The 72,089-nt window shown below is 38.7% G+C and overlaps 2 long non-coding RNA genes across 2 annotated transcripts; one reads left to right on the forward strand and one right to left on the reverse strand.

The window, feature by feature from the left end:
• The first annotated feature begins 8,814 nt into the window (after nt 1-8,814).
• On the forward strand, nt 8,815-31,708 carry LOC139935395 (uncharacterized). The gene is made up of 7 exons (XR_011785803.1): nt 8,815-8,936; nt 15,183-15,327; nt 18,622-18,716; nt 19,643-19,715; nt 28,260-28,411; nt 29,093-29,210; nt 30,201-31,708. It is a non-coding gene; the product is annotated as an uncharacterized lncRNA (long non-coding RNA).
• A 10,590-nt stretch (nt 31,709-42,298) lies between these two features.
• Nucleotides 42,299-51,194, reverse strand: LOC139935467 (uncharacterized). Its single transcript, XR_011785817.1, has 4 exons — nt 51,104-51,194; nt 43,695-43,874; nt 42,951-43,059; nt 42,299-42,407 (listed from the first exon to the last, which is right to left on the reverse strand). It is a non-coding gene; the product is annotated as an uncharacterized lncRNA (long non-coding RNA).
• Between the last annotated feature and the right edge of the window lie 20,895 nt (nt 51,195-72,089).

Consider the following 72,089-nt stretch of genomic DNA (forward strand, 5'->3'; position numbering starts at 1 on the left):
TGGAGCTGGACTTGCAAGTCTGCGTCTGTAAATTTGTCCTTGTTCAAACCCCATCTTTTTATTTATATGCACTTGCAGGTACTATTGAGAATGTGACAACAGATGTGTTGGAAGATGTGCAGGGATGCATAGGGGCCTCATGCAATTGCTGCTTAAGAGACTCAAGCCCCTAAAGTGCCATTTGATGTCATGAAGCTTTACTGTAGTGGAATCATTGCCATCATCCTGCAAGACACACAAGACAAGTTGCAGATAGAGACATGGCTTGAAAAGCACATAGGAGAATGAGATGTTCAAAAACGTCTTCAACTGTTTGTGTTCTGCTCAGATGTTGTCCAGCATTAAGAGCACTCAGGTAATACTGCTAAGAATTATCATTACAAAACATCATTAGTAAAAGATGAAACAATAATTGAAAAAGGCACAAGTCTAGATAGTCATGAGTGCAGATGAAACAAGAGAATACATACTTGTGTATAAAGTATGTTAGAGAAAGTAATAGGATGTTAATAACAAACCTTTGATCAAAATTTGTTGCATCAGCAATGTCATATCTACTTGTAGATGCTGCTAAGTAGCATCAAAGTGCTCTGAGCAAAATGTTTGGCAGTTTTTCCTTACATTCGCTATTAACATGTTTTATCCACTTTATCCATTGTGCTGCGTGCATAGCGGCAGACTCCGGGCAGACTCCAGGCTGCGGGCACACTCCAACCAAGCTATGCTTTGTTACCCTCAAAAGAACAGGGATAGAGGGAAATCTTGCTCAAAATCTTTTTCCCGGGGGTCACAGGCAGGCAACTACTTTTGCTATGCTTCATTTCTGTCATACAAAGAGGGACAGATGGTACTGGAAATCAAACCCAATATCTAATTTTTTTCCCCTAGGGATCAGAGGCAGGCACCTACTTTGCTAAGGTTGTCCTCCTGGTGGAAGAGCCCATTATGAGTTCGTACTTATATTTATCTCTCATTGTGATTCTTATGCCTCTGTTTGTTTATCACAGAAATTTAAAATCACAACTTGCCCATTCAATTGAAGTTCTCATACTTTATTTCCAGATGTGGTTGAACTATACCAAGATGCATGACTTTACGGCTTCTTGTTTGATGGAAATCAAGCATTCTCAATGTTTGTGTCAAAGTCAAATCTACACTCAAGCTTGCAAGAAGAAGAATGGAATCAGGTCAGTACAGATTGCATCAATTTTGCAAATCTTTGCAAAGGCACTTTTTTGTGTAACCACAGTGCCAAATGTTACTTCTTATGTTATCAAAAACAGCGTTGAAATTTGTAAATGATTCTGCACAAGTAATGCAGCATCACTTTTTGCGTCCTTCCAAGAGGAATTGCCCTTTTTCAGTGATTTTTTTTAGAATGGACCATGCAATTACTACGAAAACGCAGTATCAAAGATCAAGTGTGTAAGGAAGACCAGAATGAAACCCACTAGAAATGTGTATATTAATATAGAAATGGTACTATAAAAATGTGAAGTATTAACAAAATAGGCATGGAGGAGATACCATCGCAACCCTGCAGTTTGCTCATAAGTAATAATAGGTAACAATTAAACACATTTATATAGCGCCAAATCCATTAAAAATGCTCCCAAGCGCTTTACAACAATAAAAACTATCATTTAACCACAAAAAGCAAAATCATTAGAAGGTGAAAAATAACGTCGAAGAAACCGAAAGAACAAGTACAAGAGGATGCAAGGGGCTTGGGATGACAGTAGGTAGTTGTGATGATGGCTTGCCTGGTGATCTTGCATTTTTGTGGTGGGATTAGGGTTTCTTGGTAGGCGTCTGTTAGTGTTGGTCGACAGAATGTCATTCACCTTATGGTTCTAGTTGTGGTGGATATGACCACAGTGGCCAACATGATATGGATTGATTGGTCTTGGTATAGCTTAGATGGTGACATTAGTTTGCTTTGGTTGTGTCTCGGTAGCTTAGTGTTTTTTAGGTTCGCAGGATCAGGATGTGGACGTGAGTTAGGATTAGAGTTACGTTCAGTGTTTGAGTTAGGGGTTGTGGTTGGTTGTGGACTGTCGGCCTGTCCACCTCTTCTATCCCTGTCATTGAATGCAGAAACACCAAGCAGCTCTGAACTTTCTGTCAGGCTCAAGCCATCGCACACCCATACACTGTCATTTCAAGACCTCTGCATCATCCTGCCCTTGTTTCTTTTAGTCAACCCAAGATACACAATCCTGATTTCCCTTCCGCCCATCAAGAGATATTTATAGATAAATAAATAATTGAATAACGAGAGATATTTATAGGTAAATAAATAAATAAATAGATAAACAAATAAATAAATAGATAAACAAATAAATAAATAAATAAACAACTAAATAACTAAATTAATAAACAAACTAGAAAATAAATAAATAAGTAACAAAAAGAATAAAGAATTAGAAACAGTTTTATGAGCAAACTGCTGGGTCCCTGTTGGATTTCCTCTGTACCTACTTTTACTCATATTTTAGTACAGTTGGAGAAATAAAATAGTTTGATTTCTTTGAGTTAAATTATGAGTAGTGTAAATTAATTGGAGAGGGCTTCAACTGTTAATACTGGGGTTGCGTCTGTTCCCGCGGGACAGTCAAGAGCTCTCGGAGGGCTGCGCCCCCAACGCCCCATTGCCTGGCTCACAGCTCTTCAACCGGCCCTGCAGCCTCAGTCGGCTGCGCAAGCCGGTGGACCCACCAATCAAAGATGGGATGCTTCTCGCTCCCCCTCTTCGGTCAGCGTGAGTTGGTCAACCCAATCAAAGGTCAAATGCCCCGGCTCTCCCAGCTCGCCTCTGGGTCTCTGAAGTCCAAGGGCATCCCCCTCCACACGACTCAGGGTACCAGGCCCGCACCGACCGCGTCGATTCTCCCACGACAGTTGGTGACAGTCTTTAACGAGGTTATCCAACCCGGGCGGCACTCGCCCATGCCATAAGCTGTGGGGCACTAGCCATGGGGAAGAGGATTGATGGTGCTGTCAGGTACCTGGGATTCCACCGGAATACCCCACTCACAGGGCACGCCCTCGTCTTCGGGTTTCACCCATTGCTCGGGTATCCCTGTAACTGTGGCTTCCCTTGAGAGGGCCTCGTCTTCGTCTGTGACCGGGTATCAAACAAGAGGCAGAAGCCCGGAAAGAACAGTCATTTGCAGTCATCTGACGAGTCTTCACTTGATGCCCATAGGAAACGTCAAGGGGTAAGCAAACTGCTATTTCGGGACGAATTCTTGTTGGCAATTCAGAATTAAGTGGCCTCAATATCCTGCCAGCGTGAAGTCCAGGACTTTGTCCACATTCCAGGGATGTACACCCAGCCCGACCACTCCGGTCATGGTTGGGTGCACTCGGATGTGGGCGGCCTGCCATGCACAGTCAGTCGGGCACTGGCCTCCCCTGCCAGCCACTGTCCCACAACCACAGCACAGGAGGTTGCATTGGGTGTTGTGGAACAGAGTGGTATGCGATCTCACACAGGTGCACTGGCACAATCCCAGACGGGGATCAACATACACCCTTTAGGGTCTTTGTCTCTGATCGGCATGAAGAGCAACATGACTTAGGCACCGCCCTGCCATTGGATGAACAGTCACTGAGTGTGTGACCCTCCCGTGTCGGGAAACTGGTCCCTGGAAGAGGACAAGTTGGGCTCAAGTGTTCAACGGCTCTCAATTGCCAAGATTGAACTGCGCCTTGGCCAGAGGGACATGGCTCGGGTGCTGGACCTTCCCGCTGAGCAAACGGATGACTCTTCGTTGAACGGCAATCGTTTAAGAGTAGGCGGGCCCTGCTCTGTGGAGCGGGAATATTTTCCCGGCTATGCCACTCGTCCGCGTAGGTACTGACAGCGTAGAGGGCATAATGTCAGCTTCTTCTTGGATTGCTTACCCTAAGCGGGCTGATTCATATGACTGGTCTCCAGCTGGGGAGTTTCGATAAATATTTTTTTACCCCGGTTCTACCGGACTCTGTGCAAGACAAACTGGCACTGGACAGGGGGTCAACCTCCCCCAAACTTCTTTTAGCCGACAAAGCGCGGGGGAAAATGGAGCAGGTAATCAGGAAAATAGACTTGGCGTCTCGCTTCGACATGCGCACATCGTCCTTCTTGCTTCTCTTGTTCGGATACCTCACGCTGGCGGCGATAAGGATTCGTAATCCCAGCTGATATGATGGTGGCAGCCCTCCATTGTCTGGATAGCGGGCTGCGCACCGTCCTTGATCAAATTACAAGAGTCTCCACCCTAGCGACTTTGGCCCATAGGGCGAATGCCCTAGATGCATTGTTCCTTCCATCCATAGGGGCATGCAACCGGCTTGATGTGCTCCCCCTAACGGGACGGGACCTCCGCACCAGCGACAAAGAAACACAAACATGCCTCGTTTGTTATTTCCTGCCGTGCCACAGAGACCCGCCAGTAGTGGGTTCGTGGGAACCAAGGAGCAGCAACTACACACACGCCAACCCAGGGATATCAGCAGGCCCAGTTTGGTATCCCGGGTTGTGGCGGAAGTGACTTCCCTGGCTGCAGGCGACCTTTGCCAACAAACAATAAAGGGAACGTGAACGACAGCTGGGTTTTCACCAATTTAAAGCAGCGTGTCGGCGAGTCCAGGGCGCTCAAGAGGCAGTGCTCCCTCTGCTGCACTCTGCACAGTAAGGGAATGGGAGATTGGTTTTTACCAATTTACAGACGCGTGTCGGTGAGTCCAGGGACGCTCTAGACAGCAATGCTGCCTCTACTGCACGCTTCACAGTAATGGGAACGAGAGCTTGGTTTGTACAAATCAACAGGAGTGCGTCGGCGGGTCCATCAGGGACACTGTAGACGGCACTGCTTCCTCCTCTGCATGCTGCTCTATATTGGTGGAGTTGCAGCGGTGTCTTGATGTGGTAAAGTGGTGCTACAAGCTATCTAGGTGTTGATGACACAGTGGGTTGAAGTGTTGTGGATGGCAGACTTGAAGTGTAGATAATGGAATGAAGGGTTTTAATGGAAACCATTCATTGTGTCTGCTTCCGGTGTAGTCCACTGTATGGACGAGGGTGCCATCTGCTTTTCTGGTGACTTGAACGTCAATTAAAGACATGGTGTTGTTCTTCTCTTGTTCCATGGTGAATTTGATCAGTGGCTGCTGGTTTTGTAGGTGTTGGAGGAACTGCCTTGCAGCTGGGTCAAACCTCAAAGAAATCATCAATATAGAAGAGCAGAGGCAAAGATCAACATTCTCGATGGAATCAAGTTGACAGTTGGAACAGAGTTCATACATCATAAGCAAATCCGCCAGGACCAGGGTTAGAGGTGAATTTTTTTTTAAAGTAAGTGATGTTGCATTTGATCTCTGTGATGGGTTTTTTGGGTAGGTGTCTGCCTAACCCTAACTATAAACTTAACCCTCACTCTCACCTTCACCTTAATCCTCACCCTAACCCTTTCATCCTTACCCTAAACGTTACTCTAACCCTATACTCACTTTCAACACTTACAGGCACCGATTGACACTTGTGGATACCTACTGAGAAACCCCATACCATACTTTGAATGCAAAATCACCAACCATTTTTTGGTATCTTTTATTCAGTCTCTAAGCCATCAGAAAATCAGAAACCCACATACTGTCATCTTAAGCCCTCTGCATACTCCTGCCCTCGGATCTTTGGTCAAGCCAAGATGGTTGTTTGTTTGGAGAGCTTGTCTGGAAACTAAGGGTCTGAAGATATAGGCTGGGAAGACCATGGTGATGGTTAGTTGACACAGCAGTGGACCAATGACAAGCTCTGGTGCATGGCTGTGTGGTTGTGTGTGGGAAGTGTGTAGCTGCAAAGTCAGTCCAGTGTACAATATGTAGGACATGGGTTCACAGGTGATGTAGTTGTGTGAAAGGCTGCTAGCGTCACGTTCTTGACATGTTTGAGATGGTTGACTCATTCTGCTACCTTGATGACATGATGGGTGCCATGGGAGCTATTCATCAGATGCACCATTGAAATCTGGTATGAGGAGTGGATGGAAGAATTTCAGGGAGCTGGCCCCATTTTTACGTAAAAGGCGCCGTCCATGAAGATACAAGGCCAATTATACATGTACATTACCTGTGTCCAAAGCTGCATGGTGTCAGCAGCGAGACATGGCCCACAAGGGTGTGGCATATTCAGAAGATGGAACGAGCAGACATGAGAAAGGTAAGGGGGATGTGTGGGTGTCTCTGTCTGACAGGATGTAAAGTGAGGAGCTGAGGAGGAGAGTCAGAGTGGAGGGGATCGCGTCGTATAAGGAGGCACAGGCTGAGGTGGTTCGGTCATATGGAGAGAAAGGAGGATGCTAACTGGGTCAAGAGGTTTACCAACGTATACTGTGGGTTGGGCCACACCTGATGGCAGACAACGCAAGACATGGCAGAGCTTCATGTCCAGTGACATACAACTGTTTGACCTCAATGCAGGGGACCAGACGGACAGGGCCAAGTGGAGGACGACCATATAGGGAGGAAGCAGGCCAACCATAAACAGACCGAACACCGGCCTTAAAACTGACATGATGACTAAGGCCAGGTTGTTATCGTCCGATTGTAATACTGTTCAACTGCTACCAGTGTATGTTCAATGATTAAAACCATCTAAACCACTTGTAAGAACTATGGCTACTCTTAAAGGCAGTGTACACTATTGGTAATTACTCCAAATAATCATCATCATAAAACCTTTCTTGATTACAAGTAATGGGGACAGGTTGAGGGTATAAAACATTGTGAGAAACAGCTCCCTCTGAAGTGACGTAGTTTTCGAGAAAGAAGTAATTTTCCACAAATTTGATTTTGAGACCTCAAATTTAGAATTTCAGGTCTCGAAATCAACATCAAAAAGCACACAACTTCGTATGACAAAGGTGTTTTTTCTTTCACTATGATCTCACAAACTCAAGGACCGATTGAGCTCAAATTTTCACAGGTCTGTTATCTTATGCTGTGAAGGCTAGTCTTTGACAAATACCAATAGTGCCCACTGTTTTTAAGGCATGCTTCTGGTAGGCCTATAGGGATTGAGAGGTCTTTATACATCTGCCACACTGATAAGGCCATAGGGGTAATAATGCATATACATGAATTTCTACAAAGCCATGTTCATCCCAGAGAAGGTGTAACACATTTGCCCCAGTTTTTCACTCCCTATATCAATGGTCTTTGGATATTGGTCTGAAGGTATTGATATCTTCTTTGGTCAACTCTGATATCCAAAATGCCCAAACCAGTTGCTATGAACAATTATTGACCTATGGCCCTTTGTGATTTCAATGAGTGTTTTGAGCAGATTATTAAATGAATGTTTTTGTCACAAACCAAAGATATTATCAATCCATATCATGTTGCTTATTGAGCAAAACAAGGTGTAGAAGATGCTGTCATTACTTTACTGCACAAACCATCTTGAAATTATACAGCGTCTTGTGCTACAGTTACCTTTTTGGCATTGGCAAATGGAGGCTAAATTGTTGATGGATCAAGTGCATAGCATGTATGTAAGCCCTATTAGTTGTGGATTTGTAAATAATAATAGTAATAGTAATGAAACATTCCCCAACGGGCCTTACAGCAAAATGAAAAGCAATGAGAAAACAAAACTTAAAGTCAATTTCCGAATGAAATCCCACAACAAAATGTGAAAAATAGGCAAGTCCAGCTATTTAAACCATTGTCTGAAAATTTACTGTAAAACTATTTTAATTATTAAAAATTTAAAATTTTAAAGCCAAAGAGATAAATGGTATACGGTTTTGTTTAGCTGTTCGAAAGCAGGGCGTTTGTCGCAGTAATACTTACAGTTTTGGGGGTTTAACAAAAGAAAATGTACGATCCAATGACCTGCGTAGTACACTGGTTTGTGTTATAACATCTTAAAAGTAGATTGCATGGTCTGTTTTTTTCCTGTGTCATTAGAAACCAGAAAGGAAAATGACTGGGTAGATCTTAAAATGTTGGTTGAACAAGGCTAAGTGACTGGAGCTGGACTTGCAAGTCCTGCGTCTGTAAATTTGTCCTTGTTCAAACCCCATCTTTTTATTTATATGCACTTGCAGGTACTATTGAGAATGTGACAACAGATGTGCAGGAAGATGTGCAGGGAGGCATAGGGGCCTCATGCAATTGCTGCTTAAGAGACTCAAGCCCCTAAAGTGACATTTGATGTCATGAAGCTTTACTGTAGTGGAATCATTGCCATCATCCTGCAAGACACACAAGACAAGTTGCAGATAGAGACATGGCTTGAAAAGCACATAGGAGAATGAGATGTTCAAAAACGTCTTCAACTGTTTGTGTTCTGCTCAGATGTTGTCCAGCAATAAGAGACACTCAGGTAATACTGCTAAGAATTATCATTACAAAACATCATTAGTAGAAGATGAAACAATAATTGAAAAAGGCACAAGTCTAGGTAGTCGTGAGTCTAGGTAGTTACCCTCACAAGAATAGGTATAGAGGGAAATCTTGCTCAAAATCTCCCTTTTCCTCGGGGGTCACAGGCAGGCACATACCTTGCTATGCTTCATTTCTCTCATACAAAGAGGGACAGATGGTACTGGAAATCAAACCCAATATCTCAATTTTTCCCCCTGGGGATCAGAGGCAGGCACCTACTTTGCTAAGGTTGTCCTCCTGGTGTCAGAGCCCATTATGAGTGCATGCTTATAATATTTATCTCTCATTGTGATTCTTATGCCTCTGTTTGTTCATCACAGAAATTTAAAATCACAACCTGCCCATTCAATTGAAGTTCTCATACTTTATTTCCAGATGTGGTTGAACTATACCAAGATGCATGACTTTACGGCTTCTTGTTTGATGGAAATCAAGCATTCTCAATGTTTGTGTCTAGGTCGAATCTACACTCAAGCTTGCAAGAAGAAGAATGGAATCAGGTCAGTACAGATTGCATCAATTTTGCAAATCTTTGCAAAGGCACTTTTTTTTGTAACCACAGTGCCAAATGTTACTTCTTATGTTATCAAAAACAGCGTTGAAATTTGTAAATGATTCTGCATGAAGTCATGCAGCATCACTTTTTGTGTCCTTCCAAGAGGAATTGCCCATTTTCATTGTTTGGGTATACTTCAGTGATGTTTTTAGAATGGACCATGCAATTACTACCGAAAACACACTATCAAAGATCAAGTGTGTCAGAAAGACCAGAATGAAACCCACTAGAAACGTGTATATAAATACAGAAATGGTACTTTAAAAATGTAAAATATTAACAATATAGGAATAGACAAGATACCATCGCAATCCTGCAGTTTGCTCATAAGTAATTATAGGTAACAATTAAACATATATATAAAAATGCTCCCAAGCGCTTTACAACAATAAAAACTATCATTTAACCACAAAAAGCGAAATCATTAGAAGGTGAAAAATAACATAAAAAAAACCAAAGAAACAAGGGCAGGGGGATGCAAAGGGCTCGGGATGACAGTAGATAGTTAGGTAATCTTGCATATTTGTGGTGGGAATAGGGTTTCTTGGTAGGCGTCTGTTAGTGTTGGTCGAAAGAATGTCAGTCAATGGATTGATTGGTCTTGAGGTATAGCTTAGATGGTGGCATTAGTTTGCTTTGGTTGTGTCTTGGTAGCTTGTTTTTTTCTTCTTGCAGGATCAAGATGTGGACTTGAGTTAGGGTTAGAATTAGGTTCAGAGTTAGAGTTAGGGGTTGTGGTTGATTGTGGACTGTGGTCCTGTCCACCTCTTCTATCCTTGTCATTGAATGCAGAATCACCAAGCAGCTCTGATCTCTCCGTCGGGCTCAAGCCATCGCACACCCATATACTGTCAATTCAAGACTTCTGCATCCTCCTGCCCTTGTTTCTTTTAGTCAACCCAAGATACACAATCCTGATTTCCCTTCCGCCCATCAAGAGATATTTATAGATAAATAAATAATTGAATAACAAGAGATATTTATAGGTAAATAATTGAATGAATAGATAAATAAATAAATAAATAAATAAATAAACATTTAAATAACTAGATTAATAAACAAACAACCAAATAAATGAACAAATAATAAAAAGAATAAAGAAGTAAAAACAGTTTTATGAGCAAACCGCTTGGTCCCTGTTGGATTTCCTCTGTACCTACTTTTACTCATATTTTAGTACGGTTCGAGAAATAAAATAGTTTGATTTCTTTGAGTTAAATTATGAGTAGTGTAAATTAATTGGAGAGGGCTTTGACTGTCAATACTGGGGTTGCGTCCATTCCCCTGGGACAGTCAAAGCTCTCAAAGGTTTGCACACATGACACTCCATCGCCTGGCTCGCAGCCCTTCAACCGGTCTTGCAGCCTCCGGCAGCGGCACCAGCCGGTGGACCCACCGATCAAAGATTGGATGCTTCTCGCTCCCCCTCTTCGGTCAGCGTGAGTTGGTCAACCCAATCGAAGGTCAAATGCCCTGGCTCTCCCAGCTCGCCTCTGGATCTCTGAAGTCCGAGGGCATCTCCCCTCCACACGACTTTGGGTACCAGGCCCGCACCAACCACGTCGATTCTTCCACGACGGTCGGTGACAGTCTCTAACGAGGTTATCGAACCCGGGCGGCACTCGCCCATGCCATAAGCTGTGGAGCACTAGCCATGGGGAAGAGGATTGATGGTGCAGTGATGTACCTGGGATTCCCCCGGAATACCCCACTCACAGGGCCCGCCCTCGTCTTCGGGTATCACCCGTTGATCGGGTATCCCTGTAACTGTGGCTTCCTCTGAGAGGGCCTCGGATTCGTCTGTGACCGGGTATCAAACAAGAGGCAAAACCCGGAAAGAACCGTCATTTGTGGTCATCTGACGAGTCTTCACCTAATGCCCATAGGAAAAGTCAACGGGTAAGCAAACTGCTATTTCAGGATGAATTCTTGATGGCAATTCTGAATTAAGTGGCCTTAATATTCCAGGGCTGTACACCCAACCCGACCACTCCGGTCATGGTTGGGTGCACTCGGATCTGGGCGGCCTGCCATGCACAGTCAGCCGGGTTCTGGCCTCCCCTGCCAGCCACCGTCCCACAACCACAGCACAGGAGGTTGCATTGGGTGTTGTGGAACAGAGTGGTGTGCGGGCTCGCACAGGTGCACTGGCACAATCCCAGACGGGGATCAGCATACAACCTTCAGGGTCCTTTGTCTCCGATCGGGATGTACAGCAACATGACTTAGGCACAGCTCTGCCGTTGGATGAACAGTCACTGAGTGTGCCTGACCTTCCCGTGTTGGGCAACTGGTCCCCAGAAGAGGACAAGTTGGGCTCAAGTGTTCAACGACTCTCAATTGCCAAGATTGAACTGCATCTTGTCCAGAGGGACATGGCCCGGGTGCTTGACCTTCCAGCTGAAAAAAACGGATGACTCTATGTGGAACGCGATCATTTGAAAGGAGGACAGGCCCTGCTCCGAGGAGCGGGAATATTTTCCCGGCTATGCCACTCGACCGCATATGTACTGATTGCATAGAGGGCATTATATCAGCTTCTTCTTGGATTGTTTACCCCAAGCGGGCCGATTCATATTATCGGTCCCCAGTCGGGGAATTTTGATAAATTCTTTTCGACCTAGGTCCTGCCGGACTCTGTTTCAGACAAACCTCCCCAAACTTCATTTTGTCGACAAAGCATGGGGGAAATTGGAGTAGGTAATCAAGAAAAAAGACTCGTCGTCCCACTTCGACCTGCGCACATCGTCCTTCTTGCTTCTCTTGTCCGGATACCTCACGCCAGCAATTACACACAGGCCCACCAAGGGCCAGCAGCAGGCCCAGTTGGGCCCACTTGCTGTATCCTGGGTTGTGGCGGAAGTGACTTCCCTGGCTCCAGGCCATCTTCCGTCGACGCACAGTAATGGGAACGGGAACGACAGCTGGTTTTTCACCAATCTACAGGCACGTGTCAGCGAGTCCAGGGCGCTCAAGAGGCAGTGCTGCCTCCACTACACTCTTCACAGTAAGGGAATGGGAGATTGGTTTTTACCAATCAAGAAGAGCGTGTCGGCGAGTCCAGGGCACTCTTGACGGCAATGCTGCCTCCACTGCACGCTGCACAGTTATGGGTACGAGAGCTGGGTTTTTACCAATCTACAAGAGCGGCAGTTCCATCAGGGACACTTTAGACGGCAGTGCTTCCTCCTTCGCATGCTGCTCCATATTGATGTAGTTGCAGCGTTGTCTTGATGTGGTAAAGTGGTGCTACAAGTTATCGAGGTGTTGATGGCACAGTGGGTTCAAGTGTTGTGAATGGCAGACTTGAAGTGTAGATAATGGAATGAAGGGTTGTATGGAAACCAGTCATTGTGTGTGCTTCCGCTGTAGTCTACTGTATGGCTGAGGGTGCCATCTGCTACTCTGGTGACTTGAACATCTAGGAAAGACATGGTGTTGATCTTCTCTTGTTCCGTGGTGAGTTTGATCCGTGGCTACTGGTTTTTTAAAGTGTTGGAGGAACTGCCTTGCAGCCGAGTCCAGGTGTCACAGGAGATCCAACAGGGGGTATGTTGGGAAGAGAGAGACTGTGTCAAAACTGACAAAAATGTTAGATTGACTGAGGTGAATTTTTTTTTATTTATCTGTGATGGGTTTTCTAGGTAGGTGTCTGCCTAACCCTAACTGTAAAGCTAACCCTCACTCTCACCTTCACCTTAATCCTCACCCTAACCTTTAAATCCTTACCCTAAACGTTACTCTAACCCTAACTCACTTATAACACTTATAGGCACCGACTGACACTTGTGGATACTTATCCAGAAACCCCATACCATTCTTTGAATGCAAAATCACCAACCAGTGTTTGGTATCTTTTATTCAGTCTCTAAGCCATCAGAAAATCAGAAACCCACATACTGTCATCTTAAGCCCTCTGCATCATCATGCCCTAGGATCTTTGGTCAACCCAAGATGATGATGGTTTGTTTTCTCTTCATTTTTTATCAAAGTGCCTAATGTTTGCTGTTTTGGTAACAGAACGGATGCTTGACAAATGCTATGGAAATGTGCAAGGAGTGTATTAAACTATCATCAAGCAGAGACAAAAGAGTACTTACACTAACAGGCAAAGATTGCAGCATGGAGAGCTTGTCTGGAAACTAAGGGTCTGAAGATAAAGGCTGGGGAGACCATAGTGATGGTTAGTTGAATCATCAATGGACCAATGACGACCTCTGGTACATAGCTATGTGGTGTGTGTGGGAAGGGTGTAGCTGCAAAGTCAGTCCAGTGTACAATTTGTAGGACATGGGTTCACAGGTGATGGAGTTGCGCGAAAGGTAGTCTTTAGGCTGCTAGCATCACGTTCTTGACATGTTTGAGATGGTTGAGTCGTTCTGCTACCTTGATGACATGATGGGGGCCGAGGATTCAGATGCAGCATTGACATCCGGTGTGAGGAGTGGATGGAAGAAGTTCAGGGAGCTGGCCCCATTTTTTACATAAAAGGGGCCGTCCCTGAAGGGCAAGGTAAACACCACCTGTGTGCAAAGCTGCACGGTGTCAGCTGCGAGACATGGCCCACAAGGGTGTGGCACATACAGCAGATGGAGCGAGCAGAGCTGAGAATGATTAGGTGGGTGTGTGGGGTGTCTCTGTCTGACGGGCTGTCAAGTGTGGAGCTGAGGCGGAGGGTAGAGTGGAGGGGATCGGCTTTTTGGTTGCACCGTGTGTAATACTTGTACCCCACAGGGACTGTTATATTTATTTCCAATGATTTTAAATGTATTGCGGCTGTAAAATATGTCGATGATACTTCTCTTGCTGGATTCATTTAAAGCAATTAAGTCAATGCTTTCGGAAAGCTTCTTGAGCGAAATGTTTTTAGCGGAAATGCTATTTTAACTTGTTAATAATGCGTTTGTTCACCATTTAAATGTAATGTTGATATGTGTAAACTTGAAGGTTTTGACAAACTAAAAACACTTCTGCTGTTGACGGGCGCCTCAAAATGACAAGATGCTTTGACATCGTGTGTGGGAGTTTTCTTTGATATACCTCCATGCTGCAACAAATCGGCTATACGAATTGGAGCTCCCAACTATGACATAACATGAGTAATTACGCAACAGAACTTTTCACGAATCTTTCAGAAAAGCGCTGGATGGGTATTCGAAATGATTAGGTTTTTGTTTTTACAATTTAAATCTATATAGTCATATGACTTGATTGAAAATAGTCTTTAGGGAAAGGTCTTTAAAGGGAATGAACACTATTGGTATTGGTAACAGTGTTTTCACTTGGTGTATCTCAACATATGCATAAAATAACAAACCTGTAAAAATTTGAGCTCAATTGGTCATCGGACTTGGGAGAAAATGATGAAAGAAAATACACCCTTGTTGAACGAATTTGTGTGCTTTCAGATAGGAATAAAAGGCTTCTAGCTAGAAGTCTTTTATTATTTTAGTGAGAAATTACCTCTATTTCAAAATCTATGCTACTTCATAGGGAGTTGTTTCTAACAATGGTCTATACTGTCAACAGCTCTCCAATGCTCGTTACTAAGTCAGTCTTAAGTCTATATTTGTTTTGAGTAATTACCAAACGTGTACCTTCCCTTAAAGGACAATGTGAATAATTTTGTTACATGGTGCATTGACAACTACCTTACCCTCTCAATGCGGCGAAATATAAGGAAATCATTGAACTAAATAGAAAAAAAGAGAAGCAAACACAAGACTTTACAAATAATGATTGCTAATGGTGTTGTGTCAGAATGCAATACCTGGGTGTTTATTGATGATAAACTCAACTGGAAATGTAGGTCTTAGAAATTCAGTGCTAAATACAATCAACGGCTGTATTTCTTTTAGGCGCATTAAATCTTTCAATGTAGATAGGGATCAGTTATATCAAGAAGTTATTCGATCTGTTTTATCCTTCTTAACATAATGTTAACATCATAAAATCAAATGTATTATCAAATCTGCTAGCAGGTTGCATGGTCTATTTTATTCTTGTTTCATCCTGTTTTGTACACTTTATTTTACTTATCAAGTAAGAAACCACAAAAGAAACTGATTAGGGCAGATCTTTAAAAGTTTGGTTGAACAAAGAAATATTGACTGGTGCTGGACTTGCAAGTCCTGCTCCCGTAAATTTTCCTTGTTCAAACCCAATTTCTTGTTTTCATATGTTCTTGCAGGAATCGTTGAGAACATCCATGAGATTTGTGGAATCTGCAATGGCTGCTGAAGAAGAGACTCAAGCCCATAAAGTGCCATTTGATGCCAAACATTACTGTAGTGAAATCCTTAATTGCCATCATCCTGCCCTGCAAGACTCACAAGGTAAGTCAAGTTTTTGTTATTCTGTATTCAAAAACTAGTAAATACAACAGTACCACTTACTAAAAAGGTTTTACTGAACTTTTGTATTGGAGGTTGACGTTCAGAATTTAAAACAGTTTATTATAATGACTTTGTTGTGGTTTGTGTGGCCAAGTTTGTGTGTCTGCCTTGTGCACACAGCTTTATGGCGTTTGCCAACCATTAGGCCTATGTCTGCGTTTCATTAAAAAGGCAAATTGCCTTCAATACCCAAATTGTTTCCAGTGGTGTATGATTTCACTGTGCAGTGGTTTTCGTAAAACCGCAAGTGTCAGCTGCAAGGAAAACTGCTGCATGATGCAGTTCGAAATTCTACAGAGAAACGGTATATCTTTGGTTTTTTAATATCCCTGTCAAAATATACTTCCGTAAACCCATTTGGCACTTCCTTCAACTGTTTTCATGATACGTGTACTTTTTAAGCTGCCTCTAAACTACGGTCATGACACATTGACGGGCCAGACTATGACATTAGTATTACAATGTAGTCAAGCGAAGCTTCCCACGGTCTCCTCTCACGTTGTGGTTTACATATACATGCATGTATGTACATGGACAATGTACATGTTACCGGTATTTCAGCAGTAGTCCCTAACGAACCACGATCGACTTCAGAGTAAGTGAGATCTAATAATTACGGTCCTAATTGAACATTCTAAACCATTTATTCCAAACATTCTTTTTGAGTTATTACTTATAAAAATAGGACTATTAGTTTCTCAGTTCATAGGCCTAATTGTTTGTTGATGAATTCCGACCTGGGCCCTGGGTGTATCAAATTGTACACCTATCAATTGTAAGATGCACAACTTGACCCCCGGGGAGGGTGCGTCAAGTCTGCGTCTTTACTCTCAATAAAGTGATGGTGGGTACATCAAAATCCATTAGTCGTCAGTCAAAAAATCTTTAAGATGTGCGTCGAGGTACGCCATGTTCCGTCGATGTTTTTGGTTTATTTGGTGGAGAATCAAATAATGAAGCCAACTTTCCCTCCCTGCCTTCGTATGATGTTGGTATTTGCAGACATTTCAACCTTTCGATGCCACAACCTGTATTTTGCTCGATCTAATTAGCCTCGATCGTGATTGTGATCAATTATTGCAGCAAAAACACGCATCCGCTGTCGCTCATCGGTCGAGCACAGTCAACAAATTTGGGCAACAATTTTTTGCGCAATTTATAACTTGCGCTATGCAGAACAGGCAGTTCCAATTGTGTATCGAGCAATTTGAAGATTGTGCACCATCGTGTACACACGTGCAGGATGTGCTTTGAATTGCGGTTTTTAGGGCCCCTCTCAGTCTTCTGTGCGTTTTAATATCTAGTGCGCTGGGTCCAGCTCGTCTCGAAAATCGAGCGGTACCACCTCAAACACCTCAAATGGTGCATGCACTTGCAAAACCGCGAAACTCGCTCTCGTAGCTGTATGGTTGAATTACTTTGTATTCACTGCGCCTGCGTAGTTCATAGATACTTTATGTGCATCGGTAATGTGCGTTGTTTTCCGCGGTTGGTTAGTCAAAAAATTGTTCGGAGGACCGTCCAAATCTGCAACAAGTGTGTCATTTTCTTTAATCAGTGTGGGTCTTGGACACACAAATCCGACTCGCATGTGGACAGTGACGCATCCTCCCCGGGGTCAAGTAGTGCGTCATACAATTGATAGGTGTGTTAGTATTACTCTTCATGGGGATTAAACATTGTTTACTTTCCTATAGTTTCACATTGACCGTCACTATTCAACTTTACTAAGTCGCTTCCCAATTATGCAACGCGGTTTTTTTGCAATAATGTAATGCACGATTGCTATAAATAGTAATTAGTAGCATGGGAGGGCAGAATTAAAAACCCAGTGTGTGCCAGTGCAAGTTTACGAGTACTCGAGACGGTGCTTTCTCAATGCCAAGAAACACTCACCACATTCGATCAAAATATCACCCTGGGATTTATCGGCATTTCTACAGTGATTTTCCTAAACTTAATGGAACTTGAAGATACATGCAGGTCTAGGAAGACAATGTATTCAGGTGGTGGAAAACTGTAGTTTTGATATAGAGGTTTATAATTTGGTGTTTTTCTTTTGTTAAAAACTGCTAAATTATTGGTTTTACAGCACAATGACACACACGGCACACACACACTGCATGATGGAACGAGTCATTGCTTCACAGGGATATAGGTTGTACGGAAATAATAAACATGTGGACTGATGAAGTACAACACCCCAGCTACTAAATTTGATTGATATATTTTTAATCAAAAATTTGATATTAAGAATAATGAAGTGGATTGATGCCTGCATGTCCGCCCCTCTAGAATAATATTTCAAATTAATGCCTCCACATGAAGAGTGGAGCAGGTCCATTTTGTGTACGCCTAATGCAAAGAGCAATGCAAGTTGCAGTGTCATGATACCTCAACTGTAGCCTTGCTCAAGGCAGACGCATTATTCGCTCCGAAAAGACGCCGCTGTAAACCCACCGGTATATACTGTGCGTGGTGCGTGTAATCACACTGCACACCGGTGTGAAGTTACATCGTATTTGATTGGACTAAAGTTTTGATGTTTTCACTATTTGCCCCTAGGTTACAACAATATTAAACGATCACACTTTTTTACAGGACTCGTAGGGAAAATACTGAGTAAACAGTGCTGAGTAAACGGTGTACAGCTAAAAACGAAAATTTGTAATTTGTAATATTTAAGGCGATGCAGATTTAACATCTTGAACCATCACAGATCTTGCTGCTAAACTTAGGATTAGAACTACCTTGAGCTACCAGGCAATCTTGGTAGTCGAGTTGGTAAGACACTGCTCTAGAGTTTCAAAGGTCCTTGGTCGGAATCCCACTAAAGTTTTTATGCCTGGACTCGGAAACACTTTGACTGGCAGGCTCCAACCTTTCAACCTCAATAGTCAACGAGGCATTGTTGGCTTCAATCTTTGCATAATTAGAAAGTTAAACTTACTATCTGCTTACCACGTATGACTCCATCCAAACTTTTTGCTAACAAAACAGTTACTGGCAGTGTAATCCACACCTAAACCTCATGCATTATGTGCCCATTTGAAGTTCTGGATATGGAGATGAAGTGTAGGTTACAGTGCATTTCATTACTCACAGTCTTTGATTTCACATGTAGCGCATAATGAGGTAGGTATTATATCTGAACTTCAAAAAAATATTTCCATTAATGTGGAATACTGTTTGAGTTATTTCTTACATTCTGAAATGTTCGTGTTTTCTTTGCAGGTCTACGAGAGACATGACCTGAAAAGCTCATAGTAGAATGAGCTCATAGTGTTTGAGTTCTGCTCAGATGTTGTCTGGCCACAAGGGATGTTAAGGTAAAACTGCTTTGAATTATCGTGACAACTAACCATTAGTGAAATATTAGGACAAAATTATGAAAAGGCATCAGTTTAGACGGACACGGGTACAGATACAACAGGAGAATACATACCTAAGTATTGGTTAGCTTGTTCTGCTGTATTGTCTCCATGAATTGTATCATATGCTTATAGAGTGACAGCGAATACAAAACACTGTACTCAAAATGTTTTGCCCCTCACGTTTACATGACTACACTGTTCTTTGTACTCTCACTGAGCGTTACTCTCTCGTCCAGGAAATACAATTGCACAAATTGATAAGTCTCACTGTCTTTTAGAATCCTTGCATTTCAGTAATGGTTGCCTTACGGTTGGTAATCGATGGTATCTGCAGACAACACTGGTTCACAATGACCATTGGTCCATGTACAAAAAGCGTGGTTTTAACATTACTAAAGAATGATCCACACAGATTTATCTTGGCCCTAAATTGTGTTTTTTCCTGCTCTTTTGAAAAACAACATTTTTTTTCCTCCACTAATATACGAACAACGGTTTACAAACTATAGATAGCATTTTATTGGGACCCTATGCGTTTTGTATGTGTAAATGTAAAAAGAGGTAGCTTCAAGATGATATACAGGTAGGGGGCATGAGAGCACAATGGCACAGTTTGTGTTATCACCAAACCACAGGTTAAAAACAAAAATCTTATTGAAAAACAGAGGGGTTTGATCTTAAAAGAACAAAAGCAACACTCCTGTCAGGAACAAGTTTTTGTGGAAAGTCAAATACTACCCTACTACGTGGAAAAGAACATTTATGGGGGCATCAGTTCATACTGTTGTAAATCTGTTTTGATGGCTGTTATCCTTGCTCTTCACAAAAATCTGTTAAAAATCCAGGTCAGTTAAATCTATGTTTAAAATCTTTATTTGCAGATATGTTTGATCATCATTAATTGTGTCAAGGTCGGTTCTGCACTCAAGCTTGCAAGAAGAAGATTAGACTCAGGTCAGTGCATTGTATCAATGAGAATGGGTCGTTTTATTGTTTACACGTAATTTACACGATGTGGTTAAATGGACCATGCAATCGGCACAGAAAACATTATATCAAAGATATCATGAGAGGCGTTGTTTGGAGATGATGGAGTCTTCTTTTGTGTGTATGTTGGTGAAGAGAGCAATTCTATGCACGTCAGCACCCCTAAAGAGCGTGCCTATGAAGACACAACTATTTTACTTGCCAAATCTGTAGGTAATATTAGGGAGTTCATGCTTTTGTGGAGAGCTCATTAACCCGAAAAATGTGCAAGGTTGTTTTGGTGTAATTTTAAGAACAAATTTGAAGCTAGGCTCACTCGATTAACATCGTCGATGATGTTCGCGTCAGTTATTTTTTTTTTACCGATAGGCATGACCATGAGTCCACAAAATTCATCCATCGAACAACTTTAGTATAAAATTGTGATAGGTCAGACAACTCGTCTGTCGGACAACTAGACAGACTGACAACTCGATAGGTAAGACAACCCAACCTCGAACAACTTGACACTCTGACAACTCGCCGCTTGAATTGTACGCACGGTAAACTTTTTGAGCAAAAAGTTATACAAAATTTCACCAAAACGAGTGGGCACATTTGTCGTGGTAAAGTTTTGTCATAAAAATTTGGGTTTTTATTGGGAAAATAGTTTCCACACCTTGGACTAAAAAAAAGGTTCTACTGGGGCTATTTTGGGTAATTTGAAACAGTGATAATTACAGAAGGCAAAATGTTTACTGTCGTTGTGTTAACAAAAAAATGTGATGTACATGTATGTCTATGTTTTCCCTGCTGCCTGCTCAGCTTTTTTGGCATGAAAATCCGTAATCCAAGTAACTAAGAAAAGCTGGCCTCACATATAAAAATAAAACATGTGTTCAGAAACTTTATAATTACATATAGTTACATGAAAAATAACAAATTTACATACATGTACTTGAATAACTGAAAAATCAACAGGTTGTTTCTTGAATAATAACAAACTACTGAACACAAGACAAGGTTTACAAAAGTAATATGGCTAGAAAGAGTGTTTCTTAAGCTTTAAATTGATACATAACTTGTTCTAACATGCGACGGTCAACAACAAAGTGTTTCATTTCAAAATTTTCTCTGTCCAAAGGTCAAAAATTCACATGAAAACATCAAACCCATGTGCTGTGGAAGCACTTACCTCTTCCTTTGAAAAATTTACACTGCTATAGATGTGATTTCTCAGCCAAAGCATAATAGTCAAAACTGTCATGAAACTCAGGGAAATGTGTGTGTGACTGTAGCACAGGGATGTGGGATACATTTTTAGTATGAAGACGGCCAAAGGGGTTAAACTTTGAAGAACAAAAAATGCAAAAAAAAATCCTACAGGACATCCTCTAGGTCGGCATTTGTAGTGGGTTCTCTACGCTCTTCCTCAGAGAACCTCTTGGCCAAACATTGCACTGTCTTTAAGCTGGTTCACTACTCGTTTTCTGCTGCTCAAAATGTATGGAACTCACTACCATCACATTTTCGCCATGCAACTATACTCGGACAGTTCCCAAGAAAGTACCGGAGACTCATTTTTACCAAAATGCTTGACTGGTGTCTCATATGAAAGAATTTGTGAAAACAATCACTTTCAAATGGTAAAAAAAACAATGAGACCGAACGTTGAATTTAATTGGTATTTTAACTTGCTGCCCTGAAAAGCTCATAAGAGATAATGCCATTATTATTTGGATGTTTTATGAAAATTAAGTTATTTACCATGGGGTTTTCTTGGTCGACAGAATCTCAGTCACCTTGTGATCATAGTCAAAGGAGGATATGACCGCAGTGTCGTTACTCTCCTCGGCTTACGTGATGTGGTTGGATTTGGTTCATGAGGTTGGAGCTCAGATGGTGACATTCTGTTGCCTGTGGTTGTTTTTTGGTAGGGACTTCTTGAGGATCGCAAGATATGGGTTTTGTTTGTGGTTTCTCGGTACTGTTGTCTGGCCTTCTTGACGAATTTAAGGATCTGCATACAGACTTGATAGGTTAAAGGTTAGGGTTTGCTTTAGGGCTTAGGTATAGGTAGGGGTTGACTGTGATCATGTCCACTTCTGATCACGACCTCAAGGTAATTCTGTCGACCTACACTTTCAGACGTTTACCAATAAACCCCACTGCGGCCATGGATCATTCTTCAACACCAATTCAAGCAACAACTTAGTCACTATCAAAAAGGACGCCCACGTCAGTCAATCTGGCATTCTTCTTTTTACAATAGCAAATGGGAGAAGGCAAGATTGATATGGACAGAAATTACGATGAATACCAGTTCAGTGCAATTTCGATGAGGAAACAAACAAAGCCTCAAGTTGTGTACATGCTTTGTTGCAATTTGTGTGGGTCGTATACACTTTCTTGGGAGCTCCTGGTATATGGGGTTTATTTATCAAGAATAGGTCTTCAAATTTTTCATTTTGCAAAAAGTAACAAATGTAAAAATTCATTTGTTGATTTTTATTTATTCAATTTTTTTTTCAAATTTGTATGCATTCTTCATTTAAAGCAGTCGCACAGCATCGGTGAACAACATTGTCCAAATGCCTGCACTTCAGGTATCACAACTTACATATATAAAATAACAAACCTGTGAAAATTTAGGCTCAATCACTCATTGGAGTCGGGAGACAATAACAGGTAATTCCACCCTTGTTTCCGCACGTTTCACCATTAACTTCTGTAAGCCTTGTAAGTTATCTGTAAATCTCTGAACTTTAAATTTCTGTTCTGTTTAGAAAGTGTCCAATAGCTTTAAAGACATTGAACACTATTGGTAATTGTCAAAGACCAGTTTTCTCACTGTATCTCAACATATGCATAAAAAACAAACCTGTAATAATGTTAGCTTGACACGGTTGTCAGAGTGGTACCCTAGTTACACAAAGTTATCTGCTTTCAGATGCTTGATTTCGAGACCTTATACTCTAAATCTGAGGTCTCGAAATCAAATTCATGTAAAACTACTTCTAAGCGAAAACTTCTTCACTTCATCAGAGGGAGCCGTTTCTCACAATGTTTTATACTATCAATGTCTCCCCATGACTCGTTACCAAGTGAGGTTTTATGAGAATAATTATTTTGAGTAATTATCAATAGTGTCAAAAACTTCAAATGCGTTCAGCACAGTACTCAAAGTAAACCGTGGGGGCCTGTTGGATGTTTGTACGCGCTAAAAAAAGGGAGTTTTTAACCTCTTTCCCTTTGTTTCAGTTAATCATACCACTTTGTGTTTCTCCTTGTACATTATTTGAACTAACGGTTCTATGAACATGGACTTTCAAAGTAGTAAAGCATAGCTTATGCTCTTTTCAGATGTATAAAAAAATTACTCACTTTGCTTGAACACATCCCATAATGGCATACGGAGACCACCAGCAAAGATCGCAGTACTGAAAATTTACAAACTGTGAAAATACAATGCAGGGTGATTAGGGTGGATCCACTCTCAGCCCCTTTCTGTCCCGATAAATGCGACCCTACTCGGCCAGAGTCATCGTCAATACTATTCCACATTCATTAAATCCCTACCAACCGAACCTTCCCAAATTCACCACACCTACATTCCTACATACCATGTTCTCAATGTGCCACTTCACAATACCCAAACCAAACCAAAAATCAAGTCCAAATAAGGAACTCTCTGAACCTAGACATTTTTTTACTGCTGGTGCCAAAATACAACTTAAAAAGAACTGGGCTGCTTGACCAACTCTCCGCAAACTAAATAGAGACTATAGAATTTCGCGCTACCAAAAACCAAACAAGTTACACCAAATGGTAACACTTTTACACGCAGGCTCCAACCTTTCATCTTCGGCAGTCAGCGAGGCATTTTCGGCTTCAGACTATGCATAAATAACTCACTATCTGCTTACCACTGATGAGTCCATCCATTCGGCTTTAAAGTGTCCTTTTGGTTAAAAATCTTTGTTCTGACATCTGGTTAAAGTGTTTGGTCAAGGTCTTGGTTTAAAGCCATTATACACTTTCGGTAAACAGTGTTGTCCAAGTCCCACACTTCGTGTATCACAACTTATATATAAAATAACAAACCTGTGAAAATTTAGGTTCAATCGGTCATCGGAGTCGGGAGAAAATAGCGGAAAACCCACTCTTGTGTCCGCACGTTTCGCCGTGTTATGACATGTGTTTAAAATAAATCCGTAATTCTCGCTATCGAGAATTGATATTGTTTTACTGTTTTCTCAAAAAGTAAAGCATTTTATGGACTAATATTTCAAGAGAAGTATTTCACCATTACCTTCTGTAAACCCTGTAAATTATTTGTAAATCTGTGAACTTTAAAAAAAATTTCTGTACCGAAAGTGTATAATGGCTTTAAGTGGTAAGGCTAGGTTTAGTGTTAGGGTGGGGTGAGGGTTAGGGTAGGGTATGGGAGGGTATGGGTTTGGGCTAGGGTTAGGTTGGGCTAGGGTACGTAGGTTAGATCATTGGGGTGTCAGATCATTGATGTGCTAACTGATTGATTTGGATACACTAAAAAGGTCATGAATTGCAGCATGGACTCGCACTTGTATCGACGAACCAATCCCTTTGCAGGTAATAATTGTTTTTCAATATTTAGCATGCGAATCCACACAACACAATCAACATAAGCAAATCTGAGAAGGTATGTTCATCATCAAGGACCAAATTTGGTCATTGCTTAGCAAACAGCAAGCAACTAAATTTTCCAGCAAACATTGTTATGATCCTGGACAGTCAAGTTAGAGCATGCCAACAGCACTGGAATACATTTAATCTGATAATCATTGAAAAGCGCAATACCTACATGTAGACCACTGTCCAATACATCTGGCTTTCGCGCAGACACATGCAAAACAGCAGCAAATAATCAGTTCCCTGTTCCCACTAACGGTACATAGCTACAACGCGTCATGGGCTTGGAAAATCACATGGGTAAAATAGGTTTAACTCTAACCCGAATTCAAAAACCACGAACAATTGAATATATTCTTTGTGTTGACATAACGTCTGTTTGACCTGTACTTTTAGTCATTAAAGTGCACGTCCCGGTTGACCTTTGTCATGCCCGTGTGCCACACAGACATTTTTGTCACTCCAAGCTAGTCAATGTCTTGCCCTCTAGCGGCAAATTACACAAAAACTGGCGCTACAACCAAAAAGCTATTTTCATAGTATATTCCCACGAAAATTAGTATGTTAGTGACCTATTTTATAGACCTTGCTTATATTTTAGAACTGGGCTGTTATCGTGACTTATTTTTATAAAAAATTAAAGGAACATTACAAAATTGTTTTTGCTAGCTAAAAAGTTGTTGTCAGTGTCAGCACTTTATGTATCTACCACAAACATAAACTGACAAACCTGTAGAAGTTTGAGATCGGTCAGCCATCGGAGTCACATGAAAATAGTGACAAAAAGGACTAAAAATTTTGCATTGCATCTGATGCAAAACAAAAATGAATAAAACTCTCACTGAGTGATGAACCCTAAAATCTTTATGAGCTTAATTTGGTTGAGCTGTTTTAATTCTGCTTCAAGATTGTTTGTTTTAGTAGTTGGCTTTCTGAATAAACTCCAGCAACTTAAAGGATCATTACAGAACTTGGTTTTTACTAACAAAACCATTGAGCTCAATTAAGACCAAATTCGAAGCTAGTCTCGCTCGACTAACATCGTCGATGATGTTCGCGTCGGTTTGTGATTTTTTACCGATAGGCATGACCACGAGTCCACAAAATTCATCCATCGAACAACTTTAGTATAAAATCGCGATAGGTCAGACAACTCGTCTCTCGGACAACTAGACAGACTGACAACTCGATAGGTAAGACAACCCAACCTCAAACAACTTGACACTCTGACAACTCGCCGCTTGTATTGTACGCACGGTAAATTTTTTGAGCAAAAAATTATACAAAATTTCACCAAAACGAGTGGGCACATTTATCGTGGTAAGTACTCCCCACAAAAAAGCTACTGTAAGTGACATCGGGGGAAAGTTTTGTCATGAAAATGTGGGTTTTTATTGGGAAAATAATTTCCACGCCTTGGACTACAAAAAAGGTTCTACTGGGGCTATTTTGGGTAATTTGAAACAGTGTTTACTGTCTTTGTGTTAACAAAAAAATGTGATGTATATGTCTATGTTTTCCCTGCTGCCCGCTCACCTTTTTGGCATGCAAATCCGTAATCCAAGTAACTAAGAAAAGCTGGCCTCACATATAAAAATAAAAGTTGTTTTCAGAAACTTTATAATTATATATAGTTATATGAAAAATAACTACTGAACACGAGACAAAGTTTACAAAAGTAATATGGCTAGAAAGAGTGTTTCTTAAGCTTTAAATTGATACATAACTTGTTCTAACATGTGACGGTCGACAACAAAGTGTTTCTCCGTCCAAATGTCAAAAATTCACATGAAAACATCAAACCCATGTGCTGTGGAAGCACTTACCTCTTCCTTTGGAAAGTTTAGACTGCTATAGATGTGATTTCTCAGCCGAAGCATAATAGTCAAAACTGTCATGAAACTCGGGGAAATGTGTGTGTGACTATAGCACAGGGATGTGGGATACATTTTTAGTATGAAGACGGCCAAAGGGGTTAAACTTTGAAGAAAAAAAAGGCAAAAAAAACCTCCTACAGGACATCCTCTAGGTCGGCATTTGTAGTGGGTTCTCTACGCTCTTCCTCAGAGAACCTCTTGGCCAAACATCGCACTGTCTTTAAGCTGGTTCACTACTCGTTTTCTGCTGCTCAAAATGTATGGAACTCATTACCATCACATTTTCACCATGCAACTACACTCGGACAGTTCCCAAGAAAGTACCGGAGACTCATTTTTACCAAAATGCTTGACTGGTGTCTCATATGAAAGAATTTGTGAAAACAATCACTTTCAAATGGTAAAAAAACAATGAGATCGAACGTTGAATTTAATTGGTATTTTAACTTGCTGCCCTGAAAAGCTCATAAGAGATAACACCATTAAGTTGGATGTTTTATGAAAATTTACCATGGGGTTTTCTTGGTCGACAGAATCTCAGTCACCTTGTGATCATAGTCAAGGGAGGATATGACCACAGTGTTGTTACTCTTGTCGGCTTACAATGTACGTGATGTGGTTGGATTTGGTTCATGAGGTTGGAGCTCAGATGGTGACATTCTGTTGCCTGTGGTTGTTTTTTGGTAGGGACTTCTTGAGGATCGCAAGATCTGGATTTTGTTTATGGTTTATCGGTACTATTGTCTGGCCTTCTTGACGGATTTAAGGATCTGCATACAGACTTGATAGGTTGAAGGTTAGGGTTTGCTTTAGGGCTAAGGTATAGGTAGGGGTTGACTGTGATCATGTCCACCTCTGATCACGACCTCAAGGTAATTTAAATTCTGTCGACCTACACTTTCAAACGTTTACCAATAAACCCCACTGCGGCCATGGATCATTCTTCAACACCAATTCAAGCAACAACTTAGTCACTATCAAAAAGGACATTCACGTCAGTCAATCTGACATTCTTTTTTTTACAATAGCAAATGGGAGAAGGCAAGATTGATATGGACAGAAACTACGATGAATACCAGTTCAGTGCAATTTCGATGAGGAAACAAACAAAGCCTCAAGTTGTGTACATGCTTTGTTGCAATTTGTATGGGTCGCATACACTTTCTTGGGAGCTCCTGGTATATGGGGTTTATTTATCAAGAATACGTCTTCTAATTTTTCGTTTTGCAAAAAGTAACAAATGTAAAAATTCATTTGTTGATTTTTATTTATTCAATTTTTTTTTCAAATTTGTATGCATTCTTCATTTAAAGCAATCACACAGCATCGGTGAACAGCATTGTCCAAATGCCTGCACTTCAGGTATCACAACTTACATATATAAATTACACCATTAACTTCTGTAAGCCTTGTAAGTTATCTGTAAATCTGTGAACTTTAAATTTCTGTTCTGTTTAGAAAATGTCCAATGGCTTTAAAGACATTGGACACTATTGGTAATTGTCAAAGACCAGTTTTCTCACTTGGTGTATCTCAACATATGCATAAAAACCAAACCTGTAGTAATGTTAGCTTGACACGGTTGTCTGAGTGGCGAGAAAGAAAAAGCACCCTAGTCACACAAAGTTATCTGCTTTCAGATGCTTGATTTCGAGACCTTATAAATCTGAGGTCTCGAAATCAAATTCATGTAAAACTACTTCTAAGCAAAAACTGCTTCACTTCATCAGAGGGAGCCGTTTCTCACAATGTTTTATACTATCAATGTCTCCCCATGACTCGTTACCAAGTGAGGTTTTATGAGAATAATTATTTTGAGTAATTATCAATAGTGTCAAAAACTTGCGTTCAGCACAGTACTCAAAGTAAACCATGGGGGGCCTGTTGGATGTTTGTACGCGCTAAAAAAAACCAATAAACCTAAAGGGAACAGACTGGGCAAATTTTTCTTTGCTCAATTCCCCATTCTTTGTTTTACTTGTAGGAGTTGTTGAGACTATGACACTCTGAGATGTACGAGAAAATTTGCGGACAGGCACCCCAGCAGTAAGGCCTCTTGTAAGAGACCCGAGCCCATAAAGTACGATTGAAACTTTACTGCAGTGAAATCTTTGTCATCGTCCTGCAACATACCAGGTCAGTTGTTGTCAATCTTTTGTTATTTTATCTATAAATAAATTTGCTACACTCCAGTACTGCTAACAAATAGGTTTTACAGTTACTGAACTCCTGTGTTGAAGCTTTGCGTCCAGAATTCAAACAGTTTCAATTTAATTATTTAGTCGCCAAAACAAACACCTTGAGGTGTGATTTTGAATGATCCTATTTGGATATCTAAATTAATCCTGTGAGTGACACGTTCTATGTTGAAGACTATATAAGCCCTTTGAAGCCCTTTATAACGATGCATCAAGATAGAGCTACTGGTTCCCTCTCAATGTTTTTGAAGCTTGCGGTATGCTAATTGCTTGCAGTTTGGGGTCATTATAAAAAAACAACTCAGCTATCAAGCCCTATGTTAACGGTCACCCTTTTTTGTCAACCTCTTTGTTCGGCCGGGGAGTGTCAGTCACAGCCATACAGCTGCAGTGTAGCCAGGCATCACACACTGGGTGAGATATCTTGACACATGACAGTTATTGGTTGTATGGCTTTTGACTTTCACCCCAAACAAAAATATTTTTAAAAAGAGGAGACTGCCAACATAGGGCTAGATGACGCAGTTGGTAGAGTGCCAGCTCGTTGATCTGGAGGTCTTTGGTTCGAGTCCCAATTTAGTCACTTTTGTTTTTCAACCCCAAATCATTTTCTTCACAGGTCTGTAAGAGGCATATGACCAGACAAGCAAGCACAAAAGAAAACAAGATACGCATGAAAAACCTCTTCAGTTGTTCATATTCTGCTAAGATGTTGCCTAGCAACAAGGGACGCTCAGGTAATACTGCTAAGAATTATCATGACAACAAATCATTGTGTGAAAGATACATGTAAAACCAACATTGAAAGGGAGAGCAGTGTAGACAGACTTATGAGCAGGCCTAGAATTTCATGTTTGAACATGTTGAAAGGACAAAGAAAAGAGCACTTCCATTTGATACTTACATAAATATTATGCACAATTTCAATCCTCTCATGGATGTCAACAAACTTATGAGGGACTTTTTTAATAAGTCCTGTTGCTAAGACACAACTTAGTCTGATTCTATATCATATTTAAACTAAGGTCATGAAATAATAAGTGTAATAATTAGCTGAAACTAATTAATTAACTTTCTTATTTATTTTGACATGAGAACATTAATTACTAATAGTTAGCTTACAAGGTAGTTGCATATCAAAGCACTTTTGCAAATAAATAATTATGTTATAAGTCTTGCTTGAAGTATGACACCATGTGACCTTTACTTCAAATTTCGTAATTCAAAAGTTCATTACTCATGAACCAAGATAAATTCATCTTGAAGTGTGTAGGACCCAGTATTTTAGTGGGACGTTAAATCAATGCAAGCTCATTCAGATGGTAATTGTTAAATGCGCGCTAAAAGAAATTTATTATTAATTTTATTTATTTAATACTACAAAATCTGCAGATATGTGAGGCCCAAATGGAAGCACAACAATGTTTTTGAATAGGTTCACTGCACTCCTTTTCCATCATCTTCTACTTCCCCTTCTCAATCTTTTTTTTTTACTGGTATCCATAAATGTTCATAGTCATATGCCATACTACTGGTCAGCACTCAATTCGTGTACAATCTTCTAAGAGAACAGCGTGCCGACCAAGAGAGGCCATCAGCAAATCTCTGTCGCAGAGTCTGTTGCACATTCAAATACCATCCCTATCAACTCCGGAGAACTTGCAACTTCATAAAATAGTGTCCAGTGCCTTTAAAGTTTTTGTTTGTGGTTTTGTTTATTATTACAGGTTACTATACCTCATACATATTCATGATCGAGAGTCAGGTTCTTACAGCTCAATTCATCATCATGTGCCAGGTGTTAGTTTTGCTATTAGCTGAGAGAATGTTTTTTGCCATGGGCACTAAAACACATTGAGACGGTTGCTGTGAAAAAGGCTGTATACATTTAAAGACATCAGGTGATTTGGGTTAATAAGTTGTGTTATTATGTATTGTACTCTTTCTTTGTTTCACTTATTATAGGCAGTGGACAATATTGGTAATTACTCAAAATAATTATTATCAAAAAACCTTTCATAATAGAGGCTCTAAAGGTCCTTCAAGCCTCTTTTATGCATTTGCACCCCATTCACACAGCGCATAGTGCAACATTATTGCAAATGTTGTATTGTGCCGGAGCAGCGGTGTATACTGTATGTGTGTTTGAGGGTAGGTGTAGTGACCCAAACAAGTGTCTAAAAAGCTTCACAAATGATCGTGCAATGTATTATCTTCTTGTGTACTTTCAAGTTAGTGTGTAAACCTTTCGAGGGGCACTTTTAACCATTAAACAATAACACATATCAGACCACAGAAGGTGATGACTTTTTTTCTTGCCACTCCGCAGTTATTTCGCACGCCAATTTGTCATCACCTTGCTTTTTGCTGAAGCAAACATCTAAAATGTTACGTGCCTAAGCTAGCAACCGCTCGTGAATCAGGTTTACGCTTAAGCAATTTTTGTTGCTATGTTAAGCAAACAAATTTTCTTACTGTTAAACAGCCCTATGCCATTGGGCCCTTCACACACACACAGTGCAACATTATTCCAATATGTTATTGGTGTGGCGTGCAGCATTGATTTGGGTGTGTATTTGACGTGTGTTTGTATGGTAGGTGTAGCGAAGTAAACGCGTCTGAAATGTTTAAGGAATGATGTACAAAGTATTATCTTCTTATTTTCTCTCAAGTTGTGTAAACCTTCCAAGTGGCGCTTTGAACCATTACAAATAGTACATGGAAGACAGAGAAGGCGTTAATTTTTGTTTTATTGCCACTCTGCATTTATATCGCCCGCCATTTTGTCAGTAGGGGGCCTACCTTCTTCTATTTTGCTGCAGCAAATGATTTACAATCTTGTGTGTGCCGTTTGTTTACGTGCTTAACCTCGTGAAATATGTGTACATCCTCCATGGTTTAAGCGATTATTTTTGCTACGTTAAGCAAAATAAATTGCTAACCGTTAAGCAGCTTTTTGAAATTTGGCCCTGTTCTGTTCAACAGTTGAACAGTCTGTTTTATCAGTTGTTTATCAGTTGTTTAAGTGTGTTATGTTTTTCATTTATTTCCTTGTATTTTGTAACTTAAGTGTCAAGAACAAAAACAGTTTGAAAAGGATTGTTAGACTTGGGTCTCAAAATTATCAGAGAGCCACAGAGAGACTTAACCAAGGTCAGTGAGCGACAGATACTTAAGAGATAATTATGTACTTAGGCAATTGTTTAACAATGATCTAGACCACCCCCCCCCCCCCCCCCCCCCAAATAGATGGAAATTTCTGTTTTGTTACATTCAGACCTGTTCTGAGTGGTTTTTGTTTTGCACTTGTTTTCAACCGTTTTTGTATGCTGGGTGTCAGCTATTTGGAGGTCTGGTTCACCACCGTTTATCTGTTTACACTGTATTTATAAATTGTTTTGTGGTTCTTATTAATGTATATTCAATTAATGTGTTTTATATTTATTCAGTTGTCTGTAATTGCTGTGGTTTCACACAACTCTTACTTACCTGCTTCTTGTCATTGTGCCAAGTAATCTATATATTTTTAACTAATTGTATTTTGTCTACTTCCAGTCGTAACTGTAAATGTTTTATATGAAGCAAGCCAACTGAATTAATTGACTATTGAAGATTATTAAAGTTTTTTAATTGAATTGAATAGCCTCTGTGCCTTTTGTCAACTTCTTTCTTCAAGAAACAACCTGAGGTTTGACACGCTCATTTTTCGACTGTCACCAAATCTACCACTGTTTTGGACTGTAAAACCGCTCTGGTCAGAGAGTTCAACATTCATGTTTTTGATCCCAACAACAAAGAATCCAAGGTTTTTCTGAACATGCTTGAGGCTGCTGGTTTAAACCAACTTGTGTTTTCATCTGCTCTACCCTAGCTACTCTGTACAAGTACTTGTACACAATAGGCTTGTACACAATTTCAGGCAAACTTTGATAATTTCAGGCACAATTTCATACGTTAAAAAGGCTAAAATTTGATCATTTCAGGCAAAGTTTGATTAGTATACACAAGGTAAAGTTTGATAAGAACACAAGGCTTGAACACGATAGCCTTGTACACCATTTTAGACAAAACTGGATAATTTCATGCAGAATTTGATTATTGTCAATTTAATAAGTACATGTCCACATGGCTTTATACACAATTTCCAGGCATTATTTGATAATTGCAGGTAAAATTTGATAAGTAGGCAAGGCTATTGTACACAATAGCTGCGTACACAATTTAAGGAGAAATTTCACAAGTACACAATGCTATCGCTTGTACACAATAGCCTTGTTCACATTTTCACGCAAATCTTGCTAATTGCCAGGCAGAATTTGCTAATTGTCTGACAAAATTTGATAAGAACACAAGACTTTTACCTTGTACACATGTTTAGGCATAAGTACGCAAGGCTATATTGTACACAATAGCTGCGTACACAATTTCAGGCAAAATTTAATCAGTACACAAGGCTATTTATAGTCTTGCAATTTGATAAAGTACACAACTCCTGGCAAAGTTTGATAATTTCAGGCACACAAGGCCTTATACACAATTTAGGCAGAATTTTGGGAGTGGACAAATACAATTTCAAGAAAATTGTTGATATATGCAGGCAAAATTTGATGATTACACAAGGCTTGTACACTATTTTAAGGCAAAATGTGATAAGTACACAAGGGTATTACACCGTTGTACTTGTTTTAGGAAGAGTTTAGGGATGTTTCAGACATAATTTTGACATGTTCAGGCGAAACTTGATAAGTGCACAAGTTACTTGTTTTTAGGCAGAATTTTGAGAGTACACATGGCTATAGTCTTGTACACAAGTACACAATTTCAGGAAAAGTTTTGATATATTCAGGCAAAATTTGATAATTTCAGGCAAATTTTGATGATTACACAAGACTACAGTCTTGTACACTATTTAAGGCAAAATGTTTTAAGTATACAAGGCTAGTACACCCTTGTACTTGATTTTAGGCAGAATTTAGGGAGTACACAAGTCTTGCACACAAGTAGACAATTTCATGTTGATATATTCAGGCAAAATTTGATAATTCCAGCAAAATTGATGATACACAAGGCTACAGTCTTGTACAGTATTTCAGGCAAACCTTAATAATTTTAGGCAAACTTTGGTGAAAACACAAGGCTATAGTACACAAGGACAGGTGTCCTAGTTAAGTACACAAGACTGTATACAATTTCAGGCAAAATTTGATTATTTCAAGCCAAAATTGGTGTAGCATGTAGGCCTACACTTTTTCAGGCAAAAATTGTTAATTTCAGGCAAAATTGTTATGGGGCAGAATTTAGGGAGTAACAAGGACACAAGTTCAGGAAAAATTTGATATATTTAGGCAAAATTTGTACACAAGGCTTGTGTACAGTATAGTCTTGTACACTATTTCAGGCAAAATTTGATAATTTCAGGCAAAATTGATGATTACACAAGGCTACAGTCTTGTACACTATTCCAGGCAAAATGTGATATATAGACAAGGCTACAGTCTTGTACACTATTTCAGGCAAAATTTGAACATTTCAGGCAAAATTTGATGATTACACAAGTACACATCTGGCAAAGTTTGATAATTTTAGGCACACAAGGCCTTATACACACTTTCAGGCGAAACCTGGTAAATACAAATGGCTATAGTAGTGTACACATTAGCCTTGAATAGATTTTTAGGCAAAATTTGATAATTTCAGGCCAAATGTTGATGATAAACGGGGATAATTCGTGTAATTTGACCATTTCATGCAAACTTTGGTGCATACACAAGGCCAGGTGATCTTGTTTAGTACACAATTGTATACAATTTCAGGCAAAATTTGATCGCTTCAGGCAAATTTTGAAAGCACACAAGGCCAATTTCAGGCAAAGTTTGATAACTTCAGACAAAATTTGATCAGTAGGCAGAATTTAGGGGGTACACAAGTACACAATATTAGACAAAGTTTGATATTATTAAGGCAAAGTTTGATAATTTCAGGCACACAAGGCTTTATACACACTTTCAGGCAAAACCTGGTAAGTAAAAATGGCTTTAGTAGGGTACACATTAGCCTTGAACACATTTTCAGCAACCATTTTATAATTTCAGGCCAAAAGTTGATAACACAAGTCTTACACTATTTCAGGCAAAATTTGCTACTTTTCAGTCAAAATAAACAAAAAATAGTAGAAAAGGCTGGTTAAGTAGACAATTTTAGGCAAAACTTGAAAGCTTCATGCAAATATGAAAGGCTTAAAATTTTAACACATTTTCAGGCAACAATTGATAGTCTCAGGCTAAAATTGAAAGTACACAAGGCTTTAGTCTTGTACACAATAAGTCTGTGCACAATTTGAAATATACACATTGCTTTAGTCTGTACACAATTTCAGGTCAAATGCGATAATTCCAGGGAAAGTACACAAGGCTTGTTTACTGTATAGTTCTTATTTTCAGGCAAATTTGATCATTTCAAGCAAAATTTGATGATTACACAACGCTACAGTCTTGTAGGCCTACACTATTTCAGGCAAAATTTGATAATTTCAGGCAAAATTTGATAATTTCAGACAAAATTTGATGATAACATTATTTCAGGCAAAATTTGATCATTTCAGGCAAAATTTGATCAGTACACAAGGTTATAAGTCTTGTACTTGTTTGAAGGCAGAATTTAGGGAGTACACAAGTCTTGTACACAAGTACACAATTTCAGGCAAAATTTGATATATTCAGGCAAAATTTGATAAGTGCACAAGGCTTGTGTACTGTATAGTCTTGTACTTATTTTCAGGCAAAATTTGATAATTTCAGGCAAAATTTGATGATTTCAGACAACATTTGATGATTACACAAGGCTAAGGTCTTGTACACTATTTCAGGCAAAATTTGATAATTTCAGAAAAATTGTGATAATTTCAGACAAAATTTGATGATTACACTATTTCAGGCAAAATTTGATGATTACACAAGGCTTGTACTTATTTTCAGGCCAAATTTGATCAATTGAGGCAAAGTTTGAAGATTACACAAGGCTATAGTTCTCTACACTATTTCAGGATAAGTTTGATAATTTTAGGCAGAATTTGATCATTTCAGGCAAAATTTGATGATTAAACAGGTGATGATTACACAAGGCTACTGTCTTGTAAACTCTTTCAGACAAAATTTGATGAGTACACAAGGTTATAGTATGGACTTGTTTTTAGGCAGAACCTAGGGAGTACACAAGGCTATATATAGTCTTGTACTTATTTTCAGGCAAAATTTGATGATTACACAAGGCTATATAGTCTTGTACTTATTTTCAGGCAAAATTTGATCATTTGAGGCAAAATGTGATGATTACACAAGGCTACAGTCCTGTACACTATTTCAGGATAAGTTTGATAATTTCAGGCAAAATTTGATGATTACACAAGGCTATAGGCTTGTACTTATTTTCAGGCAAAATTTGATCATTTCGGGCAAAGTTTGATGATTACACAAGGCTACAGTGTACTAGTTCAGGCAAAATTTGATAATTTCAGAAAAAAAATGATGATTACACTATTTCAGGAAAATTTTTATAATTTCAGGTACAATGTTATCATTTCAGGCAAAATTTGATCAGTACACAAGGTTATAGTCTTGCACTTGTTTTTAGGCAGAATTTAGGGAGTACACAAAGCTATAGTCTTGTACACAAGTACACAATTTCAGGCAAAAGTTGATGATTACCCAAGGCTATAGTCTTGTACTTATTTTCAGGCAAAATTTGATCATTTGAGGCAAAATGTGATGATTACACAAGGCTACTGTCTTGTAAACTCTTTCAGACAAAGTTTGATGCATACACAAGGTTGTATGGACTTGTTTTAAATCAGAACCTAGGGAGTACACAAGGCTATAGTCTTGTTCTTATTTTCAGCCAAAATTTGATTATTTGAGGCAAAATGCGATGATTACACAAGGCTACAGTCTGTACACTGTTTCAGGATAAATTTGATAATTTCAGGCAAAATTTGACGATTACACAAGGCTACAGTCTTGTACACTATTTCAGACAAAATTTGATGATTATCCAAGGCTATAGTCTTGTACTTATTTTCAGGCAAAATTTGATCATTTCAGGCAAAGTTTGATGATTAAACAAGGCTACAGTCTTGTACACTTTTTCAGACAAAATTTGATAATTACACTATTTCAGGCAAAATTTTATCATTTCAGGTAAAATGTTATCATTTCAGGCAAAATTTGATCAGTACACAAGGTTATAGTCTTGTACTTGTTTTAAGGCAGAATTTATGGATTACACATGGCTATAGTCTTGTGCACAAGTACAAAATTTCAGGCAAAATTTGATGATTACACAAGGCTATAGTCTTGTACTTATTTTCAGGCAAAATTTGTTCATTTGAGGCAAAATGTGATGATTACACAAGGCTACTGTCTTGTAACCTCTTTCAGACAAAATGTGACGAGTACACAAGCTTATAGTATGGACTTGTTTTTAGGCAGAACCTAGGGAGTACACAAGGCTATAGTCTTGTACTTATTTTCAGGCAAAATTTGATCATTTGAGGCAAAATGTGATGATTACACAAGGCTACAGTCTTGTACACTATTTCAGGATAAGTTTGATAATTTCAGGCAAGATTTGATGATTACCCAAGGCTATAGTCCTGTACTTATTTTCAGGCAAAATTTGATCATTTCAGGCAAAGTTTTATGACTACACAAGGCTACAGTGTTGTTTACTTTTTCAGGCAGAATTTGATAATTTCAGACAAAATTTGATGATTACACTATTTCAGGCAAACTTTTATCATTTCAGGTAAAATGTTATCATTTCAGGCAAAATTTGATCAGTACACAAGGTTACAGTCTTGTACTTGTTTTAAGGCAGAATTTATGGATTACACATGGCTATAGTCTTGTGCACAATTACACAATTTCAGGAAAAAATTTATATAATTATTCAGGCACAATTTGTTAAGTACACAAGGCTTGTGTACAATAGAGTATTGTTTCTTATTTTCAGGCAAAATTTGATCATTTCAGGCCAAATTTGATGATTACACAAGGCTACAGTCTTGTACACTATTTCAGACAAAATTTGATAGTTTCAGACAAAATTTTATAATTTCAGACAAAAATTTATGATTACACTATTTCAGGCAAAATTATGACATTTCAGGCAAAATTATCACATTTCAGGCAAAATTTTATGAGTACACAAGGCTATAGTCTTGTACACAAGAACACAATTTCAGGCAAAATTTGATACTAATTTTAATAATAATTTATTAATTTATATTGCGCCCATTCCAAAAAATGTACACAAGCGCATAACAAAGTAATTATAATAACATAACTTTTAACAACAGGAAAATATACAGCAATACAAACAAACTGAAAATACAAGAACCTTACAGGACAATCCGAAGAGTTCAAATTGCAAAACATAAGATAGACCAAAAACAAACTAGTAAAGGAACAATATATTTATATGCACAATCAGTAAAAAGCTTCTTTAAAAAGATAAGTCTTAAAAAATATTGAGGCTGCCAGCGATCCTAGTATGAGGGGGAGTTTGTTCCAGAGGTGGGGAGCACTTACATTCAAAGGCCTTGTCCCCAAGAGCGGCCTTACTACAACCAACAGGGTGACTAAGAAAAATACCATTATCAGAACTGCGAAGGCCTTAGCGAGATAGGGGTTTGATCAAAACAAGCCTAATTAAATACTGAGGAGCTAAAATATGAAGTATTTTGTAAGTGATCATTCAAATTTTAAATTCAATTCTAAACCGAACAGGGAGCCAATGTAAATCCATAAGTAGTGGAGAAATATGGCAATATTTGAAAGCATTACAGACCAGCCTGGCACAAGCATTTTGCACTCTCTGGAGTTGTTTAATCTTAGTGTTGGGTAAGCCATAAAAAAAGACTATTACAGTAATATAGTCTATTAGAGACAAACGCATGAATGAGTGTTTCAGTACATTCCTTAGACAAAAAAATTATTATGCGCCTAATGTTATGCAAATAATAAAATGCACTACCACAAACTTTAGAAATGCGAGTTTTCATTGACATATTGGCATCAAACCATGCACCTAGACTTCGGGCAAGGGAAACAGGTGACACAATTGACTGCCCAACCTGAATACCATCCAGTGTAACCTTAGATAGTTGCTGACGGGTACCTATGATCAAGAATTCAGTTTTATTGTCATTTAGATACAAACCATTACATGCAAATAATTATAATTATGAGACAGTTTACCATTAATCGAAACCCTTTGTGATCTGCCATCAAGGTATGAGCAAAACCAGTTAAGGGCTGTACCATCAATTCCAAAGCGAGACTTAAGTGTACACAGTAAAATACCATGATCCAGTGTATCAAATGCAGCACTTAAATGTAATAAAACCAACAGGGTAACATGTTTTCTATTCATAGCCATTAACAAATCGTTTTGAATTTTCAACAGAGCAGTTTCGGTACTATGGAATTTGCGGTAAGCAGACTGCATCAATGAGTAAAAGTTATTCTAAGTCAGACAAGATTGTAACTGACATGCTACAGGGTCAACAGGGAAGTACACAAGCCTTGTGTACCGTATAGTCTTGTACTTATTTCCAGGCAAAATTTGATAATTTCAGGCAAAATTTGATAATTTCAGGCAAAATTTAATTATTACACAAGGCTACAGTCTTGTACACAATAGTTCAACAGTTTTAGTTTAAGAACCACAATTTGATAATTTCAGGCAAAATTTGATAATTTCAGGCAAAATTTAATTATTACACAAGGCTACAGTCTTGTACACAATAGTTCAACAGTTTTAGTTTAAGAACCACACTTTTGTAAGTACGCAAGTCCAGTACATCTTTTCAGGCAAAATGTGATAGTTCAGAATTTGTACACAAGGCTATAGTTTTCAACACAAACATTGTCAACCAAACTTGATAACACACATTTCCTAAGCCTTGTCAGTTTCAGGCAAGGTTTGATAACGTTCAGGCAAAATATGGCAACTGTACAAGGCTATATTATTATTATTATATAGGCCTGAGATACAGTTTCAGGCAGAATTTGATAATTTTAAGAGAAAAAGTACGTGAGGCCTTGTAAACATTTTCAAGCAACATTTAACAACTACACAAGGCATATGCACCAGTCTAGTAAGTACTAGCTCTTACATTTTCAAGCAAAGTGTTTTTTCTGTACGGAAAGTGTATAATGGCTTTAAACACATTTCCAAACACACAAGCCTTGTACACATTTTGTAGCAAATGCTATACAAGTAGCACATTTGAACACTTTTTCAGGCAAAGTTTTATAAGTACACAAGGCTATATAAAGCACTGTACAAACATTTTCGGCAAAGTTAAAATTTTAGTAAAGGAGGCTGAGGTACAATAGCCTTGTACACAATTTCTGGCAAATTTAATAATTTCATGCAAAATCTTATCAGTACACAAGACCTAATACACAATTTCAGGCAAACCTTGGTAAGTACAAATTTTAGTAACTAACCCAATAGCTTTGTACAAATTTGATAAGTACACAAAGGCCACGTTATTATTATGGTTAATTTAGTTAGCACTGGGACAAGAAAAACAAATACATACAATGATCTGTTGCCCTACATTTGGAATACACAATGAAATTAAGAAGGGAATCAAAGAGTAGGCGACGAGTTCTTAAACGGACGTTTAAAACTGGCAGGGTTGTGGCCATGTGATAAAGGCTTGAGCTGAAGGCGAGGGCCTTTATCGCACCGTAACGACCCTGCCAGGATTTAAACGTCCGCTTTAGATATCGAGTCACTACTCTTTTATTCCCGTTCACAAATGCCCTTATGTTTAAAGCAACTTAATTTACCAGGTATAGACAGTGTGACACTGTTTCATTTGCGTTTTTTTCGCATCGGTCAGTGTGTAATACGCGCTGTTAATAATAGCTATGCCAATTGTGTTCCACATAATTCAATTTGGCGTACATTAGCTTTTGCGCCCAACACACAAAGCTTTTCAAAATTTCAAAATCTTTTGTACTTGAAAAAGATCCTTTACTAATTTTGTTGTATGGATTAGACAAGTGATGATCACAGGTAACACAAAGAAGCTGAGTTTGTCTCATTTCTGTTACATCTTTGTAAAATAGTTCACCTGCTGGGTGATGTAGCTTGAACAAAACATCCATGCAGTAAGTAAGCAGTGTGTTTACATCAATATTCTTCAATATGCCTAATTAAATGAACTGCATACTGTACAAAATCCGTTTGCACACAAGTCACTTTACGTCAAGTTGGCTAGTTGTGCTATAATAGAAATGTGTTCAAACGCCAAAATCGGTTTTTACTTGTTTGTTTTAAAGTTTATTTACAGTAAGGGACAAATTCAAAATTAAACAAGCGGTAACTCGGGGGCTTTTTAAGAATCACCCGAGGTAATACAGGGTATTTACAGGCTTGCATACGAACAATAGAGTCATGAATATCCATCTGCACATGCTGGGTCAACTTGGGCATGGTTGGGTGACCGCGGATTTTGTATCCTAACAACTTAACAAAAGGCAAGATTTTTGTGTGGGATTACTTCAGCAAGGGATGATCGGATTAGTGACAGCTGCCTGGCTGCTCCAATAAATGGTCTGCTGATCTATTCAGGTACTCATTGGTTCTAAAGAAACCAATGGACCGCAAACTCCACTTATCTATTGTTGAACAGTATCAATTACGAATTAAATGAGCCTCTGCCAAACCAAAGGGTTGCCGGCGGCGATATCAGAGAAGTAAACTTGGCTCCCTGTGGCCCCAAGAGTTCATTGACCTGTAGATAATTAGCTCATTATGGTCCGACTTCCTTTTGCCTCGTAATACCCCGGGGGAAAATGAAGATTTACCCGAGTTACCGATTGTTTAATTTTGAATTCGCCCCTAATGCCGGTAAAAATCACAGTTACTTACTGGCAACTCAGCTGACAGTAAATTACTGTAATTTTTAAGAGCAAAGTTTTACAGTTTACCCTTTCAAACATTTTAGGCAAAATTTGATAGCACACAAGGCCTTAGTACTCTAAAAAACAAGGACAGTAAAATCATACACAACCTGGAACGTAAAAGAAAACTTAAATTGTGTTAACCTAAATTTTCGAAGGACTGCAACTTGTGTGTCTACAAAAAAGCTTCTTGGCATCAAAAGGTTCTTTAAGGGCTCGAATCTCTTCAACAGTGTTTCCATCAGGCCTGCTGGGCTGCCTCCCTGCACATCTTGTCGCAAATCTTCTCGCACATCTTATAAATGTCTCATTCTCATTGATTGCTGCAATTAAAGTAAAGTAATGGGGTTTGAACAGAGAAAATTGTTCTGAGGTGGGCCGCTCTAGTAAACTTTTCCTTGTTCAAACCTAAGTTGTTTAAGATCTACCAAGTCAGTTTCCCTTCAGGTTTTCCTACTTGATAAGTTAAGTAAGGAGTACATGATGAAAAATCTTTGTTGCAATTTTGGGAATCAATGTGGTACATGGATTCCCTAAAGATTGTGCCATATTGTGCGCCTTTTAAGGCAAGACAAAAAGAACAAGGCTACCATATCTAATATTGGCAAACAACGCCTCTCATGATATTCATAGGCACATTCTTTAGGGGTTCTGACGAATGTATAGTCTCTATCTTCACCAACATATACACAAAAGGAGATTCCATCATCTCCAAATAACGCCTCTCATGATATCTTTGATATTATGTTTTCTGTGGTGATTGCATTGTCCATTTAACAACATCATGTAAATTATGCATAAACAATAACAATGACCCATTCTCATTGATACAATGAACGGACCTGATTCCAATCTTCTTCTTGCAAGCTTAAGTGCAGAACCGACCATGACACAAATAATGATGATGCTTGATTTCCCATCAAACATGAAGATATATCTCACTCTGTTTAACCATATCTGCAAATAAAATATTTGAACATCAACTTAACTGACCTGGATTTTTAAAACATTTCTGTGATGAACAAGGATAACAGCCACCAGAACAGATTTACAACAGTATGAACTGTTAAATACGCTCTTCCATGTAGAGAGTGGAATTCTTTATTTTTATTTTTTTGCTGACAGGAGTGTGGCTTTTGTTCTATTAAGATCAAACCCCTCTGTTTTTCAAAAAGATTTTCATTTATTATGTGGTTTGGTAATTGCACATGTGCCATTGTTTTCTCATACCCCCTACTTGTATATCATCTTGAAGCTACCTCAGTCTACATTTACACATACAAAACGCAAAGGGTCCAAATCAAAGGCTATCTATAATATGTAACTGTTGTTCGTATTATTTGTGGAGTAAAATATATTGTTCTCCAAAAAAGAAGGAAAAAAACACAATTTATATCGACTATATATCGGTATGGATCATTCTTCAGTCCTGTTATAAATGTATTGTTTTATACATGGACCATTGGTCATTGTTGTCATGATAATTCAAATCAGTATTACCTGAACATCCCTCATCGCCAAACAAAATCTGAGCAGAACCTAAACATTTGAAGAGGTTTTCCATCTTCTCATTCTACTATGAGCTTTTCAGGTCATGTCTCTTGTAGACCTGCAAAGAAAACACCAACATTCAGAATTTAGAAAATTACTCAAACCGATTTCAACATTGATAGAAATATGTTATGAAATTCAGATTGGCTTTAATACCTTTCTCATTATGCACTACATGTGAAATCAAAGACTGTGAGATGACATGCACTGTTACATACACTTCTTCTCTACATCCAAGAGTACAAATGGGCACATAATACATGAGGTTTTGGTGTTGACGTTCCCCTTGCACAAAACATTGAGGCAGCTTGCATTGCGGCTTCAAGTTGTCAACAATGGAAAGCAAAAAGGACTGAAATCAGTGCTGCTAAAAAATTTAAGCCTAGCACGCCAGCTATCCATTATAGGATGTTTCAAACTCAAAGTTCCAGGGGTTAAGACCAAGAATTAGGTATTCTGGGAAATAGTTGCACAGTGAAAATATACACCACTGGGAACGACTTCTTCCATGAAGGCAATAAGCTTTTTCCATAATGCAGATTAAATTCATGCATACCTAAAGACACCAATGACTTGCCAAACTTGTGTAGAAGGCAGACGCACAAAGTTGGCTTCAATGTGCCACAACTAGGTCATTTTAATGAAAACGGTTCAACTTAATTAAATCTAGAAGAACAAAAAACTTGAGTGTACCTTGCCATGTGTGTCTTGCGTGATGATGGAAAGGGTTTCACTACAGAAAAGCTTCTTGGCATCAGAAGGCACTAGAAGGCACTTGAGCATCCTGTGCACTAGGCCTTGCTGGGCTGCCTCCCTGCCCATCTTTTCGCAAATCTTCTCGCGCATCTTTGATTGTCTAACTGTCAATGATTCCTGTAAGTAACATAAAGCAATGTGGCTTGAACAAAGAAAAATGTACTGAAGCGGGCCGCTCCAGTAAACTTTTCCTTGTTCAAACCTAAGTTGTTTAAGATCTACCAAGTCAGTTTCCCTTCAGGTTTTCTTACTTGATAAGTAAAATAAAGAGTACATGATGAAAAATCTATGTTGCAATTTTGGGAATCAATGTGGTACCATGGATACCTCAAAGATTGTGCAGTATCGTGCGCCTTTTTAGGCAAGACAAAAAGGACAAGGCTACCGTAACTGATATTGACATGGATTTTTACCCACAAAATGGTACATTAGGTAATCAGTGGCATTGTGGCATTGATGCAATGGCAGAAAACATAAACAAAATTATCATGAAAGTCGAATGAGACTTATTGCATTTAAGGAACTTGCAACTTATGCTATACAGAGTGCTCCTGTCTGAAGCGTCATATTGATGAGTAAATTTAATATAAAAACAATTTCCGCAAAGTGAGCATTTTATGAAGTTTTGGTTGGTAGTCGATATCATGCAGAGTGTGTCATTGGTTTTTCACAATTTTATCTCGACCCAGATGGCAGATTGACCTCAAACTTCTACAAAGAGTCAGTTGTGGTATAATACATTGCCAGCAAAGGTTTTGTTAGTAAAACCAAGTTCTGTAATGATTCTTTAAGTTGCTGGAGTTTATTCAGAAAGCCAACTACTGAAACAAACAATCTTGAAGCAGAATTAAAACAGCTCAACCAAATAAAGCTTTTTAGGGTAGCCTGAAGGCACTGGACACTGTTTATTATTACTCAAAATAACAGTAAGCATAAAACCTTACTTAACATAAACCAATGAGAGCTGTTGATAGTATCAAACATTGTGAGAATAGGTTACCTCCGATGTATTTTTCAAATGTTCAAAGACTTCAGGCCTTGAGAATTTTATTTCTTAAACACACAAATGTGTTCAAACAAGGATTTTTGTCATAATTCCCTTTGCTTTGCTGACCAATTCAGTCAAAATTGTTACAGATTTGCTATAAAGGCATGTGTCAGAATACAACTAGTGAGAACAAAATTACCAAAGGTGTCCAGTGCCTTTAAACATTGAAAACCCAGTGAAACCTAAACAAGTATTAAAAAAAGTCTTATTTATTTAAAATAAATGCAACGAAAAGTAGAAATAGAATTTTTGTTTTCTACAAAATAAAGTGTTAAACATTAAAGATTAATTAAAACAATGTGTTGCTATTTTATTGTTTAACTTGCATCACAATTTCTAACAATTCCTGAAGATCACAGATTTACATAAAACTTACATGATCTAATGATGATGATGGTAGAAAACATACCTTAAAATATTTCTGTCTGAAGTGTCATATTTGATGAGTAATAAATAATCTAATTTCGCGTTTGGAGTTCATCGTTCAGTGAGAGTTTTATTCATTTTTGTTTTGCATAAGATGCAATGCAAAATTTTTAGTCATTTTTGTCACTATTTTCATGTGACTCCGATGGCGGACCGATCTCAAACTTCTACAGGTTTGTCAGTTTATGTTTGTGGTAGATACATAAAGTGCTGACACTGACAACAACTTTTTAGCTAGCAAAACCAATTCTGTAATGTTCCTTTAATTTTTCACAAAAATAAGTCACGATAACAGCCCAGTTCTAAAATATAAGCAAGGTTTATAAAATAGGTCACTAACATACTAATTTTTGTGGTAATATACTATGAAAATAGCTTTTTGGTTGTAGCGCCAGTTTTTGTGTGATTTGCTGCTAGAGGGCAAAACATTGACTAGCTTGGAGTGACAAAGATGTCTGTGTGGCACACGGGCATGACAAAGGTCAACCGGGACGCGCACTTTAATGACTAAAAGTAAAGATCAAACAGACGTTATGTCAACACAAAGAATATATTCAATTGTTCATGGTTTTTGAATTCGGGTTAGAGTTAAACCTATTTTACCCATGTGATTTACCAAGCCCATGACGCGTTGTAGCTATGTACCGTTATTGGCAACAGGGAACTGATCATTTGCTGCTGTTTTGCATGTGTCTGCGCGAAAGCCAGATGTATTGGACAGTGGTCTACATGTAGGTATTGCGCTTTTCTATGATTATCAGATTAAATGTATTCCAGTGCTGTTGGCATGCTCTAACTTGACTGTCCAGGATCGTAACAATGTTTGCTGGAAAATTTAGTTGCTTGCTGTTTGCTAAGCAATGACCAAATTTGGTCCTTGATGATGAACATACCTTCTCAGATTTGCTTATGTTGATTGTGTTGTGTGGATTCGCATGCTAAATATTGAAAAACAATTATTACCTGCAAAGGGATTGGTTCGTCGATATAAGTGCGAGTCCATGCTGCAATTCATGACCTTTTTAGTGTATCCAAATCAATCAGTTAGCACATCAATGATCTGACACCCCAATGATCTAACCTACGTACCCTAGCCCAACCTAACCCTAGCCCAAACCCATACCCTCCCATACCCTACCCTAACCCTCACCCCACCCTAACACTAAACCTAGCCTTACCACTTAAACCAAGACCTTGACCAAACACTTTAACCAGGTGTCAGAACAAAGATTTTTAACCAAAAGGACACTTTAAAGTCGATTGGATGGACTCAGCAGTGGTAAGCAGATAGTGAGTTATTTATGCATAGTCTGAAGCCAAAAATGCCTCGCTGACTGCCGAGGATCAAAGGTTGGAGCCTGCGTGTAAAAGTGTTACCATTTGGTGTAACTTGTTTAGTTTTTGGTAGCGCCAAATTCTATAGTCTCTTTTTAGTTTGCGGAGAGTTGGTCAAGCAGCCCAGTTCTTTTTAAGTTGTATTTTGGCACCAGCAGTAAAAATATGTCTAGGTTCAGAGAGTTCCTTATTTGGACTTGATATTTGGTTTGGTTTGGGTATTGTGAATGGGCACATTGAGAACATGGTATGTAGGAATGTAGGTGTGGTGAATTTGGGAAGGTTCGGTTGGTAGGGATTTAATGAATGTGGAATAGTATTGACGATGACTCAGGCCGAGTAGGGTCGCGTTTATCGGGACAGAAAGGGGCTGAGAGTGGATCCACCCTAATCACCCTGCATTGTATTTTCACAATTTGTAAATTTTCAGTACTGCGATCTTTGCTGGTGGTCTCCCTATGCCATCATGTGATGTGTTCAAGCAAAATGAGTAGTTTTTTTTTACACTTGGCATTTTTTTATACATCTGAAAAGAGCATAAGCTATGCTTTACTACTTTGAAGGTCCATGTTCATAGAACCGTTAGTTCAAATAATGTACAAGGAGAAACACAAAGTGGTATGATTAACTGAAACAAAGGGAAAGAGGTTAAAAACTCCTCTTTTTTTTTAGCGCGTACAAACATACAAGAGGCCCCCCACGATTTACTTTGAGTACTGTGCTGAACGCATTTGAAGTTTTTGACACTATTGATAATTACTCAAAATAATTATTCTCATAAAACCTCACTTGGTAACGAGTCATGGGGAGACATTGATAGTATAAAACATTGTGAGAAACGGAATTTGATTTCGAGACCTCAGATTTAGAGTATAAGGCCTCGAAATCAAGCATCTGAAAGCAGATTACTGTGTGTGACTAGGGTTCTTTTTCTTTCTCGCCACTCTGACAACCGTGTCAAGCTCACATTATTACAGGTTTGTTTTTTATGCATATGTTGAGATACACCAAGTGAGAAAACTGGTCTTTGACAATTACCAATAGTGTCCAATGTCTTTAAAGCCATTGGACACTTTCTACACAGAACAGAAATTTAAAGTTCACAGATTTACAGATAACTTATAAGGCTTACAGAAGTTAATGGTGAAAGAGTCCCTTTGAAATATAATTCCATGAAAAACCTATGTCATGAAAATCTGAAACGTGCGGAAACAAGGGTGGAATTACCTGTTATTGTCTCCCGACACCAATGAGTGACTGAGCCTAATTTTCACAGGTTTGTTATTTTATATATGTAAGTTGTGATACCTGAAGTGCAAGCATTTGAGAATGCATACAAATTTGAAGAAAAAAAATGAATAAATAAAAATCAACAAATGAATTTTTACTTTTGTTACTTTTTGCAAAACGAAAAAATAGAAGACCTATTCTTGATAAATAAACCCCATATACCAGGAGCTCCCAAGAAATTGTATGCGACCCATACAAATTGCAACAAAGCATGTACACAACTTGAGGCTTTGTTTGTTTCCTCATCTAAATTGCACTGAACTGGTATTCATCGTAATTTCTGTCCATATCAATCTTGCCTTCTCCCATTTGCTATTGTAAAAACAAGAATGTCAGATTGACTGACGTGAATGTCCTTTTTGATAGTGACTAAGTTGTTGCTTGAATTGGTGTTGAAGAATGATCCATGGCCGCAGTGGGGTTTATTGGTAAACGTCTGAAAGTGTAGGTCGACAGAATTTCAATTACCTTCAGGTCGTGATCAGAGGTGGACATGATCACAACCCTACCTATACCTAAGCCCTAAAGCAAACCCTAACCTTCAACCTATCAAGTCTGTATGCAGATCCTTAAACTCGTCAAGAAGGCCAGACTACAGTACCGAGAAACCACAAACAAAATCCAGATCTTGCGATCCTCAAGAAGTCCCTACCAAAAGACAACCACAGGCAACAATATGTCACCATCTGAGCTCCAACCTCATGAACCAAATCCAACCACATCACGTACATTGTAAGCCGACAAGAGTAACAACACTGTGGTCATATCCTCCCTTGACTATGATCACAAGGTGACTGAGATTCTGTCGACCAAGAAAACCCCATGGTAAATAACTTAATTTTCATAAAACATCAAATTTAATGGCGTTATCTCTTATGAGCTTTTCAGGGCAGCAAGTTAAAACACCAATTAAATTCAACGTTCGGTCTCATTGTTTTTTTACCATTTGAAAAGTGATTGTTTTCACAAATTCTTTCATATGAGACACCAGTCAAGCATTTTGGTAAAAATGAGTCTCCGGTACTTTCTTGGGAACTGTCTGAGTATAGTTACATGGCGAAAATGTGATGTTAATGAGTTCCATACATTTTAAGGAGCAGCAGAAAACGAGTAGTGAACCAGCTTAAAGACAGTGCAATATTTGGCCAAGAGGTTCTCTGAGGAAGAGCGTAGAGAACCCACTACAAATGCGGACCTAGAGGATGTCCTGTAGGAGGTTTTTTTGCCTTTTTTGTTCTTCAAAGCTTATCCCCTTTGGCCGTCTACATACTAAAAATGTATCCCACATCCCTGTGCTACAGTCACACACACATTTCCCTGAGTTTCATGACAATTTTGACTTGGCTGAGAAATCACATCTATAGCAGTCTAAACTTTCCAAAGGAAGAGGTAAGTGCTTCCACAGCACATGGGTTTGATGTTTTCATGTGAATTTTTGACGTTTGGACAAAGAAAATTTTGAAATTTATGAAACACTTTGTTGTCGACCGTTGCATGTTAGAACAAGTTATGTATCAATTTAAAGCTTAAGAAACACTCGTTCTCGCCATATTACTTGTGTAAACTTTGTCTTGTGTTCAGTAGTTTGTTATTATTCAAGAAACAACCTGTTGATTTTTCAGTTATTCAAGTACATGTATCTAAATTTGTTATTTTTCATGTAACTATATATAATTATAACGTTTCTAAACACAATTTTTATTTTTGTATGTGAGGCCAGCTTTTCTTAGTAACTTGGATTACAGATTTTCTTGCCAAAACAGCTGAGCGGGCAGCAGGGAAAACATAGACATACATGTACATCACATCACAAAGACAGTAAACATTTTGCCTTCTGAAATTATCACTGTTTCAAATTACCCAAAATAGCCCCAGTAGAGCCTTTTTTTTAGTCCAAGGCGTGGAAACTGTTTTCCCAATAAAAACCCACATTTTTATGACAAAACTTTCCCCCGATGTCACTTACAGTAGCTCTTTTGTGGGGAGTACTTACCACGACAAGTTTGCCCACTCGTTTTGGTGAAATTTTGAATAATTTTTTGCTCAAAAAATTTACCGTGCGTACAATACAAGCGGCGAGTTGTCAGAGTGTCAAGTTGTTCGAGGTTGGGTTGTCTTACCTATCGAGTTGTCAGTCTGTCTAGTTGTCCGAGAGACGAGTTGTCTGACCTATCGCGATTTTATACTAAAGTTGTTCGATGGATGAATTTTGTGGACTCATGGTCATGCCTATCGGTAAAAAAACACAAACCGACGCGAACATCATCGACGATGTTAATCGAGTGAGCCTAGCTTCAAATTTGTTCTTAAAATTACACCAAAACAACCTTGCACATTTTTCGGGTTAATGAGCTCTCCACAAAAGCATGAACTCCCTTATTACCTACAGATTTGGCAAGTAAAATAGTTGTGTCTTCATAGGCACGCTCTTTAGGGGTGCTGACGTGCATAGAATTGCTCTCTTCACCAACATACACACAAAAGACTCCATCATCTCCAAACAACGCCTCTCATGATATCTTTGATATTATGTTTTCTGTGGCGATTGCATGGTCCATTTAACCACATTGTGTAAATTACGCGTAAACAATAAAACCACATATTCTCATTGATACAATGCACTGACCTGAGTCTAATCTTCTTCTTGCAAGAATCTTCTTCTTGCAAAACACATAGGGTCCCAATAAAATGCTATCTATAGTTTGTAAACGGTTGTTCGTATATTTGTTGAGTAAACAAAATGTTGTTTTCAAAAAAGCAGGAAAAAACACAATTTAGGGCCAAGATAAATCTGTGTGGATCATTCTTTAGTAATGTTAAAACCACGCTTTTTGTACATGGACCAATGGTCATTGTGAACCAGTGTTGTCTGCAGATACCATCGATTACCAACCGTAAGGCAACCATTACTGAAATGCAAGGATTCTAAAAGACAGTGAGACTTATAAATTTGTGCAATTGTATTTCCTGGACAATAGGGTAACCCTCAGTGAGAGTACAAAGAACAGTGTAGTCATGTAAACGTGAGGGGCAAAACATTTTGAGTACAGTGTTTTGTTTTGCTGTCACTCTATAAGCATATGATACAATTCATGGAGACAATACAGCAGAACAAGCTAACCAACACTTAAGTATGTATTCTCCTGTTGCAGCTGTACTCATGTTCGTCTAAACTGATGCCTTTTCATAATTTTGTTCTAATATTTCACTAATGGTTAGTTTTCATGATAATTCAAAGCAGTTTTACCTTAACATCCCTTGTGGCCAGACAACATCTGAGCAGAACTCAAACACTATGAGCTCATTCTACTATGAGCTTTTCAGGTCATATTTCTCGTAGACCTGCAAAGAAAACACGAACATTTCAGAATGTAAGAAATTACTCAAACAGTATTCCACATTTATGGAAATATTTTTTTGAAGTTCAGATTGGCTATAATACCTACCTCATTATGCGCTACATGTGAAATCAAAGACTGTGAGTAATGAAATGCACTGTAACCTACACTTCTTCTCTACATCCAGAATTTCAAATGGGCACATAATGCATGAGGTTTTGGTGTTGACGTTCCCCTTGCACAAAACATGGAGGCAACTTGCACTGCAGCTGCAAGTAGTCAACAATGGAAAGCAAAATGACTGAAATCAATGCTGCTAAAAAATTTAACCCTTGCAGGCACGAATGCTGAAAACATTTAAGCGCTTATAAAGTGTGTCATCGGTTTTTCACTATTTTCTCAGGACCCAGATGACCCATTGATCTCAAACTTACGTAAATTGTGGATTACACTGCCAGTAACTGTTTTGTTAGCAAGAAGTTTGGTTGGAGTCATACATGGTAAGCAGATAGTAAGTTTAACTTTCTAATTATGCAAAGATTGAAGCCAACAATGCCTCGCTGACTATTGAGGTTGAAAGGTTGGAGCCTTTGAAACTCCAACTCGACTACCAAGATTGCCTGGTAGCTCAAGGTAGTTCTAATCATAAGTTTAGCAGCAAGGTCTGTGATGCTTTAAGATTTTAAATTTGCATCGCCTTAAAAATTACAAATTACAAATTTTCGTTTTTAGCTGTACACCGTTTACTCAGCACTGTTTACTCAGTATTTTCCCTACGAGTCCTGTAAAAAAGTGTAATTGTTTAATATTGTCGTAACACAGGGGCAAATAGTGAAAACTTCAAAACTTTAGTCCAATCAAATATGATGTAACTTCACACCGGTGTGATTACACGCACCACGCACAGTACAGACGCCGCTGTAAACCAACCGGTATATATACCGGTAGGTTTACAGCGGCGTCTTTTCGGAGCGAATTATGCGACTGCCTTGAGCAAGGCTACAGTTGAGGTATCATACGCGGTTAGTTGACACTGCAACTTGCGTTTCGCTTTGCATTAGGCGTACACAAAATGGACCTGCTCCACTCTTCGTGTGGAGGCATTAATTTGAAATATTATTCTAGAGGGGCGGACATGCATGCATCAATCCACTTCATTATTCTTAATATCAAATTTTTGATTAAAAATATATAAATCAAATTTAGAAGCTGAGGTGTTGTACTTTATCAGTCCACATGTTTATTATTTCTGTACAACCTATATCCCTGTGAAGCAATGGCTCGTTCCATCATGCAGTGTGTGTGTACCGTGTGTGTCAACGTGCTGTAAAACCAACAATTTAGCAGTTTTTAACAAAAGAAAAACACCAAGTTATAAACCTCTATACCAAAACTACAGTTGTCCACCACCTCATTACATTGTCTTCCTAGACCTGCATGTATCTTCAAGTTCCTTTAATTTTAGGAAAATCACTGTTTAAATGCCGATAAATCCCAGGATGATATTTTGATCAAATGTGGTGAGTGTTTTTTGGCATTGAGAAAGCACCGTCTCGAGCACTCGTAAACTTGCACTGGCACACACTGGGTTTTTAACTCTGCCCTCCCATGCTACTAATTACTATTTATAGCAATCGTGCATTACATTATTGCAAAAAAGTCGCGTTGCATAATTGGGAAGAGTAAAGTTGAATAGTGACAGTCAATGTGAAACTATAAGAAAGTAAACAATGTTTACTCCTCATGAAGAGTAATACTAATACACCTATCAATTGTAAGACGCACCACTTGACCCCGGGGAGGATGCGTCACTGTCCACATGCGAGTCGGATTTGTGAGTCCAAAGACCCACACTGATTAAAGAAAATGACACACTTGTTGCAGATTTGGACGGTCCTCCGAACGATTTTTTGACTAACCAACCGCGGAAAACAACGCACATTACCGACGCACATAAAGTCTCTATGACCAACGCAGGCGCAGTGAATACAAAGTAATTCAACCTTACAGCTACGAGAGCGAGTTTCGCGGTTTTGCAAGTGCATGCACCATTTGAGGTGTTCGAGATGGTACCGCTCGATTTTCGAGACGAGCTGGACCCAGCGCACTAGATATTAAAATGCACAGAAAACAGAGTGGGGTCCTAATAACCGCAATTCAAAGCACACCGTGCACATGTGTACACGATGGTGCACAATCTTCAAATTGCTCGATACACAATTGGAACTGCCTGTTCTGCATAGCGCAAGTTATAAACTGCGCAAAAAATTGTTGCCCAAATTTGTTGATTGTGCTCGACCGATGAGCGACAGCGGATGCGTGTTTTGCTGCAAAATAAACGATCGCAATCACGATAGCGGCTAATTAGATCGAGCAAAATACAGGTTGTGGCATTGAAAGGTTGGAATGTCTGCAAATACCAACATCATACGAAGACAGGGAGCTGGAAAGTTGGCTTCATTATTTGATTCTTCACCAAATAAACAAAAAACATCGACGGAACATGGCGTACCTCGACGCACATGTTAAAAATTGTTTGACTGACGACTATTGGATTTTGATGTACCCACCATCACTTTATTGAGAGTAAAGACGCAGACTTGACGCACCCTCCCCAGGGGTCAAGTTGTGCGTCTTACAATTGATAGGTGTACATTTTGATACACCCAGGGCCCAGGTCGGAATTCATCAACAAACAATTAGGCCTATGAACTGAGAAAGTAATAGTCCTATTTTTATAAGTAATAACTCAAAAAGAATGTTTGGAATAAATGGTTTAGAATGTTCAATTAGGATCGTAATTATTAGATCTCACTTACTCTGAAGTCGATCGTGGCTCGTTTTAGGGACTACGGAAAAGTTTCTGTATGGCGCCACCACTTTTTCATTCGAAATAAAACAATACAATATAGTATCTAATTTACCTGATTGATATATCCCTTTTTGTAAAAATGAGTGAAAAGGTGGTGGCGCCATACGGAAAGTTATCCGGGACTACTGCTAAAATACCGGTAACATGTACATTGTCCATGTATATACATACATGTATATGTAAACCACAACGTGAGAGGAGACCGTGGGAAGCTTCGCTTGACTACATTGTAATACTAATGTCATAGTCTGGCCCGTCAATGTGTCATGACCGTAGTTTGGAGGCAGCTTAAAAAGTACACGTATCATGAAAACAGTTCAAGGAAGTGCCAAATGGTTTTACGGAAGTGTATTTTGACAGGGATATTAAAAAACCAAAGATATACCTTTTCTCTGTAGAATTTCGAACTGCATCATGCAGACGGTTTTCCTTGCAGCTGACACTTGCGGTTTTACGAAGACGGCTTATTTTTAAATCCCGATTAAGGTTTTCAGCCCAACTGCCGTTACCCAGTGGTGTAACCATCTTGCGCACACGAAGTAAATACATGAATGGAGACTGGGATCCGACTACCGTGTTTCCCGCCGCTGCGCCGAAGCTTCACTGTTGTTCAACGTGGGAAACTTTAGACTATCTGCCAATCACCAAGAGAGGGCGCTCTCCACCTCGTAATGTCAGAGCCGTAAAAATAAATGTCAACAACTTAGGAAAAGGAGAAGCATGAGTGACGGCCACTGGCAGCAAATACCTTGTGTTTTGCGTGTTTTTTGATTTTGTATTTAGATTTAGCCAAATTGTATTTTGTTTCTCATAACACAATGCCCTATCCAGTCAGTATAATGGAGATCAATGGGTGTCAGTGTATACACGCGCACATGTTACACGCGCGCACTCAAAATGTATACATTTTTAGCGCGCGAACGTGAATTGCGCAAAGTTGCAATGAAACTTATAGAGATATAAACAAGCGTGCGATACAGTGGCCACTGATTTAGTGGCCACTATTTTGCTATTTCCAAAGCCGGTCTTTATACCACCGTTAACACTCCCACACGTGACCGGGTTTTGACCAATCAGAGACTTGAAACCGTCAAAGGTATTTATTAATAATTGAATAGAATGTACGAGCTGAAGACTAGTACATCTGTAGTTTAAAATGAATCTACAATTCAGAGTCTTTTCTCACACAAAAAGTGTGGATTCCTGAAGATTTGTATTACTATTTTAAATATAGTATTGCATGGTCCTTTCCTAAAAACATGAATATAGGCAATTCATCCTAAATTGACTGACAAGTTGATGCGCTTAGTTCTACAGAACCACTTCCAAATTTTAACCCTTATTGTGATAACAAAGGAGTGGTAGTTTTACATCAATCTTTACCAATTTTTACCCAAGCAACAGTTGGCACTGTGATTGTTAACTTTGCATAGATGAACAGAATTAACGGTAACTAGCGGGATGCCGCTTTACACAGATATTTCGAAATGTAATGTGGGGGAGGGTGTTATACGCCTCTCTCAATATTTATGCATGGCGTCATAATTCTAACCCAAAATGGAGCTATTTCGCACGTCCGCCACTACTTGCAGTGGCTGCGCCCACCTCGTTTTGGGTTAGACGACGTACCTTATGCATACTTCTAGAAACTACAAGGCTCCCCCGTGAGCCTTATAGGGGTCTAATAGTTTGGGCCTCCTTAACGCTACACGTTTTTCAAATCAGCGTTGATAGGTGGAACTGACCGTTAGCCACCAATAACTAAAGTTTCTTTTGTACTACACTACCAAAACTTTCCCCACACACTCAATATACATTCATAATGCTTGCATTTCCTTTTTAAAAAACATCGTCAAAAATGACATTGTCACGTCCCACGATATACATAGCATTGCTACAGCACTATAAGTAAAGCGAGTTTTCGGAACATGCTGTGTGCCACAAATCTTAAGACTGTTTTGGGTTTTTTTCGGGGGGGGCGGTAAGAGCGTAGGTCTCTTTTTTGCTTATTCTCATCTGAATTGGTCTTGTAAACTTTCTGGTCAGTAGGCTGCGCACTACGGGGGCACTAAACGTGAACGTCAAAAAAGTGTTTTGTTTATTGTCACTTTGGGCTTATTGCATCTCGCGAAATTTTAACGACAAACGACACAATTTGTGACCGCGTTCATGTTCACGCTGCTCTAGGAACAAACCTCTTCACGCAATATGTCCTCCGGATAGTATTGCATAGAAGACATATAAATGCATGCGACAACGGCATCTAAACATTTTGTACGATCTAGTTTTGGCCCAAAAATGCGTCGGATGTCATAAGTAGAAAACAAGAGGAGATTAACATAAACAAGAACAACGGGCCCAGTATTGTGTTTTGGGTCTATTTGGACCAGGTATGCCTGTTTTAGGGAGAGTTTCAACACTTAGATCATAGGCTGTAATGCGCAAAACAGTCCAGCGTGTTTAATGGCGAAAAAATCCCATCCAGCATTTTGATAAAATTAGTTGGTTAAACATAAGGGCGGGTGGCTGAAACTCACAAAAAAAAACCATCATAATTCACCGTAAAAAGCATGTACATCCATAAGGGACAAAACAAATAAAACACAAAACAATTAAAACATCACAAGGGCCGGTTTTAATCCCACGTTTTGATAATTATTTTTAGGGCAAAAAATATCGCTGACATAATTGTGTTATGAGAAACAAAATACAATTTGGCTAAATCAAATACAAAATCAAAAACACGCAAAACACAAGGTATTTGCTGTCAGTGGCCGTCACTCATGCTTCTCCTTTTCCTAAGTTGTTGACATTTTTTACGGCTCTGACATTACGTGGTGGAGAGCGCCCTCTCTTGGTGATTGGCTAACGTTTCCCACCACTGGGTAACGGCAGTTGGGCTGAAAACCTTAATCGGGATTTAAAAATAAGCCGTCTTCGTAAAACCGCAAGTGTCAGCTGCAAGGAAAACCGTCTGCATGATACAGTTCGAAATTCTACAGAGAAAAGGTATATCTTTGGTTTTTTAATATCCCTGTCAAAATACACTTCCGTAAAACCATTTGGCACTTCCTTGAACTGTTTTCATGATACGTGTACTTTTTAAGCTGCCTCCAAACTACGGTCATGACACATTGACGGGCCAGACTATGACATTAGTATTACAATGTAGTCAAGCGAAGCTTCCCACGGTCTCCTCTCACGTTGTGGTTTACATATACATGTATGTATGTACATGGACAATGTACATGTTATCGGTATTTTAGCAGTAGTCCCTAAAACGAGCCACGATCGACTTCAGAGTAAGTGAGATCTAATAATTACGATCCTAATTGAACATTCTAAACCATTTATTCCAAACATTCTTTTTGAGTTATTACTTATAAAAATAGGACTATTATTTTCTCAGTTCATAGGCCTAATTGTTTGTTGATGAATTCCGACCTGGGCCCTGGGTGTATCAAATTGTACACCTATCAATTGTAAGACGCACAACTTGACCCCTGGGGAGGTTGCGTCAAGTCTGCGTCTTTACTCTCAATAAAGTGATGGTGGGTACATCAAAATCCATTAGTCGTCAGTCAAAAAATCTTTAAGATGTGCGTCGAGGTACGCCATGTTCCTTCGATGTTTTTTGTTTATTTGGTGGAGAATCAAATAATGAAGCCAACTTTCCCTCCCTGCCTTCGTATGATGTTGGTATTTGCAGACATTCCAACCTTTCAAAGCCACAACCTGTGTTTTGCTCGATCTAATTAGCCGCTATCGTGATTGCGATCGTTTATTTTGCAGCAAAACACGCATCCGCTGTCGCTCATCGGTCGAGCGCAATCAACAAATTTGCGCAACAATTTTGTGCACAATTTATAACTTGCGCTACGCAGAACAGGCAGTTCCAATTGTGTATCGAGCAATTTGAAGATTGTGCACCATCGTGTACACACGTGCACGATGTGCTTTGACTTGCGGTTATTAGGACCCCACTCTGTTTTCTGTGCGTTTTAATAGCTAGTGCGCTGGGTCCCGCTCGTCTCGAAAATCGAGCGGTACCATCTCGAACACCTCAAATGGTGCATGCACTTGCAAAACAGCGAAACTCGCTCTTGTAGCTGTAAGGTTGAATTACTTTGTATTCACTGCGCCTGCGTAGTTCAACGAGACTTTATGTGCGTCGGTAATGTGCGTTGTTTTCCGCGGTTGGTTAGTCAAAAAATCGTTTGGAGGACCGTCCAAATCTGCAACAAGTGTGTCATTTTCTTTAATCAGTGTGGGTCTTGGACACACAAATCCGACTCGCATGTGGACAGTGACGCATCCTCCCGGGGTCAAGTGGTGCGTCTTACAATTGATAGGTGTATTAGTATTACTCTTCATGGGGAGTAACCATTGTTTACTTTCCTATAGTTTCACATTGACTGTCACTATTCAACTTTACTAAGTCGCTTCCCAATTATGCAACGCAACTTTTTTGCAATAATGTAATGCACGATTGCTATAAATAGTAATTAGTAGCATGGGAGGGCAGAATTAAAAACCCAGTGTGTGCCAGTGCAAGTTTACGAGTGCTCGAGACGGTGCTTTCTCAATGCCAAGAAACACTCACCCCGTTCGATCAAAATATCATTCTGGGATTTATCGGCATTTAAACAGTGATTTTCCTAAACTTAAAGGAACTTGAAGATACATGCAGGTCTAGGAAGACACTGTAATGAGGTGGTGGACAACTGTAGTTTTGACATAGAGGTTTATAATTTGGTGTTTTTCTTTTGTTAAAAACTGCTAAATTATTGGTTTTACAGCACGTTGACACACATGGCACACACACACTGCATGATGGAACGAGTCATTGCTTCACAGGGATATAGGTTGTACGGAAATAATAAACATGTGGACTGATAAAGTACAACAGCCCAGCTTCTAAAGTTGATTTATGTATTTTTAATCAAATAAATGGTATTAAGAATAATGAAGTGGATTGATGCATGCATGTCCGCCCCTCTAGAATAATAGTTCAAATTAATGCCTCCACACAAAGAGTGGAGCAGGTCCATTTTGTGTATGCCTAATGCAAAGAGCAACGCAAGCTCAAGGCAGTCGCATAATTTGCTCCGAAAAGACGCCGCTGTAAACCAACCGGTATATATACCAGTTGGTTTACAGCGGCGTCTGTACTGTGCGTGGTGCGTGTAATCACACCGGTGTGAAGTTACATCGTATTTGATTGGACTAAAGTTTGATGTTTTCACTGTTTGCCCCTGTGTTACGACAATATTAAACAATCACATTTTTTTACAGGACTCGTAGAAAAAATACTGAGTAAACAGTGCTGAGTAAACGGTGTACAGCGAAAATTTGTAATTTGTAATTTTAAGGCGATGCAAATTTAACATCTTGAAGCATCACAGACCTTGCTGCTAAACTTAGGATTAGAACTACCTTGAGCTACCAGGCAATCTTGGTAGTCGAGTTGGTAAGACACTGCTCTAGAGTTTCAAAGATCCCACTAAAGTTTTTATGCCTGGACTCGGAAACACTTGGACTAGCAGGCTCCAACCTTTCAACCTCAATAGTCAGCGAGGCATTGTTGGCTTCAATCTTTGCATAATTAGAAAGTTAAACTTACTATCTGCTTACCACGTATGAGTCCATCCAAGTTTCTTGCTAACAAAACAGTTATACTGGCAGTGTAATCCAAAATATACGTAAGTTTGAGTTCAATGGGTCATCTGGGTCCTGAGAAAATAGTGAAAAACCGCTGAAATGTATTCAGCATTCATGCCTGCAAGGGTTAAATTTTTTAGCAGCATTGATTTCAGTCATTTTGCTTTCCATTGTTGACTACTTGCAGCTGCAGTGCAAGGTACCTCCATGTTTTGTGCAAGGGGAACGTCAACACCAAAACCTCATGCATTATGTGCCCATTTGAAATTCTGGATGTAGAGAAGAAGTGTCGGTTACAGTGCATTTCATTACTCACAGTCTTTGATTTCACATGTAGCACATAATGAGGTAGGTATTATAGCCAATCTGAACTTCAAAAAAATATTTCTGTCAATGTGGAATACTGTTTGAGTACTTTCTTACATCCTGAAATGTTGGTGTTTTCTTTGCAGGTCTACGAGAGACATGACCTGAAAAGCTCATAATAGAATGAGCTCATAGTGTTTGAGTTCTGCTCAGATGTTGTCTGGCCACAAGGGATGTTAAGGTAAAACTGCTTTGAATTATCATGAAAACTAACCATTAGTGAAATATTAGAACAAAATTATGAAAAGGCATCAGTTTAGACGGACATGAGTACAGATGCAACAGGAGAATACATACTTAAGTGTTGGTTAGTGTGTTCTGCTGTATTGTCTCCATGAATTGTATCATATGCTTATAGAGTGACAGCGAATACAAAACACTGTACTCAAAATGTTTTGCCCCTCACATTTACATGACTACACTGTTCTTTGTACTCTCACTGAGCGTTACTCTCTCGTCCAGGAAATACAATTGCACAAATTCTCACTGTCTTTTAAAATCCTTGCATTTCAGTAATGGTTGCCTTACGGTTGGTAATCGATGGTATCTGCAGACAACACTGGTTCACAATGACCTATGGTCCATGTACAAAAAGCGTAATTTTAACATTACTAAAGAATGATCCACACAGATTTATCTTGGCCCTAAATTGTGTTTTTTCCTGCTTGTTTGAAAAACAACATTTCTTTTACTCCACAAATATACGAACAACCGTTTACAAACTATAGATTGCATTTTATTGGGACCCTATGTGTTTTGTATATGTGTAAATGTAAAAAGAGGTAGCTTCAAGATGATATACAAGTAGGGGGTATGAGAGCACAATGGCACAGTTTGTGTTATCACCAAACCACATTTTAAAAACAAAATTCTTATTGAAAATCAGAGGGGTTTGATCTTAAAAGAACAAAAGCAACACTCCTGTCAGCAACAAGTTTTTTGTGCAAAGTCGAATACTACCCTACTACATGGAAGAGCACATTTATGGGGGCATCAGTTCATACTGTTGTAAAACTGTTCTGATGGCTGTTATCCTTGCTCTTCACAAAAATCTGTTAAAAGTCCAGGTCAGTTAAATCTATGTTCAAAAACTTTAGTTGCAGAAATGGTTGATCATCACTATTTGTGTCAAGGTCGGTTCTGCACTCAAGCTTGCAAGCAGGACATTAGACTCAGGTCAGTGCATTGTATCAATGAGAATGGGTCGTTTTATTGTTTACGCGTAATTTACACAATGTGGTTAAATGGACCATGCAATCGCCACAGAAAACATAATATCAAAGATATCATGAGAGGCGTTGTTTGGAGATGATGGAATCTTCTTTTGTGTGTATGTTGGTGAAGAGAGCGACTCTATGCACGTCAGAACCCCTAAAGAATGTGCCCATGAAGACACAACTATTTTACTTACCAAATCTGTAGGTAATAAGGGAGTTCTGTTTGATGCCAGGATGTCAATGGAATATCATGTTGCACAACTAAGTAAGAACCTTGGCTTTTACCTACAAATATTGCGACATTCTTTTGTTTTGCCTTTGAACTTGAGTAGGTTTAGTGTTAGGGTTTGTTTTGTTCATGAGGTAGAGCTTAGGTGATGACACTGCTTGGCTTGTTGGTTGTTCCTTGGTAGTTTGGCCTTTTTGAGTGATTGCAGGATCTGAAAACGGACTGTAGTTAAGAGTTAGGTTTAGGGTTAGGGGTTGTGTTAAGGTTGTTTTTGACTGTGATCATGTCCACCTCTGATTACGACCTCAAGGTAACTGGGATTCTGTCGACCAACACTTACAAACGTTTACCAATAGGCCCCATTTTTGGCAACGGCGCAAGATTACGAACCATTCTCCAGTTTCTCCATCAGTCTCAAGCCATCGACACACCTACTTACCGTCATCTCAGCCCTCTGCATCCTCCTGACCTTGCTTCCTGTTCAATGCAAGTCACACAATCCCGATATTCCCCTCTGCCCATCGTGCCAGAGGTTTACCAACATACAATGCAGCAGACATCTCACCAAAACCAGTCACCCACAAGTCTGCCTCGCACAGCACCACGCCACCAACTCAAGCAAGTTAGTCAACACCATAAAATGACAATCACGTCGATCAATTTGACATTCTTTAATTGACAATACCATATGGGGAAAAGGCATGATATTGACATGCAATCATGATGGCTTCTCAGAAATGTAATTAGGCTTTATTGTAGTTTGTGGGGTCAAGTACAATTTCCTTGGAGTTCCTTGTATACGTGTTTTACTGATCAAGAATGGTCTTCAAGAATTAAAAAGAAACCTCCATTTTGATAGTACAAAATTAATTTCTATATTTTGTTCATAATATTATTTTTGAAATTTGTGTGCATTCTAAGTTTAATGTCCTTTTGATCATTACGAGTACGAAATTGCCGTTGATTACTTCATGGTTCTGAGAAGAGGATAATTGCAAAATACTTAAGGGAGAATTGAGGAGAAATTGTAGATTTTTTAATAGAATGTATGAACCAACGGCGAGTACATTGTAATGATGAATATTTACTTCGGAGTGTATTCTCTGACTTAAATTCCCCAAAGCCATCGATTATGAAGTAATAATAGTAATAATAACAGTAAATATTTGTTATAGAGCGCCTTACAAAAGTTACAAAGGGCTGTACAGTGACTACGAATATACACAAATTATAATGACTTAGCGTAGTATAAAAGTAAATGAATAGATTCAAGGAATTTGTTTTTTTCAATAATAAATGTATATTTGTAAAGTTTACTCATGTTTTCATATAGTCAAAAGCAAGTTTCTATCTCATCATTTATGCAGTGTCTGATCGTATAAGAGAACAATATATGGCCCAAGGGAGTCTACCAGATCAGTTCAAATATTTAACTGAGAAATTACTTCTTGATCAAAAACTATGTACTTCGGAGGGAGCCGTTTCTCACAATGTTTTAAACTTTTAACAGCTCTCTATGCTTGTTACCAAGTAAGTTTTTATGCTCACAGTTATTTTGAGTAATAACCAATAGTGCCAAGCAACACCACTCCTCAGTTCTTTCTCTATTTCATGAAACCTCATGTGTCTAACACTCTAGCCTACTCTGATGAAATCTATATAAGCCCTGTAGCTCTCTCTATTTAGCGACTCTTGTACTCTTAGTTAGTCCTGTACTTGTTGTACTTGACCCCCTCAGTCAGCGTTGCGGGTAAATCTGTCACAAACTAACAGCAATTCAAGTACTTTGGCTGTAACATCCACTCTTGAAGCTACTCCTTTTCCAACATCTGTCGATGTCTTTGGCTTTCTTTATCTACCTTTGGTCAGCTAAATCATATCTAGGGAACAAATGCCTGAAACCCACAACCAAGCTGATCTAGCGGAACAAATGCCTGAAACTCACAACCAAGCTGAGGTTGTTTACAATGTCCCTCCTTATCCTACTCTACACTACACTACAGCCAAGGACAAACACAGACTTCAGCCTTCAAGCTCAGGTCTAAACAAGGCATTCTTTGCTTCAGTCGTTGCATAAATGGGTCGACTTGTCCTTGAATTTGTTCTGGACTTAGCCCACCACCCGCCTTATTCAGAGTTGGAGGTTATTATTTCGTTAACTGACAGAAGTTCAGGTACCTTGAGTGTAACATCCTTTATGATGATAATTATTTTGAGTAATTAACAATAGTGTCCACTGCCTTTAAAACTTGTTAGTTCAATATTTAAGTTGGCTTCCTGAATAAACTCCAGCAAAATGACACTGGACACTTTTGTTTTTGTTAAAGACCAGTCTTTTCACTTGGTGTATCTCAAAGTATGAACAAAATAACAAACCTGTGAAAATTTGAACTCAATTGGTCGTCAAAGTTGCAAAATATATGGAAGAAAAATCAACCTTGTCACACGAAATGGGTGCTTTTAGATGCCGGGACCTCCAAATCTAGTTTTGAGGTCTCAAAATCAAATTTGTGCAAAAATTACTTCTTTCTCAAAAATTAGGTTTCTTTAGATGGAGCCGTTTTTTCATACTGTGTTACTCCACTGCTAGTTACCAAGAAAATTTTATTGCTTACAATTATTTTGAGTAATTACCAAGAGTGTCCACTGCCTTTAAGGGGAACTCTGTATAGTTCAAATTAAGTTATGAATTCCTAAAATTAAGTAATTCTCATAACAAATTTGTTCAAGGTATCTACCAATTGCATCAATGCCATGTGGCTACTAGTGATTACCATGTTCACCATTTTGGGAGTAAAATTCCGCTTGTGCTGTAAGAACTTTGGAGCGCTTTACCTGATAACATTAGATGTTGTAGTTGTTCACTTGTTTAAAAACTTGCTGAAAACTCATTTATTTAACTCCAGCTTGTAACTTGTCTTAGATTATTCCTTGAATACTTTGTATACTTCATGTACTCCTTATTTTACTTATCAAGTAAGAAAACCACAAGGGAATCTGACTTCCATGCTAACTAGATTTTAAGTAGATTTTAAATAATTCAGATTTGACTGAACAAAGAAAAACTGACTAGACCAGGACTTGAATGTTGAATTTTCTTTGTTCAAACCCCATTACTTTGATTTTACTTGCAGGTAATTGTTAAACAAACTTGCTGAAAACTTATTTATTAAGCTCCAGCTTATAACATTATTATAGATTACTAATATATACTTGTCCATGTATTCTATATTTCTCTCTGTTACTTTGTTATTTGTGTGTGCTGCGCCTTGGAATAGGCATTTTACACTAGATAGATAGCATTATAAATGCATTATTATTATTGTTGTTTTTATAATGACTAACGCCACAAATGGCAATACTTAAAGGCACTGGACACCTTCGTTAATTGTTCAAGACCAGTCTTCTCACTTGGTGTATCTCAACGTATTATGCATATTTAATAAAAAAAACCTTGCAACTGTGAACTAAATTGGTCGTAGAATAATGGAAGAAAAAAAGACACCCTGGCGCACAAATTTTGTGCGTTTAGATGCTTGAGTTTGAGACCTCAGATTAGGTCTCAAGTTCAATTTAAATATTTTCGTGAGAAATTACTTCTTCCTCAAAAGCAACATACTTAATGGTGAGCAGTTTCTCACATTGTTTTATACTATCAACAGCTCTCCATTGCTTATCACCAAGTAAGTTTTTATGCTTAAAATTATTTAGAGTAACTAACATTAGTGTCCTGTGCCTTTAGTATAAAACAGTGTTAGAAACAGCTCCCTCTGATGAGACATAGTTTTCGAAAAAAGAAGTTATTTTCCCATGTTTGATATTTAGACCTAAAATTAAGAACTTGAGGTCTCAAAATCAAGCATCTGAAAGCACACAGCTTCGTGCGACAACTTGTTTTTTTTTTTTTTTTTTTAATATCTCGTAAATTCACCAACCCATTGAGATTGAGATCAAATTTCACAGGTTTGATATTTTAAGCACATGTTGAGATACACCAACTGTGAAGGCTAGTTTTTGACAATTACCATAAGTATCACAGTGTCTTTAAACATTAACTCTAAAGGGAACAGACTGGGTCATTTTTTCTTTGCTCAATTCCCAATGTTTTATTTTACTTGTAGGAATTGTTGAGACTACACGTATGACAGTCTAAGATGTACGGGAAAATTTGCCGGAAGATGTGCAGGGAGGCAGCCCAGCAGTAGGGCCTCTTGCAAGAGACCCGTGCCCATAAAGTACGATTGAAACTTTACTGTAGTGAAATCTTTGCCATTGTCCTAGAACATAGGAGGTCAGTTGCAGTAAAATTGTTGTTTTTTATCGATAAATAAATAAGCTAAACTCCAGTACTGCTGACAAATATGTTTTACTGAACTCCTGTGTTTAAGCTTTGCGTCCAGAATTAAAACATATCAATAGAAACCACAAGGGAAAACCCCAAAATCAGAATTATGTTGTCACCAAAACGAGCCCCTTGATGTGTGATTTTGAAATATCCTATATTGCATATCTAAATTAATCCTGTGAGTGACCCATTCTATGTTGAAGACTATGCAGAGCGCACTTTAAAACGATGCATCAAGATAGAGCTACTGTTTCCCTCTCAATGTTTTTGAAGCTTGCAGTATGCTAATTGCTTCAAGTTTGGGATCATTATAAAAAAACAAACTGAGCTATCAAGTCATATTTTTAGCGGTTACCCTTTTGTTTGGCCGGGGGGTGTCAGTCACAGCCATACAGCTGCTGTGTAGCCAGGTTGTGATCTTTTGCTACACCGCTGTTAATGGTTGTATGGCTTCTGACTTTCACCCAAAACAAAAATATTTTTTAAAAAGGGACACTGCCAACATAGGGTTAGATGACACAGTTGGTAGAGCTCCAGCTCGTTGATCTGGAGGTCTTTGGTTTGAGTCCCACTCTTTGTCACTTTTGTTTTTCAACCCCAAATCATTTTCTTCACAGGTCTGTAAGAGGCATATGACCACACAAGCAAGCACAAAAGAAAATAAGATCCGCATGAAAAACCTCTTCAGTTGTTCATACTCTGCTAAGATGTTACCTAACAACAAGGGACGCTCAGGTAATACTGCTAAGAATTATCATGACAACAAATCATTGTGTGAAAGATACATGTAAAACCAACATTGAAAGGGAGAGCAGTGTAGACAGACTCATGAGCAGGCCTAGAATTTCATGTTTGAACATGTTGAAAGGACAAAGAAAAGAGCACTTCCATTTGAAAATCTTAAAGTCAAAGGGAGTCTTTTGAAGGGCACAAAAGCCAAGACATGGAGCAACAGAGGCCATAGTCTTTGTAACCAGCATGTTTCTCCAGACCTACATGAGTGCAGATAAAACGGGACTTGTGTACGCTATACAGAAGGTATTTTTATGGTGTTATATAAAAACATTTGATCATAGTTTGTTGCATCAGTACAATTCAATGTCAAATCTGCATGTAGATCTTACATGTCCCTTCAACTTTTGGAGGAAGGGGGACAAAATATCAATGACCCCCCCCCCATGTTTTCGACCGGTGCTCAACTAGATATGCACTGTGTCCCGCTGCCGGCATCAATCTTTGGTGAAACGGATGACACCATCTCATTAAAGGGTGGGGACAAATTATCAAATGCTTACTCGTGATCATTTGCCTTGTTAAACTTTATGTACATCCATTACTGTGGTTGATATATGACCGGCTGCCTCCCATGTATTACAGAAAATGATACAATTCACATGTAGCCCTTTTAATGGAACTTTACGTTATTTGCAGATGCCCAAAATCATCTTCTTGCAAATCATGGGCTTCTTGTTTGATGGGAAATCAAGCATTACTTTAGTTGTGTCTAGACGCAAAGTTGGATCTGCACTCAAGCTTGCAAGAAGAAGAATGGAATCAGGTCAGTGTAGAATGCATCCAGAAATGGATCCCATTGTATCAATAAACATTAATTCTGTTATTCTATGCAAATGTACTCTTTAGTTAACAATCACAGTGCCGACTATTGCTTAGGTAAAAATCAGTAATGATTGTTGTAAAACTACCACTCCTTTGTTATTACAATAAGGGTTAAAATTTTGAAGTGGTTCTGTAGAACTCATGCTGCATCAACTTGTAGGTCAATTTAGGATGAATTGCCTTGTGTAATTGTTTACGTATAATCCACATGATGTTTTTTCGAGGACCATGCAATACTACATATAAAAACGTAACAAAAATCTTCAGGAATCCACACTTTTTTGATGTATCTTTTTTTACTATTATTATTTAATATACAATGGCTTTTGTGGAAATAGTTTAGGTCAGAGAAAAGACTCTGAATTATAGATGCATTTTAAACTACAGATGTACTTGCCTTCAGCTGGTACATTCTATCAACAATTAGTAATTTATACACATTCTCATCCATTTTCCTTACAGTAGTTGCAAAATGTTATGCTGCTCGGAACTATAAGGTCATTAATGGCTTTCGTTTTTCTAATAGTCAAAAGATCATTCTTTGAAAAAATGCATACAAAATTTGAAAGCGTAAATACAAATCAACAAATGAATATTTTACTTTGAATAGAAAGGTTTTTTTTTGCCTAACAATTTTGAAGAACACTCTTGATCAATAAACACATTTACTAGGATTCAAACGTACTGGCTGAAATTGGTGATGCGATGCTGTTTGAGACAGTACGTGGGTGTGCTGATAGCTTGAGACTGAAGTAGACACTAGCTTGTTGTTGATCTTGCATTCATTGGCCAGGATAGGGTTCCTTGGTAGGCGTCTGTAGGTGTCAGTTGACAGCATTTTAGTCACCTTGTGGTCATACTTTGTGGTAGCTATGACCACAGTGGTGTTACTTTTTTCGACTGGCATGAAGTGGATTGATTGGTCTTGAGGTAGGGCTTAGATGGCAGCATTCTACTGCTGGCTTTGGTTGGTCTTGGTAGACGGCATTCTTGAGGACAGAACTTAAGCCACTTCGTGGTCATACTTTGTGGTAGATATGGCAACAGTGGTGTAACACTTTTCGGCTGGCATTAAGTGGATGAATTGGTCTTGAGGTAGGGCTTAGCTAGACATTCCTTAGCTTACTTTAGTTGGTTCCTGGTAGTTTTTGAGGGTTCTTGAAGGTGAGCAGGGTCTGGATATGGACTTAGGGTTTAGGGTTAGGGTTGAGTTAGGATTAGGGTCTGTGGTTTAGGTCGAATGTGGTCAACACAACTGACTTGACCAAGGAAACTGAAATTCTGTCGGCCAACACTTAACATACTCTTACCAAGAAACTCCATCCTGGCCACCGAACAAGAGATCAGCAACAAGCTTTGAACAAGACATCCCTCTTCTCATTTCTTGCTTATCTTTATCAATTTTCTGATTGAGGGACTAGTTCTATGATATACAATTTTCTAGTAGGTTTCATTATATAGTCTTCGTTGCACACACTTAAATAAAATACCTCAATAATTTTTGTTACATTTTATTGGTAGTAATTGCATTGTCCATTCTTAAAACATGACATGAACTAACTGTAACTGAAAAACTTAGGGCATTCATCTTGAGTGGTCTTTTCACAGGACATGGGAAAATACACAGGAGAGTATAGAGTATTAACACACATCGATGTCGGGGTGAAACCAAAACTATCATTCTTTATCCTGAATGAAAGTTTAACATCTTTTAAAATAGGAATTGTAGTTTGACAGCATTCCTTATTGAATTTTACCAAAGCAACAGTTGTCAATACAGTGTTCAGAACTATATGCAGTCTTCATTGCAAGTTGTATTTGTCTCATAAAAATGCTTGCATATTTTTGAGCTCCTGGTAAATGAGGTTTATTGGGATTTGAATTTGGCAAAGAGAAACCTTTGTTTCAAAATAAAACATTAATTTGGTGATTTTCATCAATTTACTTTTTCAAATTTGTTTGCTTTTTTCACTTTTTGATTCTTTGATTACTAGAAATATGAAATTTCCATTAATGACCTTATAGTTCTGAGCAGAAGATAATTGTGCAAATCTGTAGTTTATGTATCTACACTTCAGAGCATTCTCTGACCTAAACTATTTCCACAAAAAGTTAAAGGATATGAAACAAATTAGTTGATTTTGATTTCCCAATAATGAGTGTAGACTCCTGAGATTACCCATGCATGCATACTTTCAGTAATTTTACGAAGGGCTGAAAAATCCTGGCAGCCAAAAGTTTATGTTTGGAGAAAACCGCGCATTAAGTTAACTTATTTTTTAAATAACTAGCTGGTAGACTATTGGTGGTTTAATTTTACACTGACAGCTATTAGTTCATATTATTGTTGACATTAACATTCCAAAGTAACTTTTATTCCGTTGTTGTTGATTTGTTTGTTAAAAGAACATTACAGAGTTTGTATGAAAAAAACATGTCCAAGATCACAGATTTATATCAAAATTTCAAGAAAAAAATCCCTTGAAATATTTCTGTCTGAAGTGTCATATTTGTTTATATAAAACTAATTTCCTGTTTTCAGTTTGTTGCTCAGTAAGCGTTTCATTCTTAAAATTGATGTCATGACAAATGTGTCATTGGTGTCGCACTATTTTCATGTGACCCAGAAGGTCAATCGCTTTCAAACGAATACTGTTTTTTTTATGTAGATGATGGATTACATAAAGTGCCTACACTGCCAGTAACTGTTTTGTAAGCAAAACCAATTCTGTAACGTTCCTGTAAACATAACTTTAAAGGCAGTGGAAACTATTCGTAATTACTCAAAATAATTATCAGCATAAAACTTAACTTGGTAACGAGTAATGGGGAGAGGTTTATAGTTTAAAACATTGTGAAAAATGGCGCCCTCTGAAGTGCCATAGTTTTTAGAGAGAAGTAATTTTCCACGAATTTGATGTGAGACCTCAGATTTAGAATTCATGGTCCCAAGATCAACCTTCTAAATGCACACAAATTCATGTGGCAAGACGTTTTTTCTTTCATTATGATCTTGCAACTTCGAGATACACAAAGTGAGTAGACTGGTCTTTTACAATTACCAATAGTGTCCACTGTCTTTAACAGATTGTATTCATGTAGTGTGATAAATTGGTTATTAGTGGGCTAATTGTTAAGCTGACTGCTTGTGTGAAAGCTTTCACATTGTACATGTATTAGACCATGGTCCCTCTGTAATTTTCCTTAAATATAAAGAGAGTGTATCAATGGGTGAATAAAGGCACTGGACACTTTTGATGATTAGGCCCCTACTCAACACAATTATTAATAGAACAACTTACTCGTGCTATGGAGAACTGTTGATAGTGAAACAATTTGCAAGACACATATTTTTTTAGAAAGGGGTAATTTCTCATTCAAATAGTCAAATACTTCAGCTGAGAAGCCTTTGTTATGCATCTGCAGCTGGAGAGCATTTGATGGTGGAAAACATTAGGAGAAACTGCTCCACTATTCTCTTGCAATTGAAATGACGAAAATTGAGTCCAAATTTTCCCAGGTTTGTTATCTATCTATCTATCTATCTATCTATCTATCTATCTATCTATCTATCTATCTATCTATCTATCTATCTATCTATCTATCTATCTATCTATCTATCTATCTATCTATCTATCTATCTATCTATCTATCTATCTATATAATTTATCTATATATCTATTTATCTATCAATCTATCTTTGAACCTGTTGATCAATGGAACGGAACAGCAAGCTGCAGCACTTTTTCTCTATAGGTTACAAATACATGTAGTTTAAAACTGACGTTGGCTTTAACTTCCGTGTTTATACTAGAAGTAAAGGTCAAATAGGGTCACACTCTGTGTTCCTTTTGCTATCCGCTTTTTTGGTGACATAATCATCATGGAAGGGGGATGGTATCAGTCTCCTTTAGTTCAATGGTCAATGTCATCTGTGGATCCTAATTGCTAAAGTGTTGTAGGAACTGATGATCAAGTGTTGTCTGACAAAACTGACATTAATGTCAAACTTTAGTTGCTGATGTGAGGCAAGACTAATGTATGGAGGATCTTGGTGAGATGTCTGGCCGTGTGGTAGGTTGTTGAACCCCTGTGTACCACTATGTCCTGGAGGGGAACATCAGAATTGTGTGTCTTGAACTAACTGAGGAAACGAGGGCAGGGGACTCAGAGAAATGCAAAGGTCTTAAAATTACGCTTAGTTGCATGCGAATGGCTTGAAACAAACAGAGAGACCAGAGCTGCTATGTGATCTTGCATTCAATATCAGGGATGGGGTTTCTTGTAGGTGTCTGTCCATGACACAAATCTAACCCAGTCATCCTAAACCCTCATCCTAACCCTAATCCTATATAGTTCTACTTGGGATTTCTATAACACTAATCCTATAACCCTAACCACTCACTCATAACCACACTTACAGACACCCACAACTAGGCCTACGACCAACCCTTATAGACACTAACCTCCACCTAGACACTAACTGATAATTACAGATACCTACCAGGAAACCCCATTCCAGATGTTGAAAGCAAGATCAGATACCAGTTTGGGTCTTAGCCTATAGTGTTTCATGCAGCGCAATGTG

Source organism: Asterias amurensis, chromosome 3 (assembly GCF_032118995.1).
Source record: "Asterias amurensis chromosome 3, ASM3211899v1".
In the NCBI taxonomy this organism is placed as follows: domain Eukaryota; kingdom Metazoa; phylum Echinodermata; class Asteroidea; order Forcipulatida; family Asteriidae; genus Asterias; species Asterias amurensis.